The sequence below is a fragment of the Oncorhynchus kisutch genome, unplaced genomic scaffold (genome assembly GCF_002021735.2).
Source record: "Oncorhynchus kisutch isolate 150728-3 unplaced genomic scaffold, Okis_V2 scaffold1232, whole genome shotgun sequence".
In the NCBI taxonomy this organism is placed as follows: Eukaryota; Metazoa; Chordata; class Actinopteri; order Salmoniformes; family Salmonidae; genus Oncorhynchus; species Oncorhynchus kisutch.
Window position 1 is genome coordinate 8,034 of NW_022263177.1, and position 67,532 is coordinate 75,565.

Sequence of the window (67,532 nt, forward strand, 5' to 3'; positions counted from 1 at the left end):
ATTCCGGGCACTGAGACTCCTCCAGGCACTGCTCCAATCAAATGTCCATGCAGGTACACACTCATTCACTACATGTTTGATCTTTACAGTTGGTTCTGAATGTTAATATTTGTGTTTGTCTCATTGTAGTGGTCCTCGCAGATGAAAGATGTTGGAATGAAGACGTTGAGAAGACTTTGCAAATACTTTGACAGTTGTCTTTACTGTACTGAGGGAGATGCCTCTCGCCATACACATAATGAAGAAATGTATTTACTTTGTTGGTTTTACATGTTGAACAATGTATCTGAACTGTCCATTTCTGTGAACTGGAGGAAGGGATTTTACTGTATTACCTCCACACGGGTGTTCATAAAGGCAGTCAAATGGTAATTAGGCTCTCCAAGCTATGATGCTGCTGATGGTTATTAGTAGCCTACTACACTTGCTAACTGCCTGGTACTCAGCTCTTTATTGCCCTGTAATCACTATCAATGTAATTTCAAATAAACTATTGGTCACAAATGTGCTTAGCCGAGGATATTGCGGGTGTAGTGAAATGCTTGTGCTTCTAGCTCCGACAGCGCAGTAATATTGAACAAATCCACAACGTGTGTACACACACTCAGTACGCATGAATTAACTATATACATATTGAAGACCGCCGTCAGAACAGACTAGGATACAGAATATACACTCGTGGCCAAAATATTTGATGGACCCAAATATTAATTTAGATAAAGTTTGCTGCATCAGTGTCTTCAGATATTTTTGTCAGATGTCACTACGGAATTCTGAAGTATAATTACAAGCATTTCATAAGTGTCAAAAGCTTTCATTGACACTTACATCAAGTTGATGTAGAGAGTCTATTTGCAGTGTTGACCTGTTTTCAAGACCTCTGAAATCTGCCCTGACATGCTGTCCATTAACTTCTGGGCCACTGATGGCAGGCCATTCTTGCCTTACCAATGCTTGGAGTTTGTCAGAATTTGTGTGGTTTTTGTTTGTCCACCTGCCTCTTGAGGATTGACCACAAGTTCTCAATGGGATTAAGGTCTGGGGAGTGTCCTGGCCATGGACCCAAAATATCAGTGTTTTGTTCCCCGAGCCACTTAGTTATCACTTATGCCTTATGGCAAGGTGCTCCATCATGCTGGTAAAAGCATTTGTCACAACTGTTCCTGGAAGGTTGGGAGAAGTTGGTCTCTGAGGATGTGTTTGTACCATTCTTTATTCATGGCTGTGTTAAGCAAAATTGCGAGTGAGCCCACTACCATGGCTGAGAAGCAACCCCACACATGAATTGTCTCAGGATGCTTTACTGTTGGCATGACACAGGACTGATGGTAGTGCTCACCTTGTCTTCTCCGCACAAGCTCTATTCCGGATGCCCCAAACAATCGGAAAGGGGATTCATCAGAGATAATGACTTTTCAGCAGTCTAATCCCTGTACCTTTTGCAGAATATGTCTATCCCTGATTGTCCTGAAGAAAAGTGGCTTCTTTGCTGCCCTTCTGACACCAGGCCATCAAAGTCTTTGCTGCACTGTGTGTGCAGATGCACTCCCACCTGCCTGCTGCCATTCCTGAGCAAGCTTTGTACTGGTGGTGCCCCGATCTCGCAGCTGAATCAACTTTAGGAGACGGTCCTGGTGCTTGCTTGACTTTGCAATTCAACTGATCACTCTTCATAACATTCTGGGAGTATATGCAAATTGCCATCATACAAACTGAGGCATGAGACTTGGTGAAAATTAATATTTGTGTAATTCTCAACTTTTAGCGAAAACTGTACATATGAGATGAGTAAATGAAAAAAAAGTGACTGGTTTTCAATTCTGGTGGCCAATGATTCCTATAATATGCCTGTAGGCATCAGCCTCCATGCTCGTGATGGCTGTTCAACAGTCTGATGGCCTTGAGTGAGAGAAGCTGTTTTCAGTCTCTCTGTCCCAGCTTTGATGCTCCTGTACTGACCTTGCCTTTTGGATGATAGCGGGGTGAACAGGCAGTGGCTCGGGTGGTTGTCCTTGATCTTTTTTGCCTTCCTGTGACATTGGGTGCTGTAGGTGTCCTGGAGGGAGGTAGTTTGCCCTCGGTAAGGCGTTGGGCAGACCGCACCACCGTCTGGAGAGTTGTTGCGGGAGGCGTAGTTGCCGTACCAGGCGGTGATACAGCCCGACATGATGCTATCAACCCCCACCCGGGGGTGGCCCGCCTGGTGCGGCAACTACGCCGCCCGTGTAAGCACCGTGCTGGGTTCAGAGCCTCAAGCTTAATGATGAGCTTGGAGGGTACTATGGTGTTGAATGTTGAGCTAGAGTCAATAAACAGCATTCTTACATTCAGTTGCAACTCCTTTAAAAGTTGTGGCACACCTTTCGTGCTACCGCAGAATTCTGTGGCACGTCATTTAATTCTCAGCCATTTTTTCTGTTACCGCTAGTTTGACCACCAGAATTTGATAGAATTCCGTATTGGCATTACCAGAGAATTTTTTATTTTTTTGTAACAACATAGTATTTGGGATTGCTTTTAAGAAATTTCCCTTTAATAATTTGATTAATATTATGGTCTTTCTATTCAGAGTTTCCGTTAGGATGGAATGGAAAATATGGCGCTGTACAACGTGACGGTCGGGAGTAGGCTACAGGATTGGATGATTCTAAATTGTTTGCCTTAGTTAGACAACTTTGATCCAATATTTCTGTAAATCAGTGATAAGTATTTCCAAAGTAAATTATCAGAACATTAACCATGTGTGTTCACTTCTTCTGTAGTTTCGACCCAGTGATTCGTCTGACAAACAAAGAACTTTGCGTCCTGCAGGCCCAGGCATGGAGTATGGCTGGCAAGCCATTCAATAAAGTCATCTTCACAGACGAATCAACCGTGGCCCTTGTTTCTTTGACATCTGTTGGGAAAAATTACTGATTTACAGTTCATGAGGGTTGTTTAATCACACATATGAAGTTTGAAAAAGATCTTACCTTTTTAACCCTTCGAAACAGCACCTATGACACCATTTTAAGGCACTTCCGGTTGGCACAGGAAGCTAAACGTGAACACATATCCTCATTGGGGTAGGCTCTTACGGAATCATGAGTTTTAAGTCTTTATGTTTAGAATTGACTGATCTACACAGGGTTGAATGCAGTCATTTTCACATTTGCAGGTTATGTCCATCAAAATAACTTTTGGGTTAATTTAACCACTTCCGGCTTCCATCCTTGCTGTGTGTGTGTGTGTGTGTGTGTGTGTGTGTGTGTGTGTGTGTGTGTGTGTGTGTGTGTGTGTGTGTGTGTGTGTGTGTGTGTGTGTGTGTGTGTGTGTGGTGGTGGGGGGGTGTGTGTGTGTGTGTGTGTGTGAGAGCTATAAAATACAGCGCGCCCTCACGGAATCACGAAATACAGACATTAAACCGAAATTCAACAATATTCAAAAATGCTTTGAACTAAGGAGGAAATCAACTCAATCCCTTCAACTTGTTAGAAAATCTATTCATTTGCCCAAGTGAAACATAAGACATGAACAAAATGCATCAGTGATTGGTATTTCCATGCAACTTTCAGAAACTGCACAGGACTGCACAGTTTGCGTGCGCATGCGTGCGAAGCTCGCGCATGTCTACACTTTGTGTAGCCGTTAGAGATGAGGCTAATGATAACCTTCTTGTGGTAGAGAAGGAAAGGCTTCCCACAAAAACCTTCTCAATCAAATGTTAACTGCAAAGTAGCCTATGCCAGCCTGGCAGAATTATATCATGATTATTTGCATCAATCCAGTGGCCATTTGTTTTGCAAACTCTGCAATCACATGAGCGCTACAGCAACACCGCTTAACCAAACAAAGGTCTCTTCCTGGCGCACACTTGCCTAAAAAAGAGTAACTACACCCCAAAATCGACATGTCTTCCGTTTTTCCCAGACCTCAAAAGTGGTTTCCTGCTAGGGGTTTTAAATGTTGTCGTGGACATAGAACATCTAATCGTGTTATATTTCTATTAAAAAGGTGTACTTTTGAGAGCGAAAACCTGCAGAAGCAGGGACAAACGGTCAACGGGGAATAGGGGGAAGTACTTTAATTATTATTATTTGATTTGATCAGGGCAGGGCAGGGAAGCACTAACAAACTGCATTTAGTCCAATAAAAAGACACAACGTTATTAGGGTGATAAATAAAAGGGAGTTGCTCCACGCATGACACAAGAGAACCCTTGTGTTGGATTGCGCGGACTAGCTTTCACCTGTCTACCGGAAGTTGATGCTGTTGCTATGCAACCTCTTGCTAGCTATCTAGCATAACAAATTACTGGTTAGACATTATACGACTTCAGGTGTGTTCTTAATTTCAATCAGGAGTTCCAGAATGCGCTCATGAATTCAGAGCGTTGTCAGATTGTCTGTTTGTAAATTCAGAGCAGAGTAGGCAGCTAGAGCGAATTTACGAAAGCACCCGAATGTCCATTGAGAACGCACAATGACTATACCATTTAGCTAAGCTCAGAATGACGGGAATAATCACGTCAAACATTGGGTAGTTAGTTAGATAGCCTATAGTTATTATACTGTCAAGTTTGATCTATAAGTAGCCAACTAACATTAGGTATCTAGCTAACAACATACCGGTACATACTGCTGTACTGATACGCTATGTGGTTCGTAAGACCAGTGTAGCTAACAAATTGTCAGCCAATATAACGTGTAAGTTAACTTATTTAAAAAGTAATTACTTTATTACATTGCTCAACATTTTCTTAATATTTGTCATAATTAGTTAAAGCAATGAATTTATATCCGCTCTCGTTGTACATCGACTGCATATTTTCCGCCATTTTCAACAAATCTGGAAACGATGTGAAGCCACGCCCATTTCCTGAAGAATTGCATTATTGGCCCTAAAGTACCGAAATAGTGTCCTCTTCGTGTATTCCTCATATTTTGGCGAATTTAGTACGATATCCTGGAACATTTGGCATACTAAATATATCCATAGTATTTTTTTATTTCACCTTCATTTAACCAGTTAGGCTAGTTGAGAACAAGCTCTCATTTACAACTGCAACCTGACCAAGATAAAGCAAAGCAGTTCGACACATACAACAACAGAGTTACAGATGGAATAAACAAACATACAGTCAATAATACAGTAGAAAAAGTCTATATACAGTGTGTGCAAATAAGGAAAGGATAAGGGAGGTAAGGCAATAAATAGGCCATGGTGGCGAAGTCATTACAACATAGCAATTAAACACTGGAATGGTAGATGTGCAGAAGATGAATGTGCAAGTAGAGATACTGGGGTGCAAAGGAGCAAGATAAATAAATAAATACTGCAAGGGGATGAGGTAGTTGGATGGGCTATTTAAAGGTGGGCTATGTACAGGTGCAGTGATCTGTGAGCTGCTCTGACAGCTGGTGCTTAAAGCTTAGTGAGGGAGATCTGAGTCTCCAGCTTCAGTGATTTTTGCAGTTCGTTCCAGTCATTGGCAGCAGAGAACTGGAAGTAAAGGCGGCCAAAGGAAAAATTGGCTTTGGGGGTGACCAGTGAGATATACCTGTTGGAGCGCGTGCTATGAGTGGGTGCTGCTATGGTGACCAGTGAGCTGAGATAAGGCGGGGCTTTACCTAGCAGAGACTTGTAGATGACCTGGAGCCAGTGGGTTTGGCGACGAGTATGAAGCGAGGGCCAGCCAACAAGAGCGTATACGTTGCAGTGGTGGGTAGTAAATGGGGCTTTTGGATTGGAGATGCTTAATGTGAGTCTGGAAGGAGAGTTTACAGTCTAACCAGAAACTTAGGTATTTGTAGTCCACATATTCTAAGTCAGAACCGTCCAGAGTAGTGATGCTGGACGGGCAGACAGGTGCGGGCAGCGATCGGTGGAAGAGCATGCATTTAGTTTTACTTGCATTTAAGAGCAGTTGGAGGCCACGGAAGGAGAGTTGTATGGCATTGAAGCTCATCTGGAGGTTAGTTAACACAGTGTCCAAAGAAGGGCCAGAGGTATACAGGTATTCTATGATATATTTATACAGGTATACTATGACCAATAAGCATACTAAATACTCAATTCATGTCACAAACAGTACAGTTAGTGCGAGTATTCGAACACAGCTAAGGCCAAATCAGGAAGTGCAGTCACCTTTTAATCCTGAATGACAATTGTCTTGCCTCATAGAGATAGATAAATCTTCTTAGGGCTGATCGATATGTGTCCAAAGAAGGGCCAGAGGTATACAGGTATTCTATGATATATTTATACAGGTATACTATGACCAATAAGCATACTAAATACTCAATTCATGTCACAAACAGTACAGTTAGTGCGAGTATTCGAACACAGCTAAGGCCAAATCAGGAAGTGCAGTCACCTTTTAATCCTGAATGACAATTGTCTTGCCTCATAGAGATAGATAAATCTTCTTAGGGCTGATCGATATGACAACAGCCAGTGAAAGTGCAGGGCGCCAAATTCAAAAGAACAGAAATCTCATAATTAAAATTCCCTCAGACATACATAAGTATTTCACACCATTTTAAAGATGCACTTCTTGTTAATCCCACCACAGTGCCCGATTTTAAATAGGCTTTACTGTGAAAGCACCACAAACGATTATGTTAGGTCAGAGCCAAGTCACAGAAAAACAGTCATTTTTCCAGCCAAAGAGAGGAGTCACAAAAATCAGAAATAGAGATCAAATTAATCACTAACCTTTGATGATCTTCATCAGATGACACTCATAGGACTTCATGTCACACAATACATATATGTTTTGTTCGATAAAGTTCATATTTATATAAAAGAAATCTCAGTATACGTTGGAGCGTTATGTTCAGTTGTTCCAAAAACATCCGGTGATTTTGCAGAGAGCCACATCAATTTACAGAAATACTCATAATAAATGTTGATGAAAATAAAATTGTTCTGCACAGCATTATAGATATACTTCTGCTTAATGCAACCGCTGTGTCAGATTTCAAAAAACCTTTACGGAAAAAGCAAACTATACAATAATCTGAATACGGCGCTCAGAGCCCAAACAAGCCAAAAAGATATCCGCCATATTGTGCAGTCAACAGAAGTCAGAAATAACATTATAAATATTCACTTACCTTTGATGATCTTCATCAGAATGCACTCCCAGGAATCCGAGTTCCACAATAAATGTTTGTTTTGTTTGATAATGTCCATCATTTATGTCCAAATAGCAAGTTTTGTAAACAAATCCAATCTCACGAAGCGTGTCTACTAGGAGCAGACGAAATGTCAAAAAGTCCCGTTACAGTCCGTAGAAACATGTCAAACGATGTATAGAATCAATCTTTAGGATGTTGTTAAAATAAATCTTCAATAATGCTCCAACCGGAGAATTCCTTTGTCTGTAGAATTGCGATGGAACAGAGCTCGCCCTCATGTGAACGAGCGTCACGAGCTCAAGGCATTCTGCCAGACCTCTGACTCATTCCCCTCTCATTCGCCCTCACCTCACAGTAGAAGCATCAAACAAGGTTCTAAAGACTTTTGACATCTAGGAAACGCAACATGACCAATATCCCACTGTGTCTTCAACTCAATCATCAAGTTTGCGGACGACACAACAGTGGTAGGCTTGATTACCAACAACGACTTGATTACCAACAACGACGAGACGGCCTACAGGGAGGAGGTGAGGGCCCTCGGAGTGTGGTGTCAGGAAAATAACCTCACACTCAACGTCAACAAAACTAAGGAGATGATTGTGGACTTCAGGAAACAGCAGAGGGAACACCCCCCTATCCACATTGATGGAACAGCAGTGGAGAGGGTAGTAAGTTTTAAGTTCCTCGGCGTACACATCACAGACAAACTGAATTGGTCCACCCACACAGACAGCATCGTGAAGAAGGCGCAGCAGCGCCTCTTCAACCTCAGGAGGCTGAAGAAATTCGGGCTTGTCACCAAAAGCACTCACAAACTTCTACAGATGCACAATCGAGAGCATCCTGTCGGGCTGTATCACCGCCTGGTACGGCAACTGCTCCGCCCACAACCGTAAGGCTCTCCAGAGGGTAGTGAGGTCTGCACAACGCATCACGGGGGGCAAACTGCCTGCCCTCCAGGACACCTACACCACCCGATGTCACAGGAAGGCCATAAAGATCATCAAGGACAACAACCACCCGAGCCACTGCCTGTTCACCCCGCTATCATCCAGAAGGCGAGGTCATTACAGGTGCATCAAAGCTGGGACCGAGAGACTGAAAAACAGCTTCTATCTCAAGGCCATCAGACTGTTAAACAGCCACCACTAACATTGAGTGGCTGCTGCCAACACACTGACTCAACTCCAGCCACTTTAATAATGGGAATTGATGGGAAATGATGTCAAATATATCACTAGCCACTTTAAACAATGCTACCTAATATAATGTTTACATACCCTACATTATTCATCTCATATGTATATGTATATACTGTACTCTATATCATCTACTGCATCTTTATGTAATACATGTATCACTAGCCACTTTAACTATGCCACTTTGTTTACATACTCATCTCATATGTATATACTGCACTCAATACCATCTACTGTATCTTGCCTATGCCGCTCTGTACCATCACTCATTCATATCTTTATGTACATATTCTTTATCCCTTTACACTTGTGTGTATAAGGTAGTAGTTATGGAATTGTTAGCTAGATTACTTGTTGGTTATTACTGCATTGTCGGAACTAGAAGCACAAGCATTTCGCTACACTCGCATTAACATCTGCTAACCATGTGTATGTGACAAATAACATTTGATTTGATTTGATTTGATTTGAGGGAATGAGTTGAAAAACGACCAACCTCAGATTTCCCACTTCCTGGTTGGATTTTTTCTCAGGTTTTTGCCTGCCATATGTGTTCTGTTATACTCACAGACATCATTCAAACGGTTTTAGAAACTTCAGAGGGTTTTCTATCCAAATATACTAATAATATGCATATCTTAGCTTCTGGGACTGAGTAGCAGGCAGTTTACTCTGGGCACCTCTGGACAAGAAGATAATAAGAAGCCATAAGAAGATAAAAGACTCATCTATGTATCTGTGCCAATATAGTGTCTGTGACAGCATGGGCAGTGCCATTGAGGCTATCTTCACATTAAAGTAGTAACATTTCTTCTTCACAATTGTCTGAGCCCTTCTGATGACCCGATTGGACATGACTTCAACAGGGTCACCAGTAGGGCTCAGCCAAATGAAGTTGGTAGTCCCACCCAGTTGACTACATTCAAATTGTGAAAGTGCATGCAAATACAGCATTTTGGCCATTAGAGGCCAATATCTTTCTCTCTGTCTGGGCTACAATTGTAGACGGTTGGGTAATTATGCTTTTCACCTGTGAAAGGCTGTTGTGCTGCTAATGAGGGAGTTCTATTAACCTGAGCCGAGGTGCACCGGTCCATGGCCCCTGACATGAATGGATAAAAGAGGTGAGGGCGGAGCACCCTTCTAAAATTGAACAGTAGCCTTACATTTAGGTTTTTGTCCTAACACTACACAGCTGATTCAGATTAACAAAGCTGGATGATTATTTGAATCAGCTTTGTAGGGCTCGGGGAATAAAAAGAGAATGTGCAGCCCTTTGGGCTTCAGGTGACTGAGTGTGGGAAGCCTTTGTCATAGGGTAAAAGTTGCATACCCCTGGGCTGTAGTATTTTAGTACGATATCCTGGAACATTTGGCATACTAAATATATCCATAGTATTTTTTTATTTCTATTTTATTTCACCTTCATTTAACCAGTTAGGCTAGTTGAGAACAAGCTCTCATTTACAACTGCAACCTGACCAAGATAAAGCAAAACAGTTCGACACATACAACAACAGAGTTACAGATGGAATAAACAAACATACAGTCAATAATACAGTAGAAAAAGTCTATATACAGTGTGTGCAAATAAGGAAAGGATAAGGGAGGTAAGGCAATAAATAGGCCATGGTGGCGAAGTAATTACAACATAGCAATTAAACACTGGAATGGTAGATGTGCAGAAGATGAATGTGCAAGTAGAGATACTGGGGTGCAAAGGAGCAAGATAAATAAATAAATACTGCAAGGGGATGAGGTAGTTGGATGGGCTATTTAAAGGTGGGCTATGTACAGGTGCAGTGATCTGTGAGCTGCTCTGACAGCTGGTGCTTAAAGCTTAGTGAGGGAGATATGAGTCTCCAGCTTCAGTGATTTTTGCAGTTCGTTCCAGTCATTGGCAGCAGAGAACTGGAAGTAAAGGCGGCCAAAGGAAAAATTGGCTTTGGGGGTGACCAGTGAGATATACCTGTTGGAGCGCGTGCTATGAGTGGGTGCTGCTATGGTGACCAGTGAGCTGAGATAAGGCGGGGCTTTACCTAGCAGAGACTTGTAGATGACCTGGAGCCAGTGGGTTTGGTGACGAGTATGAAGCGAGGGCCAGCCAACAAGAGCGTATAGGTTGCAGTGGTGGGTAGTAAATGGGGCTTTTGGATTGGAGATGCTTAATGTGAGTCTGGAAGGAGAGTTTACAGTCTAACCAGAAACCTAGGTATTTGTAGTCCACATATTCTAAGTCAGAACCGTCCAGAGTAGTGATGCTGGACGGGCAGACAGGTGCGGGCAGCGATCGGTGGAAGAGCATGCATTTAGTTTTACTTGCATTTAAGAGCAGTTGGAGGCCACGGAAGGAGAGTTGTATGGCATTGAAGCTCATCTGGAGGTTAGTTAACACAGTGTCCAAAGAAGGGCCAGAGGTATACAGGTATTCTATGATATATTTATACAGGTATACTATGACCAATAAGCATACTAAATACTCAATTCATGTCACAAACAGTACAGTTAGTGCGAGTATTCGAACACAGCTAAGGCCAAATCAGGAAGTGCAGTCACCTTTTAATCCTGAATGACAATTGTCTTGCCTCATAGAGATAGATAAATCTTCTTAGGGCTGATCGATATGTGTCCAAAGAAGGGCCAGAGGTATACAGGTATTCTATGATATATTTATACAGGTATACTATGACCAATAAGCATACTAAATACTCAATTCATGTCACAAACAGTACAGTTAGTGCGAGTATTCGAACACAGCTAAGGCCAAATCAGGAAGTGCAGTCACCTTTTAATCCTGAATGACAATTGTCTTGCCTCATAGAGATAGATAAATCTTCTTAGGGCTGATCGATATGACAACAGCCAGTGAAAGTGCAGGGCGCCAAATTCAAAAGAACAGAAATCTCATAATTAAAATTCCCTCAGACATACATAAGTATTTCACACCATTTTAAAGATTCACTTCTTGTTAATCCCACCACAGTGCCCGATTTTAAATAGGCTTTACTGTGAAAGCACCACAAACGATTATGTTAGGTCAGAGCCAAGTCACAGAAAAACAGTCATTTTTCCAGCCAAAGAGAGGAGTCACAAAAATCAGAAATAGAGATCAAATGAATCACTAACCTTTGATGATCTTCATCAGATGACACTCATAGGACTTCATGTTACACAATACATATATGTTTTGTTCGATAAAGTTCATATTTATATAAAAGAAATCTCAGTATACGTTGGAGCGTTATGTTCAGTTGTTCCAAAAACATCCGGTGATTTTGCAGAGAGCCACATCAATTTACAGAAATACTCATAATAAATGTTGATGAAAATAAAATTGTTCTGCACAGCATTATAGATATACTTCTGCTTAATGCAACCGCTGTGTCAGATTTAAAAAAAACTTTACGGAAAAAGCAAACTATACAATAATCTGAATAGGGCGCTCAGAGCCCAAACAAGCCAAAAAGATATCCGCCATATTGTGCAGTCAACAGAAGTCAGAAATAACATTATAAATATTCACTTACCTTTGATGATCTTCATCAGAATGCACTCCCAGGAATCCGAGTTCCACAATAAATGTTTGTTTTGTTTGATAATGTCCATCATTTATGTCCAAATAGCTACTTTTGTTAGCAAGTTTTGTAAACAAATCCAATCTCACGAAGCGTGTCTACTAGGAGCAGACGAAATGTCAAAAAGTCCCGTTACAGTCCGTAGAAACATGTCAAACGATGTATAGAATCAATCTTTAGGATGTTGTTAAAATAAATCTTCAATAATGTTCCAACCGGAGAATTCCTTTGTCTGTAGAATTGCGATGGAACAGAGCTCGCCCTCATGTGAACGAGCGTCACGAGCTCAAGGCATTCTGCCAGACCTCTGACTCATTCCCCTCTCATTCGCCCTCACCTCACAGTAGAAGCATCAAACAAGGTTCTAAAGACTTTTGACATCTAGGAAGCGCAACATGACCAATATCCCACTGTGTCTTCAACTCAATCATCAAGTTTGCGGACGACACAACAGTGGTAGGCTTGATTACCAACAACGACTTGATTACCAACAACGACGAGACGGCCTACAGGGAGGAGGTGAGGGCCCTCGGAGTGTGGTGTCAGGAAAATAACCTCACACTCAACGTCAACAAAACTAAGGAGATGATTGTGGACTTCAGGAAACAGCAGAGGGAACACCCCCCTATCCACATTGATGGAACAGCAGTAGAGAGGGTAGTAAGTTTAAGTTCCTCGGCGTACACATCACAGACAAACTGAATTGGTCCACCCACACAGACAGCATCGTGAAGAAGGCGCAGCAGCGCCTCTTCAACCTCAGGAGGCTGAAGAAATTCGGGCTTGTCACCAAAAGCACTCACAAACTTCTACAGATGCACAATCGAGAGCATCCTGTCGGGCTGTATCACCGCCTGGTACGGCAACTGCTCCGCCCACAACCGTAAGGCTCTCCAGAGGGTAGTGAGGTCTGCACAACGCATCACGGGGGGCAAACTGCCTGCCCTCCAGGACACCTACACCACCCGATGTCACAGGAAGGCCATAAAGATCATCAAGGACAACAACCACCCGAGCCACTGCCTGTTCACCCCGCTATCATCCAGAAGGCGAGGTCATTACAGGTGCATCAAAGCTGGGACCGAGAGACTGAAAAACAGCTTCTATCTCAAGGCCATCAGACTGTTAAACAGCCACCACTAACATTGAGTGGCTGCTGCCAACACACTGACTCAACTCCAGCCACTTTAATAATGGGAATTGATGGGAAATGATGTCAAATATATCACTAGCCACTTTAAACAATGCTACCTAATATAATGTTTACATACCCTACATTATTCATCTCATATGTATATGTATATACTGTACATATATATACATCTTTATGTAATACATGTATCACTAGCCACTTTAACTATGCCACTTTGTTTACATACTCATCTCATATGTATATACTGCACTCAATACCATCTACTGTATCTTGCCTATGCCGCTCTGTACCATCACTCATTCATATCTTTATGTACATATTCTTTATCCCTTTACACTTGTGTGTATAAGGTAGTAGTTATGGAATTGTTAGCTAGATTACTTGTTGGTTATTACTGCATTGTCGGAACTAGAAGCACAAGCATTTCGCTACACTCGCATTAACATCTGCTAACCATGTGTATGTGACAAATAAAATTTGATTTGATTTGATTTGAGGGAATGAGTTGAAAAACGACCAACCTCAGATTTCCCACTTCCTGGTTGGATTTTTTCTCAGGTTTTTGCCTGCCATATGTGTTCTGTTATACTCACAGACATCATTCAAACGGTTTTAGAAACTTCAGAGGGTTTTCTATCCAAATATACTAATAATATGCATATCTTAGCTTCTGGGACTGAGTAGCAGGCAGTTTACTCTGGGCACCTCTGGACAAGAAGATAATAAGAAGCCATAAGAAGATAAAAGACTCATCTATGTATCTGTGCCAATATAGTGTCTGTGACAGCATGGGCAGCGCCATTGAGGCTATCTTCACATTAAAGTAGTAACATTTCTTCTTCACAATTGTCTGAGCCCTTCTGATGACCCGATTGGACATGACTTCAACAGGGTCACCAGTAGGGCTCAGCCAAATGAAGTTGGTAGTCCCACCCAGTTGACTACATTCAAATTGTGAAAGTGCATGCAAATACAGCATTTTGACCATTAGAGGCCAATATCTTTCTCTCTGTCTGGGCTACAATTGTAGACGGTTGGGTAATTATGCTTTTCACCTGTGAAAGGCTGTTGTGCTGCTAATGAGGGAGTTCTATTAACCTGAGCCGAGGTGCACCGGTCCATGGCCCCTGACATGAATGGATAAAAGAGGTGAGGGCGGAGCACCCTTCTAAAATTGAACAGTAGCCTTACATTTAGGTTTTTGTCCTAACACTACACAGCTGATTCAGATTAACAAAGCTGGATGATTATTTGAATCAGCTTTGTAGGGCTCGGGGAATAAAAAGAGAATGTGCAGCCCTTTGGGCTTCAGGTGACTGAGTGTGGGAAGCCTTTGTCATAGGGTAAAAGTTGCATACCCCTGGGCTGTAGGCTGCACACTTTGGGTCAAATATCAGGTTCTGTAGCTGTGTATTTTATCAGAATAAATCTGTTCTACAATGATTATTTTCCTTAGCTCAGGGTAAGTAGTAGCAGGCCTAGGAGAGTCTTGTGCGACGCAAACATTTGAGTTGTGTTCTTCCTCCTTTTAATCATAATAATTTGTCAAATTCCTTACAGGTTGTTTTGCCTATTGATGGCAGCTGTGGGCATACAAGCACAACAGACACCTTCTATAAGTATGCATTTTGTACCTTGCAAATTTAAGCACTAAGCGTTTGACAAGATAAAAAAAAAAAAAAGTAACTAACCTTTCCTATTCCAGATGACCTCAACGCTGAATGCCTTGGTAACGTTATTCGTTTGAGTGTCGCTCCTCTTTTTGAAGATGTTGACGCTGTCTTCAGTGAGTTTGCCTCTTATGATTCTCTTTCTCTCATTTCATAATTCATGGCTTGATATTGCTTGTCAACTATTGTGTTCACACCCTCTCCATCCCTTCCAGATGACACACAAATCATAAACCTGACGCCTGGCCTTGCTACTCAGTGTGGATTCAGCTTTAAATTTGACCCCATGGGGAATGCCATGTTTTTTGCTTCTCTTCAAAACTGCTTTTCCCAAAACATGGTAACCTTAAGAACTGTAGTGTTTGCTTGTACTTCAAATGGAAAGTTTGCCTTTCAGTGTCACTGCATTTGCAACTCATTCTGTAGCAATTTTATTTACCTTTGACATGGAGTCATGCTGAGACCAGGCTCTTTTACAGATGAGCCCTGTCTACACAAAGATACAAGTCAATATTTGCATCACTAGATGGGAAAATGAAATAACTGAACCCATTCTTCAGTAAAAAGGTTCTCAATAAGCCTGAGTTGCCGAAGTCCGGTTCCAGAAACATTGACGCAGTTTTAATTAACTCTGTGGATATCAAAAGGATCTCCATTGTTAGCCACCCTTTGGTCTGGTATCTCTTACCTCTAAGTTAACGATGACGTAAGGTACAGCAGAAGTTTATGGAGGGCTTTCAGAGGGCCAGCCAACTTTCTGATACAGACTGCAGTGATGTGAACTATTGAGCTCTACTCCTGTAGTGTGGCTTCAATACAGTGGCAGCTGCATTCATATAGCCCATTTTGCCACAGTCTATAACTTGCATGAATGTCACCAGATGTTTTTTTTTTGCTATATAATGAAGGCTTTTTTCCCTTCCCCCTTCATTTTAGGATGATAAGATGTTCAGCTTGGTCATGCAGTTCAGGCTGCCAGGAAACCACATGACTGAAGACCCTGTTTATAGAGTTGGCAAAACCTGTAGCTACACCCCCTGGACCTCCCGAGAGATTCTGTGCGACCGCAACTACATGGAGGCAAGTGAGCAGAGCATGCCCCAATGGACATGTTTATAGTCCCGCTTGTTGTACTGCCTGTATAAATGATCTGTCTAGAGCTACAACTGTCCCGTGTTTCATTTCTTCTGCGACACAACGTAGAGGTCTTGACTCTCTCAATTCCACTCGCGTCTTCAAAATGCACATAGGAGAACTTTAGCCTATTCTCAATGCATTTAAGGAGGCGAGTGGACAGATTGAGAACTGGCCCTTGATTTCCTATTGTATGGGAGGGAGAAAATGCATAGGGAATAATGGCCTTTCTTCTCTAGGTGTCTGTCAGAAGGACTCTTCCAGACATCCAAACCATCCCCAAACAGCCCACTGGGGGCCCGAAAGCAAGGAGCGGCAACTTCCGGAGGGGAGCTGAGGTTTATATGTTTCTGTAATTTCACTACAAAATGACAGGATGGCGCTTAACAATGTGCGTTTGTTGACAATTTTGTTTAATTCATGTTTCCATTTCCTGAGACAGGCTGTTGCTTCAGGATACAAAATGACAGCAGTCGTCTTTAGTCCTAGCAAGAATGTCATGAATGTGGATGAGGTCCAAAGAAAGGGCTATGCAATAGCCAACACTCCCACACGGCTGGTGTTAAGAAGCCCTCATAATGCAGAGGAGACATACCTCCAGAATGTAAGCTGACCTCCATGAACTGGGTCATGTTTAGTAGAGCAAACATTTGGAAACGGTGGCCCTACCTGAACTCTGCAACATATTGTTAATACGGTGTGTCCTACTGAACACTGCCCTGGTGTGGTTGCCCCCTGAACAGGTAGCTGGGGTTCCGATGCGGGTGCTCTCAACCTCAACCTTCTTTGAGCAGAAGTGGCTGGTTACTCGAGTAGATGCCACGGCTGTTTGTCCAACACCAGGTTGAGTGTGAAATAATTTAAGAGCCTATAAGCCCAGTTCTTAATTGGCTCCAGACAAGACATTCATGTAGTGTTCAGTTGGGAAAATGTTTTGGTGAACTTTTTCCAAATAATGGCACAGTTTTCAGTTGCAAAATGTTCTGTTTTGATGTGCACTTGGCTTCTTGTGTCACTGCAGAGGCAGTGGCCTTTACTCCAGAAGTGATCACCTGGTACATGCCCAAGCACATAGACCCACTTTTCTCCTCTGATGCCTTCACCATGTTGGAGGTGTACATGGGAATTGACGCTAAGAGGCTGGACACTGAGGAAATGGCTGCCAGAAACTACTCGGTTTTAGTCACAGAGGCTCATATTATTGTTGAAATTCCGGTGGGGGCGGTTGGCGGCTACTTCAAGGTCAGCATTGGATGAGTAAAATGTTCCTGTCTTATTTGTAGAGCCCTTTATACTATAGCAGTTGTCAGTGCTTTGCAGTAACCCTTTACCATCTCTCATGGGTAAACTCCTAGAAACGTTGTCTTGTGTAAAACGTTTCTTATTGAGCAATTGTTTGCTTAACCAGGCTAATATACAATGGTTTGCAAAATTGTGAGAATTTTGCATAAAATTACACTTAAACATACTCTACCTCTTGTCTTTGCAGTTTGTCCTTTAGCCGCTTGAAATTTCAGACCAAATATCCACACTAAAGTATTGTTTACCTGACTTTTTAGGGAGGCGGTAGCTTTGCCACTGTCAACTGAATGCAAGCAACACTCGGCTGCTGTTTACATATTGCGCAAGTGTTTACTTTGCGTGTCAGTTGTTTTGAAAATGCACACCGCCAGAAATGCAAGTTGACAACCATACACCTACCAGCTTTCTAAAGTCTGGTAACCAATACTTTCCTTTGGATATTGTGTCTTAAATTACGAGCGGCAAAGACAAGTGGTTGAATAATTGTATTTAACATTCTGGCTTTTAAGGAACATTTACCTGTTTTTGCACTCAAATTGTGTATTACAGCCTGACTGCATCACTCGTCTCCCTTACAGAGCCATATTCAGGATGACCAGTACTTTGTCACTTACACCATTGAGCCCATGCTTGAGTTGCTGTGGATCGAGGAGGTCGCACACGAGAACACCAGCTATAAAGTCCTCTTCCCTATCACAACACCTCCGATGGCCAGGCCTCCACAAGTTCGCAACTGTGAGTCTGGTTTAGTTAAATAGTGCCTATGGTAATTTGGGATGCCTGGGTTGTTCGTTAGGCACAAAACAGAAAATGTACTGAAACAGGGAGGCAATACCTGGACTTACCCAATAACAAATGTACATTTTCAACTTCCATTGTACCGCATTTCAAAATGGTTTCCTTTGTTTGCCAATGAACAGACACGCCCTTAGACACAGTTCCTGAGCAGGCAGTGTTTGTGCTTGAGTTGGGGACCTTCAACCTTGATGTGGAGCTGCTGAACATCACCTTTCCCACCATGGTGCTAACTGTTGCAGAGTGCAACGCCAGGGGCTTCAATGTTCAAGAGCAGAGATCCCCGGACAACACCTTGAAGACCTTCAGGATGGAGGTGCCCTTCTCAGACCCGGTGGTCTTTAAGGAGGTGTGTTTCTGTTAAATGCAAAGCCACACGCAGTGATTTGTTCATGCCCTAATAAGTGGGCCACCAACAAAATATAAATAATGGCACAAATGTACTTTGTATCCCTCATTTACTCAAGTGTTTCCATTATTTTGGCAGTTGTATGCATTTGATTCAGAGGAATGAGGGCAACATTACTATAAGTATATAGTTTGTTTTAATAGTCCCCATATGTACTTAGTTGTCACTTGATGTTGAATAGAGTTCTGTTGCAACAATGCTGACCAATGCTTTTAACTTCACTACAGAGAAGGGCGGAACAAGGTGTCACAACCTTCACGCTTCAGCTGATCTACGGCCTGGTCATCTTTCCAGAGTACGCTCCTTTCTCTCACTCTGCCGTTGTGGACGCTGTACTGCTGGACATTGGTATGCCTCTGGACTACGCCAAACTACTGTTGAATGGTTTCCTCTCGTTAATGATTGCCCTGAAGGGAAATTGGCAGTGAAAGACCAACTAGCCATACTGTAGGGTTTTCCTATGCGGTCTTTCTACAAAGAAAATGTTAAGCTTTAGAGTATTTGGACCCAGTTTCCCTGTTCCTGATTTGCCAGGATTGTGTTTATTCAGTCCCACCGTAGCAAAACATTTTGCAATCTAAACAAGGGTTTCTTCTTGGACCAGTTCAAGTAGTACCTTCCTGTTTTTTGTGCTTAAATAATGAACACAACCCTGTTTGTCCTTGTAGTGCCACCCTCAGTCACTGGCAACTGTGATCAGGAGAACTTCCACATCACTGTGGACTACAGGAACCAAGAGCCCTTTTTTGTGGTCTTGGTTGGCAAGCGGCTGCTTAACCATGAGTTTGCTCAACAGTATTTAACAGAGGGCGACACAGACTTCACCATCACGTTGCCCTTCTCTTCGCCGGACGCAGTGTTTGAGGTACGACGCTCTCCCAAAACATGTTAACCTAAATTGCTGCAGCTAGCCTTGCATTCCTTACCCTGTATACATGCATACAATATTGGACTAATGAACTCTCCCATTGGTTCCCAGTCGGTTCACTCGTCCTCTGTCAGGAGCAGACTGGATGTGGCTCTGTTGAATCCTTACAACAACATGACCATCAAATACTTTTCCCTGGCTTGCAGCTTCCTCAAAACGCTGACTGGTTGGTTCTCAAACAATTACTTACGATAAATTGTCGTTTAACATGGTTACCAAACCTGGGTTCCTTGCAAATACCGTGAGTCTAAATGGTAGTGCCAGATGGGCATGGTTTGCATTTTTGGTGCTATTCCATTGGTTCAAGCTCAATAAGTGTAACAAATACAGAACCCAGGTCTGATGGCTACCTGTCTTTTGCTCTCCCACCTCCAAGAGTGTTTCTCTAACGGAACGATGACTGCGCTGGCAGTGAAGGTGGAGTCTGCTCCCGGTCTGAACCCCGGTCAGCTGACCCTGAGCGACCCCGCCTGTGGTCCCACCTACAGTGACGATCGCTTCGCCTACTTCCACTTCACTGTGAACTCCTGTGGCACCACCAGGAAGGTAAAATGACTATTACCCTGAGGTGATGTGTATTTATGGACTGTTTGCTTCTGCAGGCTGTAATAAGCAATTCCCCTCTACTACATAGTTTATCAACAATGTCATGCTGTATGAGAACGAAATCTCCTTGCCAGATGAACTTGAGGTGAAGCTGAATGCCACGACGTCTTCAGAGGAGGAATATCAGTAAGTGCATTACGCATCACAATTGTAGCTATTAGCTTTCATAAGGTTCATTTTTCTTCATCCATTGCTCAATACTTTGTATATAGGGAAAATGTGCCTCTACTACCAGTGTCCACTCTACTGCTTGACGTTTCCCCTATTGAAGTTGCTCACATCCCTTTTTTAGGTTAAAGGTTTCCTGCTACTATGTGGCCAACATCACTCGCACATTGGCCTTTCTGACCAGGCCGCGTGACAACGAGCCTTTTGCCGAGACTGGGACGGGTCGACTAATGGTCAGAATGAGACTCGCTCAGGGTAAGCGTGCACAAATTCAGAATTTCAACTTGACCCCTAGCCTCTAAAAGAATCTTGGAAGGTCTCCTTTACAAAACCATTCCCAAAAATGTAAGCCTTGTGATATATTACTCTTGCGTTCTGAGATCTACAGGTGTGGCTATTTGTCAGAAGCCTCTAGTGGGGGGTGGATAGTGTTGGCTATAAATGGCTTGTGTTCATTGGGGCACAACAGGATATGATAAACGAGCATTTCTTAATGGACAAGTTCAGATGGTGCCCACTGAACACGACCCCCGGTTGTCTTGTTCTGTGTTCCAGACGCCTCGTATAACACGTTCCACCAGGAGGAGGACTATCCAGTGGTGAGGTACCTTAGACAGCCTCTGCACTTTGAGGTGGAGCTGACCACGTCCTCTGATCCCAAGGTAGCGCTGGTGCTTGACCACTGCTGGGCCACCCTCAACGAGGACCGTGACTCCCGACCCCGGTGGAATCTCATCATTAATGGGTAACATGTTGTTTTTGGGCCTAAACAAGTGTTATTCCACAGGTGTGGTTCCTGAGTAATTAGCAACCTATCATGCTTGGCAGGCCATTTACTTTGGCTACCGTGGCTATGCCCCCATCCATAGGTCGAGTGGTCACAATGCTTAAAAACGATGTGAGCCATGTGTGGTCTGTCACAGATCTCCACCCAATTTCACATGCTTGTTATCACTGAGTGGTCCCTGCAGCGTATCATTGGAACGGAACGTATGCTGCATCCATCGACTCTAAACCGCGTTGTCTGAAATCATCTAAACGATGTTGTGGTGTTGAGAAATGAAGTTCTTCACAACTTTATTCCAGCTTTGCTTGTAAAATATATCAATGTTAACGTTATCATCTAGTCTAAATAACAGGTTGACTTGTTTTACAGTATGATGCGGTACAAGGGAGCCATGTAAATCTAGTATAGAAAGTATGGCAGCCATGTTTGTCAAGCAAGAACTCCTAGAATGCTGTTCACTGCGCCCGTTGCCTGAGATCTTAACTTAGTTTGGCCACTTCAGCATGTGATAATGTTTGTACTTGTTACGGCGTACACATGACAAGTAGTTTACAGGTAACTATACAAAACGCCAATTGTTGTCACCTAGCACGAAAGCTAAACAGAGTTGCAAGATATAGCACAATCCATTATTGGGGGGGTTAAGTCCTTGGGGGAAGGTATTGTGAAGAGGATGATGCAGGAAATATTACTAAGAACTGGGAATTTATCAACAATAAATGGTGAGGCAGACAGTTTTTCTAAGCTATATACCCCTGGAAAGGGAGGTCTGATCTGGCAACCCTGAGGTACCATAGTTTACACTCTGATGCCATGTTCAAATCAACTGACGACTTCAGTGCATTAATGACAATGGGGGTACTCCAGTTGAGATCACCATAAGTCTGACAGACGCTTACGTGATAACCCGACTGCATTGTATGGTGTTAGCTCATATTCAGTACCACCTTCAAGTGTTATACACGTGTCCATTACAATCTAGGCAAGAATCAGAAAGCATGAATAAAACGCTAAGTACATTATACTTATGGTACGATGCAGTAGAAACGACAACACGTGACACAGAAAATAAGGCACTTTGATAGGAATACACGCATGTCCACAGTTATTTGTAAGGAAGGCAATAAATGTTCAAGGACTGTATACTTGATCTGGGGAAGTGCTTGGGCTTTCTTTTGAAGGAAAGTTTGTCCGGCTCATTAAATTCTCAAATATAAATGGTCTGCAACAGTGAAATGGGCTACTTTTGTGAATGAATGAGGTAAAATTAGAAGTTGAAACGGCCTCTAGAAAATTAGCAGGTAGTGTGCCTTGGTCTGAGGTCAGCGCGGGTTAAATGTCCACATGTTGGAACGGTGAGTGCATTCTGACATCACGCGCATAAAATCAACTCCCACTGGGGCGACTGTTGAAGATATTTGGAACTTGTGTGTGTGAAAAGGTTAATGTTGGCATTACCTACACCTTTTTACTCAATGTTATCCTTTTGGTTTGCTACAGTTCAGTGTTGTGCCAAGCTGATGGTCAGTCGAATGGAAATCAAGAGCGGCTGGCAAGCTTGGCTTGCCTTTCCGATTGGTTTCATACAACTGCTTTTAACACTGACTGAATAGTTGTTGGTTTTGGGTTGAATTCAGGCACAAGTGACCTCTTGTGTTTAAAACAGTTATTGCACTAAACCTAAAGGATGGTTCAGATGCCTGTGCAGCATGGATTTATTTTTTTTATTTTTATTTCACCTTTATTTAACCAGGTAGGCTAGTTGAGAACAAGTTCTCATTTGCAACTGCGACCTGGCCAAGATAAAGCATAGCAGTGTGAGCATACAACAAAGAGTTACACATGGAGTAAACAATTAACAAGTCAATAACACAGTAGAAAACGAAGGGGGGGTCTATATACAATGTGTGCAAAAGGCATGAGGAGGTAGGCAAATAATTACAATTTTGCAGATTAACACTGGAGTGATAAAAGATCAGATGGCCATGTACAGGTAGAGATATTGGTGTGCAGAAGAGCAGAAAAGTAAATAAATAAAAACAGTACGGGGATGAGGTAGGTGAAAAGGGTGGGCTATTTACCAATAGACTATGTACAGCTGCAGCGATCGGTTAGCTGCTCAGATAGCTGATGTTTGAAGTTGGTGAGGGAGATAAAAGTCTCCAACTTCAGCGATTTTTGCAATTCGTTCCAGTCACAGGCAGCAGAGTACTGGAACGAAAGGCGGCCAAATGAGGTGTTGGCTTTAGGGATGATCAGTGAGATACACCTGCTGGAGCGCGTGCTACGGATGGGTGTTGCCATCGTGACCAGTGAGCTGAGATAAGGCGGAGCTTTACCTAGCATAGACTTGTAGATGACCTGGAGCCAGTGGGTCTGGCGACGAATATGTAGCGAGGGCCAGCCGACTAGAGCATACAAGTCGCAGTGGTGGGTAGTATAAGGTGCTTTAGTGACAAAACGGATGGCACTGTGATAGACTGCATCCAGTTTGCTGAGTAGAGTGTTGGAAGCCATTTTGTAGATGACATCGCCGAAGTCGAGGATCGGTAGGATAGTCAGTTTTACTAGGGTAAGCTTGGCGGCTTGAGTGAAGGAGGCTTTGTTGCGGAATAGAAAGCCGACTCTTGATTTGATTTTCGATTGGAGATGTTTGATATGAGTCTGGAAGGAGAGTTTGCAGTCTAGCCAGACACCTAGGTACTTATAGACGTCCACATATTCTAGGTCGGAACCATCCAGGGTGGTGATGCTAGTCGGGCATGCAGGTGCAGGCAGCGACCGGTTGAAAAGCATGCATTTGGTTTTACTAGCGTTTAAGAGCAGTTGGAGGCCACGGAAGGAGTGTTGTATGGCATTGAAGCTTGTTTGGAGGTTAGATAGCACAGTGTCCAAAGACGGGCCGAAAGTATATAGAATGGTGTCGTCTGCGTAGAGGTGGATCAGGGAATCGCCCGCAGCAAGAGCAACATCATTGATATACACAGAGAAAAGAGTCGGCCCGAGAATTGAACCCTGTGGCACCCCCATAGAGACTGCCAGAGGACCGGACAGCATGCCCTCCGATTTGACACACTGAACTCTGTCTGCAAAGTAATTGGTGAACCAGGCAAGGCAGTCATCCGAAAAACCGAGGCTACTGAGTCTGCCGATAAGAATATGGTGATTGACAGAGTCGAAAGCCTTGGCGAGGTCGATGAAGACGGCTGCACAGTACTGTCTTTTATCGATGGCGGTTATGATGTCGTTTAGTACCTTGAGTGTGGCTGAGGTGCACCCATGACCGGCTCGGAAACCAGATTGCACAGCGGAGAAGGTACGGTGGGATTCGAGATGGTCAGTGACCTGTTTGTTGACTTGGCTTTCGAAGACCTTAGATAGGCAGGGCAGGATGGATATAGGTCTGTAACAGTTTGGGTCCAGGGTGTCTCCCCCTTTGAAGAGGGGGATGACTGCGGCAGCTTTCCAATCCTTGGGGATGTTTGAAACTGAATAGGATCAGTTGACAGGATCCCCAGAAGTTGATGCCGCTTTCAATGGAATTTCCTGTCCTAGAGGAATGCGCTAATTGGAAGTTGCTAAACATGAACAAATACCACAGTCAAGTGTAGCAGCATCTTGCTAACCTTATTTAGCTAGCTAATGATCATATTTAAAAAAAATGTTACCACATTTTTTTATTTGGGTGAGCACTTTGCCACAGATGGACATGCTGGCCTAATTTTTATCTCAAGAATTTAAATTGGGTTACTATAGAAAGATGACTTCTTTTTCCTACCTTGTAATGGGCTACAATGACTTTGCCCATGATTATGCACGCTGCAAATGACACTTTAATTTGCGGGTGCCTTTTCAGTATCTGGCTGCATGTTACACCAAGCAGTGTAGTGAAGCAACTTTATTTGTCAAAACCGTTCATTTGGGGGATCGGGTTTGCTTTGAAATCATGCAATTTTACAATTTTTATGAATTGGTATCAACCTAAATTTGGCCATGTGGACACGGCGTAACTGTTTATTAAATCAGCAATGTCATAGCAGTTTAAAAAAAACAGGCTGAAATGTTTTGTATATCATAGGAAAAGACACAACATTCACATGGCTGTGCACAAAATGGGTTCAGATTTGTCACTTCAGCTGCAACTATATCGTTGTGCAAAATCCTTACTATCGTCTGTCAGCTCAAGTGATTTGTACTGGTGTGGGTGTTTCTCTTAATGTAACGTCTTCAGATTTCACAAATTCCTTTTTGCTAATATCTGGCAGTTAAACCGTAAAGGATAAACCTCCCAAAGATGCAAATTAAAAAAGTAGGCCTAAACTGTCAATGCGTAGGTTACTTTGTATAGTAGAGCTGCGCCCTTCACAGAAGTCCTCCATGTGACTCCGATGCCGTGGGTGTGGAATTTATTTTGTGACAAATTTTTCTCCAACAGCGGAAGAATTGCTCTGGCGCATTGCATGAAATTCTTGTTTAAAATGAAGTACTTGTGTTGCAAAATATGATTGCCTTGTTGATGATACCGACTGTCTATTCGGCAACTTTGGTTAAACCACGATCAATATTCTGGTCAGACTACAGGCGACCTTTCTGGATCATTTAGAATTTTAAGAACCATTTAGAGGGACATCTCACCATGTCAAACATGTATATTCTATTCCATTGACATCTGTCATTTAACAAGCCATTGCAGTAGACCAAAATAAATATTGTTGACGGAAAGCCCAATTTCTGTTCTTTAAAATAAAATAAAAACGTAGGATTTGGGGTGCCGAGGAAGCGGTTTTAATGTTACCGTCTCCCGACTTCAACTCTAGACGGTAGAAATCTATTAAATTGATAGTCAACTTATTAACTTTACATCGTATCCTCCTTGCAGCTGCAAAAACCCCAGCCTTATGATTCAGTACTATACAAGTTGGTTTAATTGAATTACTAGCTAACTAAATAACACAGGCTAAACACACAGGTGACACAATGACAGCTTGTTACAAGGTTTCTCTTCACACCCCCCACCGTTCCGTAAGGGACGCTTATCATTGATACATTTTTGAACACACGAACCGGCACCAGCTTGGAGTACAGGCATAAATGTATTTGTGGAAAGGTAGGTGGTTGGTCTTCTCTCTGATTGGCTACATGAGGTCAATGTTGTTGGTTGTCCGTGGCTCCAATGACTAGTCTTGAACAGAACTACAGGATGGATTTTCCTTTCACACGTTCTGGAAGATAGGCTAATCAACCCTGTCGCTGATTCCTCAGTGGGTGATGAGTAGGATGGTTTGGATGTGGTAGCAGAATGGTCTTTAAGTTAATTTTCTTGGTTAGGAAAGTTCCAAACGTCTAGCTTGCGCCTCACGGTTTTCTGGTCTAATGTTAATTTCTGTTACCATTCCTTTTATGCACTCAGAGATTAGCTATAGAAAATGAATGTCATATTGGTTTTTATTTTGTGATTTTTACTAGAAACGTGCTTACTCTACAGGTAGGACGTCTCTAGCCTTTACATTGTATATGAAATATGTTTTTTCAAGACAAAGGTGATTGTTGGGTAAAGCCTGTTAGCAAAAACATTCCTTTAGTTCATACTGGAGGGGGAGAACCCACTTCTGCTGTAAATTGATCTGATCCTCACAGGACAGTCATGACACCACCACAAGACTTCGTACACAAGGCGGTTGGGGTTTGCAGCGTTTTCTTGTTCATAACTTAGTCCCTCTCTCTCTACGCTGGCAGCTGTGAGAACCCCGAGGATCCATACCGTGTGGTCTTCCACCCGGTAGAAGCTGACGCCAGGGTCCACTTCCCCTCTCACGTCAAACGCTTTGAGGCCTATATGTTTTCCTTCGCCGATGATGCGGTTGAGCCGAGTGGCCAGGTAACAAAGTTCACCCAACAATCTTTATTCTTTAATTTTGTGTGAGTGGCAATCATCCCTTAAAGAATTGTAACAAAAAAACTGACCATAAAATCTTTGATTCCTAGGTCTTTGTCCATTGTGATGTGGTCATCTGTGATGCCAGTAGTCCCACTGGCGGCCCCTGTAGTGGACAATGTGTGAATCAGGACAACCTGAAAAGAGGTAGGTCTTGTTTTATGCTTTTCAGACCCTGGCAGACCATAACTGAACTAATAGGTTCGCTCTCTCTCTCAACAGGTCAACAACATGTCAAAGACCTCTTTGAGGAGCGTCATGTATATGTTTCTTCTGGATACATTCTTTGGGTGTAATGTATTGTTCTAACATGACAAATAAAGTGTTCTCTATTAAACAATCCTAACCGTTGGAGCTACCTGAACACCATGTCGTAGGCTTGTCATCTGACATGTATCAATCAACCCTTTTTGTAAGCATGGAACTCAACCATCCACCGGAGGGAGATAAGTGTTGAACACTGTTGCAGTGTTGGTAATTTTCAACTGAAATTACAACTTTCCTTGATACCTCTCACTAGCTTGGTTTCCATCCAATATGGACATTTCTTCTTCAATGATATGCATGTCAATCTCTCATGGCTCAAATGGGAAGAGCATGACTTCATCGCTACTTGTTTGTGTAAGAAGTGTTGACAAGCTGAATGTACCGAGCTGTCTGTTTTAAACTCGCGCACAGCTCGGACACCCATGCATTCCCCACAAGATATCTCTTCACAATCTCCAAGTCCGAGCTACGAAGGTAGAGCCATGAATACGTTGCAATCTATTCCGCATCAGGATAAGATTTCAACACACACCGTACGGAACAGCGGGGACTGAAGACACTCCTTAAAGTTGCGAGCTTGCACCGTGGGACGGTTTCATTGCTCCAGACCACCACAAGGGGAGTTTGCGCAATCATTATGCATTTGGGTCCCAAAGACTAATTTTGACACGAGCCACACTTGCCTTGTGGCGCTCAACGAAGATTGCTGACAAAACAGATGGAAGTTGTCTCAACGAGTCAAGCAAATGTACAATTTGAGAGGAATGTGATAATGTAGAGACGTGGCTATATATATATATATATTAAAAAATATTTGTCAAAGTTAAATTACGAAAATCTCTTTAGCTTGTGTTAGGAGAATGAATTTGTAATTTGTCTTTCAGGGACTATTGAGAACCAACAAACCAGGATGTTGTCTTGTGAAACAGTGGCTGTAAAGCATCTAGCTGGCTAAAGCATTGACTGCACAATTGTAAGCTTGCCTTGCAATGCAGCTAAAGTAACATGGCTAGCTATTTACTTGCTTGAGTCGGATTAAAAATAACTGTTGCCGCTCTGGGTATGGACCCTAAAACGTAGTTCTGAACTAATATTCATACCAATCAATGAACCTCAAGTCTGAATGGCATTAATGAAGCCTAGAGTAGAATATACCTTTTGTGCCAAGGATGCAAGACCTATATACACATGTATTTGAGTTAATACCACGTATGAGATTCCCATCTTGTAGCCTGTACATTGACTATATTCACCGATCATGTACTCTTCCTTGGCAAATAAAAGTGTGGTTCTGGTATGACAGACACTTTCAGTCATATCAAACGATGCGGTGTCTGCATGTATGTATTACAATTGTACACTTCAAAAGTGTTTACTGCTCCTGGGATATCAATGTTTACACATTGTAACTATACAATAGACTAAACATGATTGATTTGTAATTCATATATACAGGAAAAAAACGTATGCATATCTAACTCCATTAATCTGAGGACACAGGATAGTATTTCAACCAGTGGAGAATGTGAAACACTTTACTGAAAGAAGTGCATTTTATAATATTATACGAGTTCAATCTTGGGCGGGCAGGTGGGTAGAGCGTTGGACTAGTAACCAGAAGGTCGTAAGATCAAATCCCTGAGCCGAGAAGGTAAAAATCTGCCCCTGAACAAGGCAGTTCCTAGGCCGTCATTCTTATCTGACATGCCTAGTTAAAGGGTAACTACACCCCAAAATCGATATGTCTTAATTGGTTTCCTGCTATATTGGCACAGATACATGAGTCTTATCTTCTTATGGCTTCTTATTATCTTCTTGTCCAGAGGTGCCCAGAGTAAAATGCCTGCTACTCAGTCCCAGAAGCTAAGATATGCATATATTAGTATATTTTGATAGAAAACCCTCTGAAGGTTCTAACACCGTTTGAATGATGTCTGTGAGTAACAGAACACATATTGCAGGCAAAAACCTGAGAAAAAAATCCAACCAGGAAGTGGGAAATCTGAGGTTGTTCGTTTTTCAACTCATTCCCTATTGAAGACAGTGGGATATTGGTCATGTTGCACTTCCTAGATGTCAACAGGCTTTAGAACCTTGTTTGATGCTTCTACTGTGAGGTGAGGGCGAATGAGAGGGGAATGAGTCAGAGGTCTGGCAGAATGCCTTGAGCTCGTTCACATGAGAGCGAGCTCTGTTCCATCGCAATTCTACAGACAAAGGAATTCTCCGGTTGGAGCATTATTTAAGATTTATTTTAACATCCTGAAGATTGATTCTATACATTGTTTGACATGTTTCTACGGACTGTAATCGAACTTTTTGACATTTCGTCTGCTCCTAATGAACACGCTTCGTGAGATTGGATTTGTTTACAAAACTTCAACTTGCATTTCTTTGGGAGACCGCACAGCCCTCTGTGCTCGCCAGAGGTAGCCTGACTGCCATTAGGTACCGAGATGAGATCCTCAGACCCCTTGTGAGACCATATGCTGGTGTGGTTGGCCCTGGGTTCCTCCTAATGCAAGACAATGCTAGACCTCATGTGGCTGGAGTGTGTCAGCAGTTCCTGCAAGAGGAAGGCATTGATCCTATGGACTGGCCCGCGCATTCCCCAGACCTGAATCCAATTGAGCACATCTGGGACATCATGTCTCACTCAATCCACCACAGACTGTCCAGGAGTTGGCGGATGCTTTAGTCCAGGAGGAGATCCCTCAGGAGACCATCCGCCATCTCATCAGGAGCATGCCCAGGCGTTGTAGAGGTCATGGTTTTCCACTTTAATTTTGAGTGTGATTCCAAATCCAGACCTCCATGGGTTGATACATTTGATTTCCATTGATCATTTTTGTGTGATTATGTTGTCAGCACATTCAACTGTGTAAAGAAAAAAGTATTTAATAAGAACATTTCATTCATTCAGATCTAGGCTGTGTTATTTTAGTGTTCCCTTTTTTTTGAGCAGTGTATATTAGAAAGATTGAAAATGTATAGGGTGAAGTTGGCAATGATTATGTAGAGATATTATTATTATAGAGATAATTGCAGAGTTTTATAAAATATATAAAAGTTTTTAGCACCTATATTATTGGAAGTTTATCAATATATGGAGGATAATAATAATGTTTCAGAATCTATGGTGACAGGGCTGATAATGATTTTATATAAAAATAAGGGGAGCAAATTGAAACTGGAGAATTATAGGCCAATTAGTTTATTAAATTCAGATTATAAGGTTTTAACTAAGATACTGGCAAATAGAATGAAGCAAGTTTTAAATGATATTATAGCACCTACACAGAATTATAGTGTGCCTGGTAGAGATATTGCTGATCTAATTGTATTAATTGTATGATAAATAAAATGGTTAAGCATAGATTTAAATAAAGCTTTTGATAGGGTGGAACATGATTTTATGTTTAGGGTAATGGATAAATATGGTTTTGGTAATACAATAATAGGATGGATAAAATTATATAAGGCGGCAAAAAGTAGGGAAATGTGTAATGGGGTTTTTACTGATTATTTTATTCTTGAGAGATCTGTGAGACAGGGGTGCCCTTTATCAGCTTTATTATTTGTTTTATCGGTAGAACCTTTAGCAGCATTTCTGAAAAAAAGATCTTATAAATTGTGTACAGACTCCACAAGGACGTTTTAGTTTGATTCATCAAGACGCAGATGATACCACAATAACAGTTAGAGATGAGGGAAGTGTAAAAAGGGTGATGGAGTGTTTTAAAGTATATGGACAAGCATCAGGTGCAAAGGTTAACATGGAGAAGTCAGTAGTAATGAGTAAGATTAATGAGGGGAAATGTACTTTTAAGGTGGTAAAAGATTATTAAGATGTTAGGAGTGAAGGAAATGGAAGCTAGGGATTTGACATGGAGTGGTGTAATAAAGTTAGGAAGGTGGTAAATATGTAGAGGGGGGTAGTCTTTGAAATTAAAAGGGAAAGTAATTGTAATAAATTCATTGATGTCAATTTTTATTTATGTAATGAACGTTTCGGATATGCCAGAATGGGTTTTATCTGAAATGAATAAGATTTTAGTAATTTTTTTATGGGATGGGAAGGGGGTGAAAAATCGCTTGAAGTTGGTAGATTTAAGTGTAAGGAAAACAGCAATTAGAGTAAAAATGGAAATGTTAGGTAATATACTTTTGTTTTATAGAGAAGTGTTTGAGGATTGGGGGCAGTTTTTACCAAATATTTATTATGAATGTACCATTTTAGAAAATATTTTAAATCAGCCTATATTTTTAAATCCTAAGTGTAATATGTTTTGTAAATATTTTATGAGGCCTGGGATGAGGCAGATATTAATTCCCGGGTTCCTTCCATTTCAGGCAATATATGATAATGTGTGAGTAGATGAGATAGTGGGGCAAAAATTATTTAGTCAGCCACCAATTGTGCAAATTCTCCCACTTAAGATGAGGCCTGTAATTTTCATCATAGGTACACTTTCAACTATGACCGACAAAATGAGAAAAAAAATCCAGATAATCACATTCTAGGATTTTTAATGAATTTATTTGCAAATTATGGTGGAAAATAATTATTTGGTCACCTACAAACAAGCAAGATTTCTGGCTCTCACAGACCTGTAACTTCTTTAAGAGGCTCCTCTGTCCTCCACTCGTTACCTGTATTAATGGCACCTGTTTGAACTTGTTATCAGTATAAAAGACACCTGTCCACAACCTCAAACAGTCACACTCCAAACTCCACTATGGCGAAGACCAAAGAGCTGTCAAAGGACACCAGACCTAGTGAATGACCTGCAGAAAGCTGGGACCAAAGTAACAAAGCCTACCATAAGTAACACACTACGCCGCCAGGGACTAAACTCCTGCAGTGCCAGACGTATCCCCCTGCTTAAGCCAGTACATGTCCAGGCCCGTCTGAAGTTTGCTAGAGAGCATTTGGATGATCCAGAAGAAGATTGGGAGAATGTCATATGGTCAGATGAAACCAAAATGTTACTTTTTGGTAAAAACTCAACTCGTCGTGTTTGGAGGACAAAGATGTGATTTTGGAGCATGCGGGCATCGATCCCACTACCTCATGAATGCAAAGTATTTGAGCTAATTCCCCAGCCGTTTGGAAATTCCGCAAGAAGCAACCAAGAGGGTCCAGTCTTGTCAGGCTATGCTGTTGGTTGACTTGTTAGTTTATGCGCCAGCACTTGCAGAGGCTCGGTGCATCTCAACAATTGCGCCCAATAGCTAGTGGCCGGTTAGCTCAGTTGGTTAGAGTGTGGTGCTAATAAAGCTAATAAAATTGAGAGTCACATGCATGTAAATTGTCATGGGTGCCACAGAATCTAAAGGTCCATGGTTCGATCCCGGGTTTCGGAATTTGTATTTGTTCTTTCTTCATGCTCTGCCTTCAAGGGAACTATCCACAGCTTTGTTTGTGGGCCTCAATGGTGTGTGCTACGCTGCTCCTCTGAAAGTAAGTAATGTCTTGCATTTTCATCTGACATTGTGACATCAGTATTACATGAGAGTTGCTTGTCATTGTTACAGGAAAGTTGCTTGTCATTGTTACATGACAGTAGGTTGTCGTAAGACAAGGCTGCATGAAGTGTGAACTGGAGCTTTCTTGGATCCACAAAAAAATTTGTTTTTGGGGAATGCGGGCATCGATCCCAATACCTATAGCATGCTAAGCAAACACAATACCAATTGATCAAATTCCCCAGCTGTTTGGAATTGCCACAAGGAGCAACTAAGAGTGTCCAGTCTTGTCAGTCTATGCTGTTGGTGGGCTTGTTAGTTTGCGCTCCAGCACTTGCAGAGGCTCGGTGCATCTCAACAATTGTGCTCTGTAGCCAGCGGCTGGTTAGCTCAGTTGGTTAGAGTGTGTGATACGCTGCTCTCTGAAAGTAAGTAATGTCTTCTTTCTCATCTGACATTGTGACATCAGTATTACATGAGAGTTGCTTGTCATTGTTACATGACAGTTTCTTGTCATTGTTTACATGACAGTAGGTTGTCGTAAGACAAGGCTGCATGAAGTGTGAACTGGAGTTTTCTTGGATCCATAAAACAATGTGATTTTGGAGCATGCGGGCATCGATCCCACTACCTCACGCATGCAAAGTATTTGAGCTAATTCCCCAGCCGTTTGGAAATTCCACAAGAAACAACCAAGAGGGTCCAGTCTTGTCAGGCTATGCTGTTGGTTGACTTGTTAGTTTACTTGTCAGCACTTGCAGAGGCTCGGTGCATCTCAACAATTGCGCCCAATTGATAGTCCCCGGTTAGCTCAGTTGGTTAGAGTGTGGTGCTAATAACTCCACGGTCATGGGTTCGATCCCCGTACTGGCTATGATATACTTTTTGACTGTCAAAATTGTGAGTCACATGCATGTGAATTGTCAAGGTTGCCACAGAATTAAATTTGTGAATTGCCGAAATAGCTCAGTTGGGAGAGCGTTAGCCTGAAGATCTAAAGGTCCCTGGTTCGATCCCGGGTTTCTGCATTTGTATTTGTTCTTTCTTTCTGCTCTGGCTTCAAGGAAACTATCCACAGCTTTGTTTGTGGGCCTCAATGGTGTGTGCTACGCTGCTCCTCTGAAAGTAAGTAATGTCTTGCTTTTTCATCTGACATTTTGACATCAGTGTTACAGGAAAGTTGCTTGTCATTGTTACATGACAGTAGGTTGTCGTAGGACAAGGCTGCATGAAGTGTGAACTGGAGCTTTCTTGGATCCATAAAACAATGTGATTTTGGAGCATGCGGGCATCGATCCAACTACCTCACGAATGCAAAGTATTTGAGCTAATTCCCCAGCCGTTTGGAAATTCCACAAGAAGCAACCAAGAGGGTCCAGTCTTGTCAGGCTATGCTGTTGGTTGACTTGTTAGTTTACTTGTCAGCACTTGCAGAGGCTCGGTGCATCTCAACAATTGCGCCCAATTGATAGTCCCCGGTTAGCTCAGTTGGTTAGAGTGTGGTGCTAATAACTCCACGGTCATGGGTTCGATCCCCGTACTGGCTATGATATACTTTTTGACTGTCAAAATTGTGAGTCACATGCATGTGAATTGTCAAGGTTGCCACAGAATTGAATTTGTGAATTGCCGAAATAGCTCAGTTGGGAGAGCGTTAGCCTGAAAATATAAAGGTCCCTGGTTCGATCCCGGGTTTCTGTATTTGTTCTTTCTTTCTGCTCTGGCTTCAAGGAAACTATCCACAGCTTTGTTTGTGGGCCTCAATGGTGTGTGCTACGCTGCTCCTCTGAAAGTAAGTAATGTCTTTCTTTTTCATCTGACATTTTGACATCAGTGTTACAGGAAAGTTGCTTGTCATTGTTACATGACAGTAGGTTGTCGTAAGACAAGGCTGCATGAAGTGTGAACTGGAGCTTTCTTGGATCCACAAAAAAAATTGTTTTTGGGGAATGCGGGCATCGATCCCAATACCTATAGCATGCTAAGCAAACACAATACCAATTGATCAAATTCCCCAGCTCTCTGGAATTGCCAGAAGGAGCAACCAAGAGTGTCCAGTCATGTCAGGCTATGCTGTTGGTGGACTTGTTAGTTTGCGCTCCAGCACTTGCAGAGGCTCGGTGTATCTCAACAATTGCGTCCAATAGCTAGTGGCCGGTTAGCTCAGTTGGTTAGAGCGTGGTGCTAATAACGCCAAGGTCATGGGTTCGATCCCCGTACTGGCTATGATGTACTTTTTGACTGTCAAAATTGTGAGTCACATGCATGTGAATTGTCAAGGTTGCCACAGAATTGAATTTATTGAATTGCCGAAATAGCTCAGTTGGGAGAGCGTTAGACTGAAGATCTAAAGGTCCCTGGTTCGATCCCGTGTTTCGGCATTTGTATTTGTTCTTTCTTTCTGCTCTGGCTTCAAGGAAACTATCCACAGCTTTGTTTGTGGGCCTCAATGGCGTGTGCTACGCTGCTCCTCTGAAAGTAAGTAATGTCTTGCTTTTTCATCTGACATTTTGACATCAGTGTTACAGGAAAGTTGCTTGTCATTGTTACATGACAGTAGGTTGTCGTAAGACAAGGCTGCATGAAGTGTGAACTGGAGCTTTCTTGGATCCACAAAAAAATGTGTTTTTGGGGAATGCGGGCATCGATCCCAATACCTATAGCATGCAAAGTATTTGAGCTAATTCCCCAGCCGTTTGGAAATTCCGCAAGAAGCAACCAAGAGGGTCCAGTCTTGTCAGGCTATGCTGTTGGTTGACTTGTTAGTTTACGCTCTAGCACTTGCAGAGGCTCGGTGCATCTCAACAATTTCGTCCAATAGCCAGTGGCCGGTTAGCTCAGTTGGTTAGAGCGTGGTGCTAATAACGCCAAGGTCATGAGTTCGATCCCAGTACTGACTATGATGTACTTTTTGACTGTCAAAATTGTGAGTCACATGCATGTGAATTGTCAAGGTTGCCACAGAATTGAATTTATTGAATTGCTGAAATAGCTCAGTTGGGCGAGCGTTAGACTGAAGATCTAAAGGTCCCTGGTTCGATCCTGGGTTTCGGCATTTGTATTTGTTCTTTCTTTCTGCTCTGGCTTCAAGGAAACTATCCACAGCTTTGTTTGTGGGCCTCAATGGCGTGTGCTACGCTGCTCCTCTGAAAGTAAGTAATGTCTTGCTTTTTCATCTGACATTTTGACATCAGTGTTACAGGAAAGTTGCTTGTCATTGTTACATGACAGTAGGTTGTCGTAAGACAAGGCTGCATGAAGTGTGAACTGGAGCTTTCTTGGATCCACAAAAAAATGTGTTTTTGGGGAATGCGGGCATCGATCCCAATACCTATTGCATGCTAAGCAAACACAATACCAATTGATCAAATTCCCCAGCTGTTTGGAATTGCCACAAGGAGCAACTAAGAGTGTCCAGTCTTGTCAGTCTATGCTGTTGGTGGACTTGTTAGTTTGCGTTCCAGCACTTGCAGAGGCTCGGTGCATCTCAACAATTGTGCTCTGTAGCCAGCGGCCGGTTAGCTCAGTTGGTTAGAGTGTGTGATACGCTGCTCTCTGAAAGTAAGTAATGTCTTCTTTCTCATCTGACATTGTGACATCAGTATTACATGAGAGTTGCTTGTCATTGTTAAATGACAGTTTCTTGTCATTGTTTACATGACAGTAGGTTGTCGTAAGACAAGGCTGCATGAAGTGTGAACTGGAGTTTTCTTGGATCCATAAAACAATGTGATTTTGGAGCATGCGGGCATCGAACTCACTACCTCACGCATGCAAAGTATTTGAGCTAATTCCCCAGCCGTTTGGAAATTCCGCAAGAAGCAACCAAGAGGGTCCAGTCTTGTCAGGCTATGCTGTTGGTTGACTTGTTAGTTTACGCTCCAGCACTTGCAGAGGCTCGGTGTATCTCAACAATTGCGTCCAATAGCTAGTGGCCGGTTAGCTCAGTTGGTTACAGCGTGGTGCTAATAACGCCAAGGTCATGGGTTCGATCCCCGGACTGGCTATGATGTACTTTTTGACTGTAAAAATTGTGATTCACATGCATGTGAATTGTCAAGGTTGCCACAGAATTGAATTTAGTGAATTGCCGAAATAGCTCAGTTGGGAGAGCGTTAGACTGAAGATCTAAAGGTCCCTGGTTCGATCCCGGGTTTCGGCATTTGTATTTGTTCTTTCTTTCTGCTCTGGCTTCAAGGAAACTATCCACAGCTTTGTTTGTGGGCCTCAATGGCGTGTGCTACGCTGCTCCTCTGAAAGTAAGTAATGTCTTGCATTTTCATCTGAAATTTTGACATCAGTGTTACAGGAAAGTTGCTTGTCATTGTTACATGACAGTAGGTTGTCGTAAGACAAGGCTGCATGAAGTGTGAACTGGAGTTTTCTTGGATCCATAAAACAATGTGATTTTGGAGCATGCGGGCATCGATCCCACTACCTCACGCATGCAAAGTATTTGAGCTAATTCCCCAGCCGTTTGGAAATTCCGCAAGAAGCAACCAAGAGGGTCCAGTCTTGTCAGGCTATGCTGTTGGTTGACTTGTTAGTTTACGCTCTAGCACTTGCAGAGGCTCGGTGCATCTCAACAATTGCGTCCAATAGCCAGTGGCCGGTTAGCTCAGTTGGTTAGAGCGTGGTGCTAATAACGCCAAGGTCATGAGTTCGATCCCCGTACTGGCTATGATGTACTTTTTGACTGTCAAAATTGTGAGTCACATGCATGTGAATTGTCAAGGTTGCCACAGAATTGAATTTATTGAATTTCTGAAATAGCTCAGTTGGGAGAGCGTTAGACTGAAGATCTAAAGGTCCCTGGTTCGATCCTGGGTTTCGGCATTTGTATTTGTTCTTTCTTTCTGCTCTGGCTTCAAGGAAACTATCCACAGCTTTGTTTGTGGGCCTCAATGGCGTGTGCTACGCTGCTCCTCTGAAAGTAAGTAATGTCTTGCTTTTTCATCTGACATTTTGACATCAGTGTTACAGGAAAGTTGCTTGTCATTGTTACATGACAGTAGGTTGTCGTAAGACAAGGCTACATGAAGTGTGAACTGGAGCTTTCTTGGATCCACAAAAAAATGTGTTTTTGGGGAATGCGGGCATCGATCCCAATACCTATTGCATGCTAAGCAAACACAATACCAATTGATCAAATTCCCCAGCTGTTTAGAATTGCCACAAGGAGCAACTAAGAGTGTCCAGTCTTGTCAGTCTATGCTGTTGGTGGACTTGTTAGTTTGCGCTCCAGCACTTGCAGAGGCTCGGTGCATCTCAACAATTGTGCTCTGTAGCCAGCGGCTGGTTAGCTCAGTTGGTTAGAGTGTGTGATACGCTGCTCTCTGAAAGTAAGTAATGTCTTATTTCTCATCTGACATTGTGACATCAGTATTACATGAGAGTTGCTTGTCATTGTTTACATGACAGTTTCTTGTCATTGTTTACATGACAGTAGGTTGTCGTAAGACAAGGCTGCATGAAGTGTGAACTGGAGTTTTCTTGGATCCATAAAACAATGTGATTTTGGAGCATGCGGGCATCGATCCCACTACCTCACGCATGCAAAGTATTTGAGCTAATTCCCCAGCCGTTTGGAAATTCCGCAAGAAGCAACCAAGAGGGTCCAGTCTTGTCAGGCTATGCTGTTGGTTGACTTGTTAGTTTACGCTCCAGCACTTGCAGAGGCTCGGTGTATCTCAACAATTGCGTCCAATAGCTAGTGGCCGGTTAGCTCAGTTGGTTAGAGCGTGGTGCTAATAACGCCAAGGTCATGTGTTTGATCCCCGTACTGGCTATGATGTACTTTTTGACTGTCAAAATTGTGATTCACATGCATGTGAATTGTCAAGGTTGCCACAGAATTGAATTTAGTGAATTGCCGAAATAGCTCAGTTGGGAGAGCGTTAGACTGAAGATCTAAAGCTCCCTGGTTCGATCCCGGGTTTCGGCATTTGTATTTGTTCTTTCTTTCTGCTCTGGCTTCAAGGAAACTATCCACAGCTTTGTTTGTGGGCCTCAATGGCGTGTGCTACGCTGCTCCTCTGAAAGTAAGTAATGTCTTGCATTTTCATCTGAAATTCTGACATCAGTGTTACAGGAAAGTTGCTTGTCATTGTTACATGACAGTAGGTTGTCGTAAGACAAGGCTGCATGAAGTGTGAACTGGAGTTTTCTTGGATCCATAAAACAATGTGATTTTGGAGCATGCGGGCATCGATCCCACTACCTCACGCATGCAAAGTATTTGAGCTAATTCCCCAGCCGTTTGGAAATTCCGCAAGAAGCAACCAAGAGGGTCCAGTCTTGTCAGGCTATGCTGTTGGTTGACTTGTTAGTTTACGCTCTAGCACTTGCAGAGGCTCGGTGCATCTCAACAATTGCGTCCAATAGCCAGTGGCCGGTTAGCTCAGTTGGTTAGAGCGTGATGCTAATAACGCCAAGGTCATGAGTTCGATCCCCGTACTGGCTATGATGTACTTTTTGACTGTCAAAATTGTGAGTCACATGCATGTGAATTGTCAAGGTTGCCACAGAATTGAATTTATTAAATTGCTGAAATAGCTCAGTTGGGAGAGCGTTAGACTGAAGATCTAAAGGTCCCTGGTTCAATCCCGGGTTTTGGCATTTGTATTTGTTCTTTCTTCATGCTCTTCCTTCAAGGAAACTATCCACAGCTTTGTTTGTGGGCCTCAATGGTGTGTGCTACGCTGCTCCTCAAAAAGTAAGTAATGTCTTGCTTTTTCATCTGACATTTTCACATCAGTGTTACAGGAAAGTTGCTTGTCATTGTTACATGACAGTAGGTTGTCGTAGGACAAGGCTGCATGAAGTGTGAACTGGAGCTTTCTTGGATCCACAAAAAAATGTGTTTTTGGGGAAGGCGGGCATCGATCCCACTACCTATAGCATGCTAAGCAAACACAATACCAATTGATCAAATTCCCCAGCTCTCTGGAATTGCCACAAGGAGCAACTAAGAGAGTCCAGTCTTGTCAGGCTATGCTGTTGGTGGACTTGTTAGTTTGCGCTCCAGCACTTGCAGAGGCTCGGTGCATCTCAACAATTGTGCTCTGTAGCCAGCGGCCGGTTAGCTCAGTTGGTTAGAGTGAGTGATACGCTGCTCTCTGAAAGTAAGCAATGTCTTCTTTTTCATCTGACATTGTGACATCATTATTACATGAGAATTGCTTGTCATTGTTACATGACAGTTTCTTGTCATTGTTTACATGACAGTTTCTTGTCATTGTTTACATGACAGTAGGTTGTCGTAAGACAAGGCTGCATGAAGTGTGAACTGGAGTTTTCTTGGATCCATAAAACAATGTGATTTTGGAGCATGCGGGCATCGATCCCACTACCTCACGCATGCAAAGTATTTGAGCTAATTCCCCAGCCGTTTGGAAATTCCGCAAGAAGCAACCAAGAGGGTCCAGTCTTGTCAGGCTATGCTGTTGGTTGACTTGTTAGTTTACGCTCCAGCACTTGCAGAGGCTCGGTGTATCTCAACAATTGCGTCCAATAGCTAGTGGCCGGTTAGCTCAGTTGTTTAGAGCGTGGTGCTAATAACGCCAAGGTCATGGGTTCGATCCCCGTACTGGCTATGATGTACTTTTTGACTGTCAAAATTGTGATTCACATGCATGTGAATTGTCAAGGTTGCCACAGAATTGAACTTTGTGCATTGCCGAAATAGCTCAGTTGGGAGAGCGTTAGACTGAAGATCTAAAGGTCCCTGGTTCGATCCCGGGTTTCTGCATTTGTGTTTGTTCTTTCTTTCTGCTCTGGCTTCAAGGAAACTATCCACAGCTTTGTTTGTGGGCCTCAATGGCGTGTGCTACGCTGCTCCTCTGAAAGTAAGTAATGTCTTGCATTTTCATCAGAAATTTTGACATCAGTGTTACAGGAAAGTTGCTTGTCATTGTTACATGACAGTAGGTTGTCGTAAGACAAGGCTGCATGAAGTGTGAACTGGAGTTTTCTTGGATCCATAAAACAATGTGATTTTGGAGCATGCGGGCATCGATCCCACTACCTCACGCATGCAAAGTATTTGAGCTAATTCCCCAGCCGTTTGGAAATTCCGCAAGAAGCAACCAAGAGGGTCCAGTCTTGTCAGGCTATGCTGTTGGTTGACTTGTTAGTTTACGCTCCAGCACTTGCAGAGGCTCAGTGCATCTCAACAATTGTGTCCAATATCTAGTGGCCGGTGAGCTCAGTTGGTTAGAGCGTGGTGCTAATAACGCCAAGGTCATGAGTTCGATCCCCGTAGTGGCTATGATGTACTTTTTGACTGTCAAAATTGTGAGTCACATGCATGTGAATTGTCAAGGTTGCCACAGAATTGAATTTAGTGAATTGCTGAAATAGCTCAGTTGGGAGAGCGTTAGACTGAAGATCTAAAGGTCCCTGGTTCGATCCCGGTTTTCAGCATTTGTATTTGTTCTTTCTTTCTGCTCTGGCTTCAAGGAAACTAACCACAGCTTTGTTTGTGGGCCTCAATGGCGTGTGCTACGCTGCTCCTCTGAAAGTAAGTCATGTCTTGCTTTTTCATCTGACATTTTGACATCAGTGTTACAGGAAAGTTGCTTGTCATTGTTACATGACAGTAGGTTGTCGTAAGACAAGGCTGCATGAAGTGTGAACTGGAGCTTTCTTGGATCCACAAAAAAATGTGTTTTTGGGGAATGCGGGCATCGATCCCAATACCTATAGCATGCTAAGCAAACACAATACCAATTGATCAAATTCCCCAGCTCTTTGGAATTGCCACAAGGAGCAACTAAGAGTGTCCAGTCTTGTCAGTCTATGCTGTTGGTGGACTTGTTAGTTTGCGTTCCAGCACTTGCAGAGGCTCGGTGCATCTCAACAATTGTGCTCTGTAGCCAGCGGCCGGTTAGCTCAGTTGGTTAGAGTGTGTGATACGCTGCTCTCTGAAAGTAAGTAATGTCTTCTTTCTCATCTGACATTGTGACATCAGTATTACATGAGAGTTGCTTGTCATTGTTAAATGACAGTTTCTTGTCATTGTTTACATGACAGTAGGTTGTCGTAAGACAAGGCTGCATGAAGTGTGAACTGGAGTTTTCTTGGATCCATAAAACAATGTGATTTTGGAGCATGCGGGCATCGAACTCACTACCTCACGCATGCAAAGTATTTGAGCTAATTCCCCAGCCGTTTGGAAATTCCGCAAGAAGCAACCAAGAGGGTCCAGTCTTGTCAGGCTATGCTGTTGGTTGACTTGTTAGTTTACGCTCCAGCACTTGCAGAGGCTCGGTGTATCTCAACAATTGCGTCCAATAGCTAGTGGCCGGTTAGCTCAGTTGGTTAGAGCGTGGTGCTAATAACGCCAAGGTCATGGGTTCGATCCCTGGACTGGCTATGATGTACTTTTTGACTGTCAAAATTGTGATTCACATGCATGTGAATTGTCAAGGTTGCCACAGAATTGAATTTAGTGAATTGCCGAAATAGCTCAGTTGGGAGAGCGTTAGACTGAAGATCTAAAGGTCCCTGGTTCGATCCCGGGTTTCGGCATTTGTATTTGTTCTTTCTTTCTGCTCTGGCTTCAAGGAAACTATCCACAGCTTTGTTTGTGGGCCTCAATGGCGTGTGCTACGCTGCTCCTCTGAAAGTAAGTAATGTCTTGCTTTTTCATCTGACATTTTGACATCAGTGTTACAGGAAAGTTGCTTGTCATTGTTACATGACAGTAGGTTGTCGTAAGACAAGGCTGCATGAAGTGTGAACTGGAGCTTTCTTGGATCCACAAAAAAATGTGTTTTTGGGGAATGCGGGCATCGATCCCAATACCTATTGCATGCTAAGCAAACACAATACCAATTGATCAAATTCCCCAGCTGTTTGGAATTGCCACAAGGAGCAACTAAGAGTGTCCAGTCTTGTCAGTCTATGCTGTTGGTGGACTTGTTAGTTTGCGCTCCAGCACTTGCAGAGGCTCGGTGCATCTCAACAATTGTGCTCTGTAGCCAGCGGCTGGTTAGCTCAGTTGGTTAGAGTGTGTGATACGCTGCTCTCTGAAAGTAAGTAATGTCTTATTTCTCATCTGACATTGTGACATCAGTATTACATGAGAGTTGCTTGTCATTGTTTACATGACAGTTTCTTGTCATTGTTTACATGACAGTAGGTTGTCGTAAGACAAGGCTGCATGAAGTGTGAACTGGAGTTTTCTTGGATCCATAAAACAATGTGATTTTGGAGCATGCGGGCATCGATCCCACTACCTCACGCATGCAAAGTATTTGAGCTAATTCCCCAGCCGTTTGGAAATTCCGCAAGAAGCAACCAAGAGGGTCCAGTCTTGTCAGGCTATGCTGTTGGTTGACTTGTTAGTTTATGCTCCAGCACTTGCAGAGGCTCGGTGTATCTCAACAATTGCGTCCAATAGCTAGTGGCCGGTTAGCTCAGTTGGTTAGAGCGTGGTGCTAATAACGCCAAGGTCATGTGTTTGATCCCCGTACTGGCTATGATGTACTTTTTGACTGTCAAAATTGTGATTCACATGCATGTGAATTGTCAAGGTTGCCACAGAATTGAATTTAGTGAATTGCCGAAATAGCTCAGTTGGGAGAGCGTTAGACTGAAGATCTAAAGCTCCCTGGTTCGATCCCGGGTTTCGGCATTTGTATTTGTTCTTTCTTTCTGCTCTGGCTTCAAGGAAACTATCCACAGCTTTGTTTGTGGGCCTCAATGGCGTGTGCTACGCTGCTCCTCTGAAAGTAAGTAATGTCTTGCATTTTCATCTGAAATTTTGACATCAGTGTTACAGGAAAGTTGCTTGTCATTGTTACATGACAGTAGGTTGTCGTAAGACAAGGCTGCATGAAGTGTGAACTGGAGTTTTCTTGGATCCATAAAACAATGTGATTTTGGAGCATGCGGGCATCGATCCCACTACCTCACGCATGCAAAGTATTTGAGCTAATTCCCCAGCCGTTTGGAAATTCCGCAAGAAGCAACCAAGAGGGTCCAGTCTTGTCAGGCTATGCTGTTGGTTGACTTGTTAGTTTACGCTCTAGCACTTGCAGAGGCTCGGTGCATCTCAACAATTGCGTCCAATAGCCAGTGGCCGGTTAGCTCAGTTGGTTAGAGCGTGATGCTAATAACGCCAAGGTCATGAGTTCGATCCCCGTACTGGCTATGATGTACTTTTTGACTGTCAAAATTGTGAGTCACATGCATGTGAATTGTCAAGGTTGCCACAGAATTGAATTTATTAAATTGCTGAAATAGCTCAGTTGGGAGAGCGTTAGACTGAAGATCTTAAGGTCCCTGGTTCAATCCCGGGTTTTGGCATTTGTATTTGTTCTTTCTTCATGCTCTTCCTTCAAGGAAACTATCCACAGCTTTGTTTGTGGGCCTCAATGGTGTGTGCTACGCTGCTCCTCAAAAAGTAAGTAATGTCTTGCTTTTTCATCTGACATTTTGACATCAGTGTTACAGGAAAGTTGCTTGTCATTGTTACATGACAGTAGGTTGTCGTAGGACAAGGCTGCATGAAGTGTGAACTGGAGCTTTCTTGGATCCACAAAAAAATGTGTTTTTGGGGAAGGCGGGCATCGATCCCACTACCTATAGCATGCTAAGCAAACACAATACCAATTGATCAAATTCCCCAGCTCTCTGGAATTGCCACAAGGAGCAAACTAAGAGAGTCCAGTCTTGTCAGGCTATGCTGTTGGTGGACTTGTTAGTTTGCGCTCCAGCACTTGCAGAGGCTCGGTGCATCTCAACAATTGTGCTCTGTAGCCAGCGGCCGGTTAGCTCAGTTGGTTAGAGTGAGTGATACGCTGCTCTCTGAAAGTAAGCAATGTCTTCTTTTTCATCTGACATTGTGACATCATTATTACATGAGAATTGCTTGTCATTGTTACATGACAGTTTCTTGTCATTGTTTACATGACAGTTTCTTGTCATTGTTTACATGACAGTAGGTTGTCGTAAGACAAGGCTGCATGAAGTGTGAACTGGAGTTTTCTTGGATCCATAAAACAATGTGATTTTGGAGCATGCGGGCATCGATCCCACTACCTCACGCATGCAAAGTATTTGAGCTAATTCCCCAGCCGTTTGGAAATTCCGCAAGAAGCAACCAAGAGGGTCCAGTCTTGTCAGGCTATGCTGTTGGTTGACTTGTTAGTTTACGCTCCAGCACTTGCAGAGGCTCGGTGTATCTCAACAATTGCGTCCAATAGCTAGTGGCCGGTTAGCTCAGTTGTTTAGAGCGTGGTGCTAATAACGCCAAGGTCATGGGTTCGATCCCCGTACTGGCTATGATGTACTTTTTGACTGTCAAAATTGTGATTCACATGCATGTGAATTGTCAAGGTTGCCACAGAATTGAACTTTGTGCATTGCCGAAATAGCTCAGTTGGGAGAGCGTTAGACTGAAGATCTAAAGGTCCCTGGTTCGATCCCGGTTTTCGGCATTTGTATTTGTTCTTTCTTTCTGCTCTGGCTTCAAGGAAACTATCCACAGCTTTGTTTGTGGGCCTCAATGGCGTGTGCTACGCTGCTCCTCTGAAAGTAAGTAATGTCTTGCATTTTCATCAGAAATTTTGACATCAGTGTTACAGGAAAGTTGCTTGTCATTGTTACATGACAGTAGGTTGTCGTAAGACAAGGCTGCATGAAGTGTGAACTGGAGTTTTCTTGGATCCATAAAACAATGTGATTTTGGAGCATGCGGGCATCGATCCCACTACCTCACGCATGCAAAGTATTTGAGCTAATTCCCCAGCCGTTTGGAAATTCCGCAAGAAGCAACCAAGAGGGTCCAGTCTTGTCAGGCTATGCTGTTGGTTGACTTGTTAGTTTACGCTCCAGCACTTGCAGAGGCTCAGTGCATCTCAACAATTGTGTCCAATATCTAGTGGCCGGTTAGCTCAGTTGGTTAGAGCGTGGTGCTAATAACGCCAAGGTCATGAGTTCGATCCCCGTACTGGCTATGATGTACTTTTTGACTGTCAAAATTGTGAGTCACATGCATGTGAATTGTCAAGGTTGCCACAGAATTGAATTTAGTGAATTGCTGAAATAGCTCAGTTGGGAGAGCGTTAGACTGAAGATCTAAAGGTCCCTGGTTCGATCCCGGTTTTCAGCATTTGTATTTGTTCTTTCTTTCTGCTCTGGCTTCAAGGAAACTAACCACAGCTTTGTTTGTGGGCCTCAATGGCGTGTGCTACGCTGCTCCTCTGAAAGTAAGTAATGTCTTGCTTTTTCATCTGACATTTTGACATCAGTGTTACAGGAAAGTTGCTTGTCATTGTTACATGACAGTAGGTTGTCGTAAGACAAGGCTGCATGAAGTGTGAACTGGAGCTTTCTTGGATCCACAAAAAAATGTGTTTTTGGGGAATGCGGGCATCGATCCCAATACCTATAGCATGCTAAGCAAACACAATACCAATTGATCAAATTCCCCAGCTCTTTGGAATTGCCACAAGGAGCAACTAAGAGTGTCCAGTCTTGTCAGTCTATGCTGTTGGTGGACTTGTTAGTTTGCGTTCCAGCACTTGCAGAGGCTCGGTGCATCTCAACAATTGTGCTCTGTAGCCAGCGGCCGGTTAGCTCAGTTGGTTAGAGTGTGTGATACGCTGCTCTCTGAAAGTAAGTAATGTCTTCTTTCTCATCTGACATTGTGACATCAGTATTACATGAGAGTTGCTTGTCATTGTTAAATGACAGTTTCTTGTCATTGTTTACATGACAGTAGGTTGTCGTAAGACAAGGCTGCATGAAGTGTGAACTGGAGTTTTCTTGGATCCATAAAACAATGTGATTTTGGAGCATGCGGGCATCGAACTCACTACCTCACGCATGCAAAGTATTTGAGCTAATTCCCCAGCCGTTTGGAAATTCCGCAAGAAGCAACCAAGAGGGTCCAGTCTTGTCAGGCTATGCTGTTGGTTGACTTGTTAGTTTACGCTCCAGCACTTGCAGAGGCTCGGTGTATCTCAACAATTGCGTCCAATAGCTAGTGGCCGGTTAGCTCAGTTGGTTAGAGCGTGGTGCTAATAACGCCAAGGTCATGGGTTCGATCCCCGTACTGGCTATGATGTACTTTTTGACTGTCAAAATTGTGAGTCACATGCATGTGAATTGTCAAGGTTGCCACAGAATTGAATTTAGTGAATTGCCGAAATAGCTCAGTTGGGAGAGCGTTAGACTGAAGTTTTAAAGGTCCCTGGTTCGAGCCCGGGTTTCGGTATTTGTATTTGTTCTTTCTTCATGCTCTTCCTTCAAGGAAACTATCCACAGCTTTGTTTGTGGGCCTCAATGGCGTGTGCTATGCTGCTCCTCTGAAAGTAAGTAATGTCTTGCTTTTTCATCTGACATTTTGACATCAGTGTTACAGGAAAGTTGCTTGTCATTGTTACATGACAGTAGGTTGTCGTAGGACAAGGCTGCATGAAGTGTGAACTGGAGGTTTCTTGGATCCACAAAAAAATGTGTTTTTGGGGAAGGCGGGCATCGATCCCAGTACCTATAGCATGCTAAGCAAACACAATAGCAATTGATCAAATTCCCCAGCTCTCTGGAATTGCCACAAGGAGCAACCAAGAGAGTCCAGTCTTGTCAGGCTATGCTGTTGGTTGACTTGTTAGTTTACTCGCCAGCACTTGCAGAGGCTCGGTGCATCTCAACAATTGTGCTCTGTAGCCAGCGGCCGGTTAGCTCAGTTGGTTAGAGTGTGTGATACGCTGCTCTCTGAAAGTAAGTAATGTCTTCTTTCTCATCTGACATTGTGACATCAGTATTACATGAGAGTTGCTTGTCATTGTTACATGACAGTAGGTTGTCGTAGGACAAGGCCGCATGAAGTGTGAACTGGAGCTTTCTTGGATCCACAAAAAAATGTGTTTTTGGGGGGGAATGCGGGCATCGATCCCAATACTTATAGCATGCTAAGCAAACACAATACCAATTGATCAAATTCCCCAGCTGTTTGGAATTGCCACAAGGAGCAACTAAGAGTGTCCAGTCTTGTCAGTCTATGCTGTTGGTGGACTTGTTAGTTTGCGCTCCAGCACTTGCAGAGGCTCGGTGCATCTCAACAATTGTGCTCTGTAGCCAGCGGCCGGTTAGCTCAATTGGTTAGAGTGAGTGATACGCTGCTCTCTGAAAGTAAGCAATGTCTTCTTTTTCATCTGACATTGTGACATCATTATTACATGAGGATTGCTTGTCATTGTTACATGACAGTTTCTTGTCATTGTTTACATGACAGTAGGTTGTCGTAAGACAAGGCTGCATGAAGTGTGAACTGGAGTTTTCTTGGATCCATAAAACAATGTGATTTTGGAGCATGCAGGCATCAATCCCACTACCTCACGAATGCAAAGTATTTGAGCTAATCCCCCTGCCGTTTGGAAATTCCACGAGAAGCAACCAAGAGGCTCCAGTCTTGTCAGGCTATGCTGTTGGTTGACTTGTTAGTTTACTCGCCAGCACTTGCAGAGGCTCGGTGCATCTCAACAATTGTGCTCTGAAGACAAATCTCCGTCCCAGTCTCAGGGCTTTTGCAGACTCCATCAGGTTTTCTTCCAGAATGGTCCTGTATTTGGCTCCATCCATCTTCCCATCAATTTTAACCATCTTCCCTGTCCATGCTGAAGAAAAGCAGGCCCAAACCATGATGCTGCCACCACCATGTTTGACAGTGGGGATGTTGTGTTCAGGGTGATGAGCTGTGTTGCTTTTACGCCAAACATAACGTTTTGCATTGTTGCCAATAAGTTCAATTTTGGTTTCATCTGACCAGAGCACCTTCTTCCACATGTTTGGTGTGTCTCCCAGGTGGCTTGTGGCAAATTTTAAACAACACTTTTTATGAATATCTTTAAGAAATGGCTTTCTTCTTGCCACTCTTCCATAAAGGCCAGATTTGTGCAATATACAACTGATTGTTGTCCTATGGACAGAGTCTCCCACCTCAGCTGTAGATCTCTGCAGTTCATCCAGAGTGATCATGCTTATCTAAATGGTGAAAATGCAACAGCTGTTAATCAGACTCACTTTGACTTTATATAGTGCACCAAGTGATAATTTCTCGCTTACGACCACACCGGTCTGAGTACTCCTGATCTCGGAAGCTAAGCAGGGTCGGGCCTGGTTAGTACTTGGATGGGAGACCACCTGGGAATACCAGGTCCTGTAAGCTTTTTGTCAAATCTTTGTCCGTTTTTTCCCACAAGGCTGAAATATGTGCCCTCGCTTTGAAATAAGCAAGCAAGGTTAGTTTGTATTTCATCCAACAATCTGTGCTACAAATTATGGCTTCAGTATATGCAATTTCTTCCACTTTGAGTGACACAAAGATGCTTATCTAAATGGTGAAAATGCAACAGCTATTTAATCAGACTCACTTTGACTTTATATAGTGCACCAAGAGAGAGTTTTTTGCTTATGACCACACCGGCCTGAGTACGCCTGATCTCAGAAGCTAAGCAGGGTCGGGCCTGGTTAGTACTTGGATGGGAGACCACCTGGGAATACCAGGTGCTGTAAGCGTTTTGCTCCAGCAGAGGGTTCTCGTGTCATGCGTGGAGCAACTGCCTTTTATTTATCACCCTAATGTTATCTTTTTATTGGACTAAATGCAGTTTGTTAGTGCTTCCCTGCCCTGATCAAATAATGGACAGTGTTTCCCTCAAAATCTAGGCAGTGCATTCAGCATTTGTTTTTAGGCTAGGAGACTGTCAATGTCTGTAGTCCATTAGGGCCCTGTAAATTTCCTTCAATGTTTCTCCATTTACATTTCCCCATTGACCGTTTGTCCCTGCATCTATAGGTTTTCGCTCTCTAAAATGTACACCTTTTTAATAGAAATATAACATGATTGGATGTTCTGTCCACGACAACGTTTAAAACCCTAGCAGGAAACCAATTAAGACATCGATTTTGGGGTGTAGTTACCCTTTAACTAGGCATGTCAGATAAGAATGACGGCCTAGGAACTGCCTTGTTCAGGGGCAGATTTTTACCTTCTCGGCTCAGGGATTTGATCTTGCAACCTTCTGGTTACTAGTCCAACGCTCTACCCACCTGCCCGCCCAAGATTGAACTCGTATAATATTATAAAATGCACTTCTTTCAATAGTGTTTCACATTCTCCACTGGTTGAAATACTATCCTGTGTCCTCAGATTAATGGAGTTAGATATGCATACGTTTTTTTCCTGTATATATGAATTACAAATCAAGCATGTTTAGTCTATTGTATAGTTACAATGTGTAATCATTGATATCCCAGGAGCAGTAAACACTTTTGAAGTGTACAATTGTAATTCATACATGCAGACACCGCATCGTTTGATATGACTAAGTGTCTGTCATACCAGAACCACACCTTTATTTGCCAAGGAAGAGTACATGATTGGTGAATATATTCAATGTACAGGCTACAAGATGGGAATCTCATACGTGGTATTAACTAAAATACGTGTGTATATAGGTCTTGCATCCTTGGCACAATAAAGGTATGTTCTACTCTAGGCTTCATTAATGCCATTCAGACTTGAGGGTCATTGATTGGAATGAATATTAGTTCATAACTACGTTTTAGGGTCCATACCCAGAGCGGCAACAGTTATTTTTAATCCGACTCAAGCAAGTAAATAGCAAGCCATGTTACTTTAGCTGCATTGCAAGGCAAGCGTACAATTGTGCAGTCAATGCTTTAGCCAGCTAGATACTTTACAGCCACTGTTTCACAAGACAACATCCTGGTTTGTTGGTTCTCAGGAGTCCCTGAAAGACAAATTTATTCTCCTAACACAAGCTAAAGAGATTTTCGTAATTTAACAAATATTTTTTTTTTATATATATATATATATATATAGCCACGTCTCTACATTATCACATTCCTCTCAAATTGTACATTTGCTTGACTCGTTAAGACAACTTCCATCTGTTTTGTCAGCAATCTTCGCTGAGCGCCACAAGGCAAGTGTGGCTCGTGTCAAAATTTGTCTTTGGGACCCAAATGCATAATGATTGCGCAAACTCCCCTTGTGGTGGTCTGGAGCAATGAAACCGTCCCACGGTGCAAGCTCGCAACTTTAAGGAGTGTCTTCAGCCCCCGCTGTTCCGTACGGTGTGTGTTGAAATCTTATCCTGATGCGGAATAGATTGCAACGTATTCATGGCTCTACCTTCGTAGATCGGACTTGGAGATTGTGAAGAGATGTCTTGTGGGGAATGAATGGGTGTCCGAGCTGTGCGCGAGTTTAAAACAGACAGCTCGGTACATTCAGCTTGTCAACACTTCTTACACAAACAAGTAGCGATGAAGTCATGCTCTTCCCATTTGAGCCATGAGAGATTGACATGCATATCATTGAAGAAGAAATGTCCATATTGGATGGAAACCAAGCTAGTGAGAGGTATCAAGGAAAGTTGTAATTTCAGTTGAAAATTACCAACACTGCAACAGTGTTCAACACTTATCTCCCTCCGGTGGATGGTTGAGTTCCATGCTTACAAAAGGGTTGATTGATACATGTCAGATGACAAGCCTACGACATGGTGTTAAGGTAGCTCCAACGGTTAGGATTGTTTTATATAGAACACTTTATTTGTCATGTTAGAACAATACATTCTTTGGGTGTAATGTATCCAGAAGAAACATATACATGACGCTCCTCAAAGAGGTCTTTGACATGTCGTTGACCTGTTGAGAGAGAGAGAGCGAACCTATTAGTTCAGTTATGGTCTGCCAGGGTCTGAAAAGCATAAAACAAGACCTACCTCTTTTCAGGTTGTCCTGATTCACACATTGTCCACTACAGGGGCCGCCAGTGGGACTACTGGCATCACAGATGACCACATCACAATGGACAAAGACCTAGGAATCAAAGATTTGATGGTGTCAGTTATTTAAAAAAAAAAAATTAAGGGATGAATGCCACTCACACAAAATTAAAGAATAAAGATTGTTGGGTGAACTTTGTTACCTGGCCACTCTGCTCAACTGCATCCTCGGCGAAGGAAAACATATAGACCTCAAAGCGTTTGACGTGAGAGGGGAAGTGGACCCTGGCGTCAACTTCTACCGGGTGGAAGACCACACGGTATGGATCCTCGGGGTTCTCACAGCTGCCAGTGTAGAGAGAGAGGGACTAAGTTATGAACAAGAAAACGCTGCAAACCCCAACCGCCTTGTGTACGAAGTCTTGTGGTGGTGTCATGTCCTGTGAGGATCAGATCAATTTACAGCAGAAGTGGGTTCTCCCCCTCCAGTATGAACTAAAGGAATGTTTTTGCTAACAGGCTTTACGCAACAATCACCTTTGTCTTGAAAAAACATATTTCATATACAATGTAAAGGCTAGAGACGTCCTACCTGTAGAGTAAGCACGTTTCTAGTAAAAATCACAAAATAAAAACCAATATGACATTCATTTTCTATAGCTAATCTCTGAGTGCATAAAAGGAATGGTAACAGAAAGTAACATTAGACCAGAAAACCGTGAGGCGCAAGCTAGACGTTTGGAACTTTCCTAACATAGAAAATTAACTTAAAGACCATTCTGCTACCACATCCAAACCATCCTACTCACCCACTGAGGAATCAGCGACAGGGTTGATTAGCCTATCTTCCAGAACGTGTGAAAGGAAAATCCATCCTGTAGTTCTGTTCAAGACTAGTCATTGGAGCCACGGACAACCAACAACATTGACCTCATGTAGCCAATCAGAGAGAAGACCAACCACCTACCTTTCCACAAATACATTCATGCCTGTACTCCAAGCTGGTGCCAGTTCTTGTGTTCAAAAATGTATCAATGATAAGCGTCCCTTACGGAACGGTGGGGGTGTGAAGAGAAACCTTGTAACAAGCTGTCATTGTGTCATCTGTGTGTTTAGCCTGTGTTATTTAGTTAGCTAGTAATTCAATTAAACCAACTTGTATAGTACTGAATCATAAGGCTGGGGTTTTTGCAGCTGCAAGGAGGATACGATGTAAAGTTAATAAGTTGACTATCAATTTAATAGATTTCTACCGTCTAGAGTTTAAGTCGGGAGACGGTAACTTTAAAACCGCTTCCTCGGCACCCCAAATCCTATGTTTTTATTTTAAAGAACAGAAATTGGGCTTTCCGTCAACAATATTTATTTTGGTCTACTGCAATGGCTTGTTAAAATGACAGATGTCAATGGAATAGAATATACATGTTTGACATGAGGTGAGATGTCCCTCTAAATGGTTCTTAAAATTCTAAATGATCCAGAAAGGTCGCCTGTAGTCTGACCAGAATATTGATCGTGGTTTAACCAAAGTTGCCGAATAGACAGTCGGTATCATCAACAAGGCAATCATATTTTGCAACACAAGTACTTCATTTTAAACAAGAATTTCATGCAATGCGACAGAGCAATTCTTCCGCTGTTGGAGAAAAATTGGTCACAAAATAAATTCCACACCCACGGCATCGGAGTCACATGGAGGACTTCTGTGAAGGGCGCAGCTCTACTATACAAAGTAACCTACGCATTGACAGTTTAGGCCTACTTTTTTAATTTGCATCTTTGGGAGGTTTATCTTTTACGGTTTAACTGCCAGATATTAGCAAAAAGGAATTTGTGAAATCTGAAGACGTTACATTAAGAGAAACACCCACACCAGTACAAATCACTTGAGCTGACAGACGATAGTAAGGATTTTGCACAACGATATAGTTGCAGCTGAAGTGACAAATCTGAACAACCCATTTTGTGCACAGCCATGTGAATGTTGTCTTTTCCTATGATATACAAAACATTTGAAGTCCTCCATGTGACTGGGGCGGCAGTGTAGCCTAGTGGTTAGAGCTTTGGACTAGTAACTGAAAGTTGCAAGTTCAAATCCCCGAGCTGACAAGGTACAAAATCTGTCGTTCTGCCCTTGAACAGGCAGTTAACCCACTGTTCCTAGGCCGTCATTGAAAATAAGAATTTGTTCTTAACTGACTTGCCTAGTAAAATAAAGGTAAAAAAATAATAATTTCAGCCTGTTTTTTTTAAACTGCTATGACATTGCTGATTTAATAAACAGTTACGCCGTGTCCACATGGCCAAATTTAGGTTGATACCAATTCATAAAAATGGTAAAATTGCATGATTTCAAAGCAAACCCGATCCCCCAAATGAACGGTTTTGACAAATAAAGTTGCTTCACTACACTGCTTGGTGTAACATGCAGCCAGATACTGAAAAGGCACCCGCAAAATAAAGTGTCATTTGCAGCGTGCATAATCATGGGCAAAGTCATTGTAGCCCATTACAAGGTAGGAAAAATAAGTCATCTTTCTATAGTAACCCAATTTAAATTCTTGAGATAAAAATTAGGCCAGCATGTCCGTCTGTGGCAAAGTGCTCACCCAAATAAAAAAAATGTAGTAACATTTTTTTTAAATATGATCATTAGCTAGCTAAATAAGGTTAGCAAGATGCTGCTACACTTGACTGTGGTATTTGTTCATGTTTAGCAACTTCCAATTAGCGCATTCCTCTAGGACAGGAAATTCCATTGAAAGCGGCATCAACTTCTGGGGATCCTGTCAACTGATCCTATTCAGTTTCAAACATCCATGCTGCACAGGCATCTGAACCATCCTTTAGGTTTAGTGCAATAACTGTTTTAAACACAGGTCACTTGTGCCTGAATTCAACCCAAAACCAACAACTATTCAGTCAGTGTTAAAAGCAGTTGTATGAAACCAAATCGGAAAGGCAAGCCAAGCTTGCCAGCCGCTCTTGATTTCCATTCGAATGACCATCAGCTTGGCACAACACTGAACTGTAGCAAACCAAAAGGATAACATTGAGTAAAAAGGTGTAGGTAATGCCAACATTAACGTTTTCACACACACAAGTTCCAAATATCTTCAACAGTCGCCCCAGTGGGAGTTGATTTTATGCGCGTGATGTCAGAATGCACTCACCGTTCCAACATGTGGACATTTAACCCGCGCTGACCTCAGACCAAGGCACACTACCTGCTAATTTTCTAGAGGCCGTTTCAACTTCTAATTTTACCTCATTCATTCACAAAAGTAGCCCATTTCACTGTTGCAGACCATTTATATTTGAGAATTTAATGAGCCGGACAAACTTTCCTTCAAAAGAAAGCCCAAGCACTTCCCCAGATCAAGTATACAGTCCTTGAACATTTATTGCCTTCCTTACAAATAACTGTGGACATGCGTGTATTCCTATCAAAGTGCCTTATTTTCTGTGTCACGTGTTGTCGTTTCTACTGCATCGTACCATAGGTATAATGTACTTAGCGTTTTATTCATGATTTCTGATTCTTGCCTAGATAATAATGGACACATGTGTAAAACACTTGAAGGTGGTACTGAATATGAGCAAACACCATACAATGCAGTCGGGTTATCACGTAAGCGTCTGTCAGACTTGTGGTGATCTCAACTGGAGTACCCCCATTGTCTTGAATGCACTGAAGTCGTCAGTTGATTTGAACACGGCATCAGAGTGTAAACTATGGTACCTCAGGGTTGCCAGATCAGACCCCCCTTTCCAGGGGTATATAGCTTAGAAAAACTGTCTGCCTCACCATTTATTGTTGATAAATTCCCAGATCTTAGTAATATTTCCTGCATCATCCTCTTCACAATACCTTCCAAGGACTTAACCCCCAATAATGGATTGTGCTATATCTTGCAACTCTGTTTCGCTTTCGTGCTAAGTGACAACAATTGGCGTTTTGTATAGTTACCTTTAAACTACTTGTCATGTGTACGCCGTAACAAGTACAAACATTATCACATGCTGAAGTGGCCAAACTAAGTTTAGATCTCAGGCAACGGGCGCAGTGAACAGCATTCTAGGAGTTCTTGCTTGACAAACATGGCTGCCATACTTTCTATACTAGACTTACATGGCTCCCTTGTACCGCATCATACTGTAAAACAAGTCAACCTGTTATTTAGACTAGATGATAACGTTAACATTGATATATTTTACAAGCAAAGCTGGAATAAAGTTGTGAAGAACTTTATTTCTCAACACCACAAAACATTGTTTAGATGCTTTTCAGACAACGCGGTTTAGAGTCGTTTGATGCAGCATACGTTCCGTTCCAATGATACGCTGCAGGGACCACTCAGTGATAACAAGCATGTGATCATACGCGCCAGAATCTCCCATAAGTGTGAAATTGGGTGGAGATCTGTGACAGACCGCACATGGCTCACATCGTTTTTAAGCATTGTGACCACTCGACCTATGGATGAGGGCATAGCCACGGTAGCCAAAGTAAATGGCCTGCCAAGCATGATAGGTTGCTAATTACTCAGGAACCACACCTGTGGAATAACACTTGTTTAGGCCCAAAAACAACATGTTACCCATTAATGATGAGATTCCACCGGGGTCGGGAGTCACGGTCCTCGTTGAGGGTGGCCCAGCAGTGGTCAAGCACCAGCGCTACCTTGGGATCAGAGGACGTGGTCAGCTCCACCTCAAAGTGCAGAGGCTGTCTAAGGTACCTCACCACTGGATAGTCCTCCTCCTGGTGGAACGTGTTATACGAGGCATCTGGAACACAGAACAAGACAACCGGGGGTCGTGTTCAGTGGGCACCATCTGAACTTGTCCATTAAGAAATGCTCGTTTATCATATCCTGTTGTGCCCCAATGAACACAAGCCATTTATAGCCAACACTATCCACCCCCCACTAGAGGCTTCTGACAAATTCCTAATCAGCTCCTCACCGTTACTACATAGCCACACCTGTAGATCTCAGAACGCAAGAGTAATATATCACAAGCTTACATTTTTGGGAATGGTTTTGTAAAGGAGACCTTCCAAGATTCTTTTAGAGGCTAGGGGTCAAGTTGAAATTCTGAATTTGTGCACGCTTACCCTGAGCGAGTCTCATTCTGACCATTAGTCGACCCGTCCCAGTCTCGGCAAAAGGCTCGTTGTCACGCGGCCTGGTCAGAAAGGCCAATGTGCGAGTGATGTTGGCCACATAGTAGCAGGAAACCTTTAACCTAAAAAGAGGGATGTGAGCAACTTCAATAGGGGAAACGTCAAGCAGTGGAGTGGACACTGGTAGTAGAGGCACATTTTCCCTGTATACAAAGTATTGAGCAATGGATGAAGAAAAATAAACCTTATGAAAGCTAATAGCTACAATTGTGATGCGTAATGCACTTACTGATATTCCTCCTCTGAAGACGTCGTGGCATTCAGCTTCACCTCAAGTTCATCTGGCAAGGAGATTTCGTTCTCATACAGCATGACATTGTTGATAAACTATGTAGTAGAGGGGAATTGCTTATTACAGCCTGCAGAAGCAAACAGTCCATAAATACACAGTACCCATCACCTCAGGGTAATAGTCATTTTACCTTCCTGGTGGTGCCACAGGAGTTCACAGTGAAGTGAAAGTAGGCGAAGCGATCGTCACTGTAGGTGGGACCACAGGCGGGGTCGCTCAGGGTCAGCTGACCGGGGTTCAGACCGGGAGCAGACTCCACCTTCACTGCCAGCGCAGTCATCGTTCCGTTAGAGAAACACTCTTGGAGGTGGGAGAGCAAAAGACAGGTAGCCATCAGACCTGGGTTCTGTATTTGTTACACTTATTGAGCTTGAACCAATGGAATAGCACCAAAAATGCAAACCATGCCCATCTGGCACTACCATTTAGACTCACGGTATTTGCAAGGAACCCAGGTTTGGTAACCATGTTAAACGACAATTTATCGTAAGTAATTGTTTGAGAACCAACCAGTCAGCGTTTTGAGGAAGCTGCAAGCCAGGGAAAAGTATTTGATGGTCATGTTGTTGTAAGGATTCAACAGAGCCACATCCAGTCTGCTCCTGACAGAGGACGAGTGAACCGACTGGAAACCAATGGGAGAGTTCATTAGTCCAATATTGTATGCATATATACAGGGTAAGGAATGCAAGGCTAGCTGCAGCAATTTAGGTTAACATGTTTTGGGAGAGCGTCGTACCTCAAACACTGCGTCCGGCGAAGAGAAGGGCAACGTGATGGTGAAGTCTGTGTCGCCCTCTGTTAAATACTGTTGAGCAAACTCATGGTTAAGCAGCCGCTTGCCAACCAAGACCACAAAAAAGGGCTCTTGGTTCCTGTAGTCCACAGTGATGTGGAAGTTCTCCTGATCACAGTTGCCAGTGACTGAGGGTGGCACTGCAAGGACAAACAGGGTTGTGTTCATTATTTAAGCACAAAAAACAGGAAGGTACTACTTGAACTGGTCCAAGAAGAAACCCTTGTTTAGATTGCAAAATGTTTTGCTACGGTGGGACTGAATAAACACAATCCTGGCAAATCAGGAACAGGGAAACTGGGTCCAAATACTCTAAAGCTTAACATTTTCTTTGTAGAAAGACCGCATTGGAAAACCCTACAGTATGGCTAGTTGGTCTTTCACTGCCAATTTCCCTTCAGGGCAATCATTAACGAGAGGAAACCATTCAACAGTAGTTTGGCGTAGTCCAGAGGCATACCAATGTCCAGCAGTACAGCGTCCACAACGGCAGAGTGAGAGAAAGGAGCGTACTCTGGAAAGATGACCAGGCCGTAGATCAGCTGAAGCGTGAAGGTTGTGACACCTTGTTCCGCCCTTCTCTGTAGTGAAGTTAAAAGCATTGGTCAGCATTGTTGCAACAGAACTCTATTCAACATCAAGTGACAACTAAGTACATATGGGGACTATTAAAACAAACTATATACTTATAGTAATGTTGCCCTCATTCCTCTAAATCAAATGCATACAACTGCCAAAATAATGGAAACACTTGAGTAAATGAGGGATACAAAGTACATTTGTGCCATTATTTTTATTTTGTTGGTGGCCCACTTATTAGGGCATGAACAAATCACTGCGTGTGGCTTTGCATTTAACAGAAACACACCTCCTTAAAGACCACCGGGTCTGAGAAGGGCACCTCCATCCTGAAGGTCTTCAAGGTGTTGTCCGGGGATCTCTGCTCTTGAACATTGAAGCCCCTGGCGTTGCACTCTGCAACAGTTAGCACCATGGTTGGAAAGGTGATGTTCAGCAGCTCCACATCAAGGTTGAAGGTCCCCAACTCAAGCACAAACACTGCCTGCTCAGGAACTGTGTCTAAGGGCGTGTCTGTTCATTGGCAAACAAAGGAAACCATTTTGAAATGCGGTACAATGGAAGTTGAAAATTGACATTTGTTATTGGGTAAGTCCAGGTATTGCCTCCCCGTTTCAGTACATTTTCTGTTTTGTGCCTAACGAACAACCCAGGCATCCCAAATTACCATAGGCACTATTTAACTAAACCAGACTCACAGTTGCGAACTTGTGGAGGCCTGGCCATCGGAGGTGTTGTGATAGGGAAGAGGACTTTATAGCTGGTGTTCTCGTGTGCGACCTCCTCGATCCACAGCAACTCAAGCATGGGCTCAATGGTGTAAGTGACAAAGTACTGGTCATCCTGAATATGGCTCTGTAAGGGAGACGAGTGATGCAGTCAGGCTGTAATATACAATTTGAGTGCAAAAACAGGTAAATGTTCCTTAAAAGCCAGAATGTTAAATACAATTATTCTACCACTTGTCTTTGCCGCTCGTAATTTAAGACACCATATCCAAAGGAAAGTATTGGTTACCAGACTTTAGAAAGCTGGTAGGTGTATGGTTGTCAACTTGCATTTCTGGCGGTGTGCATTTTCAAAGCAACTGACACGCAAAGTAAACACTTGCGCAATATGTAAACAGCAGCCGAGTGTTGCTTGCATTCAGTTGACAGTGGCAAAGCTACCGCCTCCCTAAAAAGTCAGGTAAACAATACTTTAGTGTGGATATTTGGTCTGAAATTTCAAGCGGCTAAAGGACAAACTGCAAAGACAAGAGGTAGAGTATGTTTAAGTGTAATTTTATGCAAAATTCTCACAATTTTGCAAACCATTGTATATTAGCCTGGTTAAGCAAACAATTGCTCAATAAGAAACGTTTTACACAAGACAACGTTTCTAGGAGTTTACCCATGAGAGATGGTAAAGGGTTACTGCAAAGCACTGACAACTGCTATACTATAAAGGGCTCTACAAATAAGACTTTGAAATTAAACAGGAACATTTTACTCATCCAATGCTGACCTTGAAGTAGCCGCCAACCGCCCCACCGGAATTTCAACAATAATATGAGCCTCTGTGACTAAACCGAGTAGTTTCTGGCAGCCATTTCCTCAGTGTCCAGCCTCTTAGCGTCAATTCCCATGTACACCTCCAACATGGTGAAGGCATCAGAGGAGAAAAGTGGGTCTATGTGCTTGGGCATGTACCAGGTGATCACTTCTGGAGTAAAGGCCACTGCCTCTGCAGTGACACAAGAAGCCAAGTGCACATCAAAACAGAACATTTTGCAACTGAAAACTGTGCCATTATTTGGAAAAAGTTCACCAAAACATTTTCCCAACTGAACACTACATGAATGTCTTGTCTGGAGCCAATTAAGAACTGGGCTTATAGGCTCTTAAATTATTTCACACTCAACCTGGTGTTGGACAAACAGCCGTGGCATCTACTCGAGTAACCAGCCACTTCTGCTCAAAGAAGGTTGAGGTTGAGAGCACCCGCATCGGAACCCCAGCTACCTGTTCAGGGGGCAACCACACCAGGGCCGTGTTCAGTAGGACACACCGTATTAACAATATGTTGCAGAGTTCAGGTAGGGCCACCGTTTCCAAATGTTTGCTCTACTAAACATGACCCAGTTCATGGAGGTCAGCTTACATTCTGGAGGTATGTCTCCTCTGCATTATGAGGGCTTCTTAACACCAGCCGTGTGGGAGTGTTGGCTATTGCATAGCCCTTTCTTTGGACCTCATCCACATTCATGACATTCTTGCTAGGACTAAAGACGACTGCTGTCATTTTGTATCCTGAAGCAACAGCCTGTCTCAGGAAATGGAAACATGAATTAAACAAAATTGTCAACAAACGCACATTGTTTAGCGCCATCCTGTCATTTTGTAGTGAAATTACAGAAACTGAAATATATAAACCTCAGCTCCCCTCCGGAAGTTGCCGCTCCTTGCTTTCGGGCCCCCAGTGGGCTGTTTGGGGATGGTTTGGATGTCTGGAAGAGTCCTTCTGACAGACACCTAGAGAAGAAAGGCCATTATTCCCTATGCATTTTCTCCCTCCCATACAATAGGAAATCAAGGGCCAGTTCTCAATCTGTCCACTCGCCTCCTTAAATGCATTGAGAATAGGCTAAAGTTCTCCTATGTGCATTTTGAAGACGCGAGTGGAATTGAGAGAGTCAAGACCTCTACGTTGTGTCGCAGAAGAAATGAAACACGGGACAGTTGTAGCTCTAGACAGATCATTTATACAGGCAGTACAACAAGCGGGACTATAAACATGTCCATTGGGGCATGCTCTGCTCACTTGCCTCCATGTAGTTGCGGTCGCACAGAATCTCTCGGGAGGTCCAGGGGGTGTAGCTACAGGTTTTGCCAACTCTATAAACAGGGTCTTCAGTCATGTGGTTTCCTGGCAGCCTGAACTGCATGACCAAGCTGAACATCTTATCATCCTAAAATGAAGGGGGAAGGGAAAAAAGCCTTCATTATATAGCAAAAAAAAAAAACATCTGGTGACATTCATGCAAGTTATAGACTGTGGCAAAATTACCTAATAAAATTGCTACAGAATGAGTTGCAAATGCAGTGACACTGAAAGGCAAACTTTCCATTTGAAGTACAAGCAAACACTACAGTTCTTAAGGTTACCATGTTTTGGGAAAAGCAGTTTTGAAGAGAAGCAAAAAACATGGCATTCCCCATGGGGTCAAATTTAAAGCTGAATCCACACTGAGTAGCAAGGCCAGGCGTCAGGTTTATGATTTGTGTGTCATCTGGAAGGGATGGAGATGGTGTGAACACAATAGTTGACAAGCAATATCAAGCCATGAATTATGAAAGGAAAGAAAGAGAATCATAAGAGGCAAACTCACTGAAGACAGCATCAACATCTTCAAAAAGAGGAGCGACACTCAAACGAATAACGTTACCAAGGCATTCAGCATTGAGGTCATCTGGAATAGGAAAGGTTAGTTAAAAAATTTCTCAAAATTGTCAAACGCTTAGTGCTTAAATTTGCAAGGTACAAAATGCATACTTATAGAAGGTGTCTGTTGTGCTTGTATGCCCACAGCTGCCATCAATAGGCAAAACAACCTGTAAGGCATTTGACAAATTATTATGATTAAAAGGAGGAAGAACAACTCAAATGTTTGCGTCGCATAAGACTCTCCTAGGCCTGCTACTACTTACCCTGAGCTAAGGAAAATAATCATTGTAGAACAGATTTGTTCTGATGAAATACACAGCTACAGAACCTGATATTTGACCAAAAGTGTGCAGCCTACAGCCCAGGGGTATGCAACTTTTACCCTATGACAAAGGCTTCCCACACTCAGTCACCTGAACCCCAAAGGCCTGCACATTCTCTTTTTATTCCCCGAGCCCTACAAAGCTGATTCAAATAATCATCCAGCTTTGTTAATCTGAATCAGCTGTGTAGTGTTAGGACAAAAACCTAAATGTAAGGCTACTGTTCAATTTTAGAAGGGTGCTCCGCCCTCACCGCTCGGCTCAGGTTAATAGAACTCCCTCATTAGCAGCACAACAGCCTTTCACAGGTGAAAAGCATAATTACCCAACCGTCTACAATTGTAGCCCAGACAGAGAGAAAGATATTGGCCTCTAATGGCCAAAATGCTGCATTTGCATGCACTTTCACAATTTGAATGTAGTCAACTGGGTGGGACTACCAACTTCATTGGCTGAGCCCTACTGGTGACCCTGTTGAAGTCATGTCCAATCGGGTCATCAGAAGGGCTCAGACAATTGTGAAGAAGAAATGTTACTACTTTAATATGAAGATAGCCTCAATGGCGCTGCCCATGCTGTCACAGACACTATATTGGCACAGATACATAGATGAGTCTTTTATCTTCTTATGGCTTCTTATTATCTTCTTGTCCAGAGGTGCCCAGAGTAAACTGCCTGCTACTCAGTCCCAGAAGCTAAGATATGCATATCATTAGTATATGTGGATAGAACACACTCTGAAGAGTGAGTATAACAGAACACATATGGCAGGCAAAAACCTGAGAAAAAATCCTACCAGGAAGTGGGAAATCTGAGGTTGGTCGTTTTTCAACCCATTCCCTATTGAAGACCCAGTGGGATATTGGTCATGTTGCACTTCCTAGATGTCAACAGGCTTCCACTAGATGCCAACAGTCTTTAGAACCTGTTTGATGCTTCTACTGTGAAGTGAGGGCGAATGAGAGGGGAATGAGTCAGAGGTCTGGCAGAATGCCTTGAGCTCGTGATGCTCGTTCACATGAGGGCGAGCTCTGTTCCATCGCAATTCTACAGACAAAGGAATTCTCCAGTTGGAACATTATTGAAGATTTATTTTAACAACATCCTAAAGATTGATTCTATACATCGTTTGACATGTTTCTACGGACTGTAACGGAACTTTTTGACATTTCGTCTGCTCCTAGTGAACACGCTTCGTGAGATTGGATTTATTTACAAAACTCGCTAAGAAAAGTAGCTATTTGGACATAAATGATGGACATTATCGAACAAAACAAACATTTATTGTGGAACTGGGATTCCTGGGAGTGCATCCTGATGAAGATCATCAAAGGTAAGTGAATATTTATAATGTTTTTTCTGACTTCTGTTGACTGCACAATATGGCGGATATCTTTTTGGCTTGTTTGGGCTCTGAGCGCCGTACCCAGATTATTGCATGGTTTGCTTTTTCCGTAAAGGTTTTTTGTAATCTGACACAGCGGTTGCATTAAGCAGAAATATATCTTTAATTCTGTGCATAACAATTTTATTTTCATCAACATTTATTATGAGTATTTCTGTAAATTGATGTGGCTTTTTTGAATTTGGCGCCCTGCACTTTCACTGGCTGTTGTCACATCGATCAGCCCTAAGAAGATGTATCTATCTCTATGAGGCAAGACAATTGTCATTCAGGATTAAAAGGTGACTGCACTTCCTGATTTGGCCTTAGCTGTGTTCGAATACTCGCACTAACTGTACTGTTTGTGACATGAATTGAGTATTAGTATGCTTATTGGTCATAGTATACCTGTATACCTCTGGCCCTTCTTTGGACACTGTGTTAACTAACCTTCAGATGAGCTTCAATGCCATACAACTCTCCTTCTGTGGCCTCCAACTGCTCTTAAATGCAAGTAAAACTAAATACATGCTCTTCAACCGATCGCTGCCTGCACCTGTCCGCCCGTTCAGCATCACTACTCTGGACGGTTCTGACTTATAATATGTGGACTACAAATACCTAGGTGTCAGGTTAGACTGTAAACTCTCCTTCCAAACTTACATTAAGCATCTCCGATCCAAAAGCCCCATTTACTACCCACCACTGCAACCTATATGCTCTCGTTGGCTGGCCCTCGCTTCATACTCGTCGCCAAACCCACTGGCTCCAGGTCATCTACAAGTCTCTGCTAGGTAAAGCCCCGTCTTATCTCAGCTCACTGGTCACCATAGCAGCACCCACCCATAGCACACGTTCCAACAGGAGAATCTCACTGGTCACCCCAAAGCCAATTTTTCCTTTGGCCGCCTTTACTTCCAGTTCTCTGCTGCCAATGACTGGAACAAACTGCAAAAATCACTGAAGCTGGAGACTCAGATCTCCCTCACTAAGCTTTAAGCACCAGCTGTCAGAGCAGCTCACAGATCACTGCACCTGTACATAGCCCATCTGTAAATAGCCCATCCAACTACCTCATCCCCTTGCTGTATTTATTTATTATTTTGCTCCTTTGCACCCCAGTATCTCTACTTGCACATTCATCTTCTGCACATCTACCATTCCAGTGTTTAATTGCTATGTTGTAATTACTTTGCCACCATGGCCTATTTATTGCCTTACCTCCCTTATCCTTTCCTTATTTGCACACACTGTATATAGACTTTTTCTACTGTATTATTGACTGTATGTTTGTTTATTCCATCTGTAACTCTGTTGTTGTATGTGTCGAACTGCTTTGCTTTATCTTGGCCCAGGTTGCAGTTGTAAATGAGAGCTTGTTCTCAACTAGCCTAACTGGTTAAATGAAGGTGAAATAAAATAGAAATAAAAAAATACTATGGATATATCTAGTATGCCAAATGTTCCAGGATGTCGTACTAAATTCGCCAAAAATATGGACACTGTTTCCGTACTTTAGGGCCAATAATGCAATTCTTCAGGAAATGGGCGTGGCTTCACATCGTTTCCAGATTTTGTTGAAAATGGCGGAAAATATGCAGTCGAAGTACAACGAGAGGCGGATACAAATTCATTGCTTTAACTAATTATGACAAATAATTAAATAAGTTAACTTACACGTTATATTGGCTGACAATTTGTTAGCTACACTGGTCTTACGAACCACATAGCGTATCAGTACAGCAGTATGTACCGGTATGTTGTAGCTAGATACCTAACGTTAGTTGGCTACTTATAGATCAAACTTGACAGTATAATAACTATAGGCTATCTAACTAACTACCCAATGTTTGACGTGATTATTCCCGTCATTCTGAGCTTAGCTAAATGGTATAGTCATTGTGCGTTCTCAATGGACATTTTGGTGCTTTCGTAAATTCGCTCTGGCTGTCTACTCTGCTCTGAATTTACAAACAGACAATCTGACAAAGCTCTGAAATTCATGAGCGCATTCTGGAACTCCTGATTGAATTTAAGAACACACCCGAAGTCGTATAATGTCTAACCAGTCATTTGTTATGCTAGATAGCTAGCAAGAGGTTGCATAGCAACAGCATCACCTTCCGGTAGACAGGTGAAAAGCTAGAACGCGCAATTGAAAGCATACTGTTCGTTTACAGAATACTAAAATGAACTAATAATATATAGTATTCAGTATATACTCATTAAGTATGTAGTATACAGTATGTTAGTGTGGGTATTCGAGCACAGCTCTTGTTTTTCATCAATGCTCATTAAGAAATGCTAGCGGCCATGACTGAAGGCAAACAAGAATTGTCTTGGGGGTGTGGTTTGATGTGGGTGTTTCTTGGATGTGTTTTTTACCATTCAATTGCAATAAACAAGTGCAGTAGTGAATACGTAAGGTAAGCCAGCTTTGCTGTAGAAAACAACGTTTTGAAGTTGAGGACTTCTCCCGATGAGCATTGATACCAGAGCACGCTCATTTGGGCTACAGTTTGAATCACAATGTACCAGATGAGTGCGGAATCTGACTTTGGACATTGAATTATTATTATTTAAAAAATGTTGTGTTTCGATCAAAAACATTCGGTTTCGGAAGTGAATGTAGTGGTGCGTTTGGTTGGTGGATCTGCACATCTGTACTGAGGTAGGCTGTGCAGGTAGCCCAGATGAGAGTACGTCTGAGATGGATGAAGGTGAAAGGATCAGTGATGAGTCTACCTACAAGACTGTACAAATTTTTTGGTGGGAAAATGTTTGGAAAAGGAGACGGGGGTGGTTTTGCCACAGATGGGGACATAGATGGAAGGGGAGAATCTAGAAGAACAAACAGGCAGGGAGAAGAGGTACAGGAGAACAAAGTAGTAGTGTTTTTTTATCTGAGACAACCAGTAAATGGTACATCTGATAAAGTTGTCAGATGTACAGTTACTTTCGAAAGTTTTGAGCTTATGCAGCCACCGTTTGTGGTAGATGGTGGCAGATTGTGGTAAATTGCGTCTTGGCTGAAAACTTAAATAACGTGCCATAGAATTATGCGGAACCACGCAAGATGTGCTGCAGGATGCCGCAACATTTAAGCTTATAGGGTTCCAAAAAAGGACTGCAAAAACATACGAAATAGGTTGTTCCAACCTGTAAACGAACAGTATGCTTTCAGTCGCGTTTTGTACTAGCTCTTCACTGTCAACCGGAAGTTGATGAGTGTTGCTATGCAACCTCTTGCTAGATAGTAGCATAACAAATTACTAGTTAGACATTTTACGACTTCAGGTTATTCTTCAATTCAATTGGAGAACCAGATGGGCTGGTTTGCATATTTAGGGCTATCCATTGGTTTCTACTGTGCTCGGCAAGCTCAATTAAGTGTAACAAATACAGAACCCAGGTCTGATGGCTACCTGTCTTTTGCTCCCCCACCTCCAAGAGTGTTTCTCTAACGGAACGATGACTGCGCTGGCGATGAAGGTGGAGTCTGCTCCCGGTCAGCTGACCCTGAGCGACCCCGCCTGTGGTCCCACCTACAGTGATGATCGCTTCGCCTGCTTCCACTTCACTGTGAACTCCTGTGGCACCACCAGGAAGGTAAAATGACTATTATCCTGAGGTGATGGGTACTGTGTATTTATGGACTGTTTGCTTCTGTAGGCTGTAATAAGCAATTCCCTCTACTACAAAGTTTATCAACAATTCATGCTGTATGAGTGCATTACACACTGTTATAGGGTGTTTTTTTTCCTTCACCAATTGCTCAATACTTTGTATACAGGGAAAATGTGCCTCTACTATCAGTGTGTCCACTCCACTGCTTGAAGTTTCCCCTATTGAAGTTGCATACTCTTTTTAGGTTAAAGGTTTCCTGCTACCATGTGGTCAACATCACTCGCACATTGGCCTTCCCTGACCAGGCCGCTTGACAACGAGCCTTTTGCAGAGACTGGGACGGGTCAACTAATGTTCAGAATGAGACTCGTTCAGGGTAAGCGTGCACAAATTCAGAATTTCAACTTGACCCCTAGCCTCTAAAAGAATCTTGGAAGGTCTCCTTTACAAAACCATTCCCAAAAATGTAAGCCTTGTGATATATTACTCTTGCGTTCTGAGATATACAGGTGTGGCTATGTAGTAACGGTGAGGAGCTGATTTGGCTATAAAGGCTTGTGTTCATCGGGGCACAACAGGATTATATAACAAGCTTTTCTTAATGGACAAGTTCAGATGTTGCCCAC

At 42.8% G+C, this 67,532-nt stretch overlaps 2 protein-coding genes, 19 non-coding genes and 3 pseudogenes across 21 annotated transcripts in view; 23 read left to right on the top strand and 1 right to left on the bottom strand.

Moving 5' to 3' along the window:
• LOC109875533 (equistatin-like) overlaps positions 1-989 on the top strand; it is a 2,625-nt gene extending 1,636 nt beyond the window's left edge. The window contains exons 4-5 of the mRNA XM_031818027.1: positions 1-53; positions 130-989. The exon at positions 1-53 is cut by the window's left edge and continues 35 nt beyond it. Coding sequence (XP_031673887.1) covers positions 1-53; positions 130-145 — 69 coding nt within the window. The 3' untranslated portion in view covers positions 146-989. The remainder of the gene's footprint in view (positions 54-129) is intronic.
• A 17,260-nt stretch (positions 990-18,249) lies between these two features.
• LOC116365372 (zona pellucida sperm-binding protein 2-like) lies at positions 18,250-27,131 on the top strand. The gene is made up of 11 exons (XM_031818028.1): positions 18,250-18,301; positions 18,589-18,709; positions 19,030-19,226; positions 19,341-19,455; positions 19,666-19,835; positions 19,924-20,021; positions 20,188-20,318; positions 20,619-20,808; positions 26,587-26,728; positions 26,836-26,932; positions 27,008-27,131. Exons 1-11 carry the CDS (start codon positions 18,263-18,265, stop codon positions 27,079-27,081), a joined length of 1,374 nt encoding a protein of 457 aa, XP_031673888.1. The 5' UTR covers positions 18,250-18,262; the 3' UTR covers positions 27,082-27,131.
• Positions 27,132-34,673: 7,542 nt separating this feature from the next.
• trnai-aau (transfer RNA isoleucine (anticodon AAU)) lies at positions 34,674-34,747 on the top strand. The gene has a single exon. It is a non-coding gene; the product is annotated as a tRNA-Ile (tRNA).
• Positions 34,748-34,829: 82 nt separating this feature from the next.
• trnaf-gaa (transfer RNA phenylalanine (anticodon GAA)) lies at positions 34,830-34,902 on the top strand. The gene has a single exon. It is a non-coding gene; the product is annotated as a tRNA-Phe (tRNA).
• A 1,552-nt stretch (positions 34,903-36,454) lies between these two features.
• trnai-aau (transfer RNA isoleucine (anticodon AAU)) lies at positions 36,455-36,528 on the top strand. The gene has a single exon. It is a non-coding gene; the product is annotated as a tRNA-Ile (tRNA).
• Positions 36,529-36,610: 82 nt separating this feature from the next.
• Positions 36,611-36,683, top strand: trnaf-gaa (transfer RNA phenylalanine (anticodon GAA)). The gene has a single exon. It is a non-coding gene; the product is annotated as a tRNA-Phe (tRNA).
• A 445-nt stretch (positions 36,684-37,128) lies between these two features.
• Positions 37,129-37,202, top strand: trnai-aau (transfer RNA isoleucine (anticodon AAU)). The gene has a single exon. It is a non-coding gene; the product is annotated as a tRNA-Ile (tRNA).
• Positions 37,203-38,236: 1,034 nt separating this feature from the next.
• On the top strand, positions 38,237-38,310 carry trnai-aau (transfer RNA isoleucine (anticodon AAU)). The gene has a single exon. It is a non-coding gene; the product is annotated as a tRNA-Ile (tRNA).
• An 82-nt stretch (positions 38,311-38,392) lies between these two features.
• Positions 38,393-38,465, top strand: trnaf-gaa (transfer RNA phenylalanine (anticodon GAA)). Its single transcript has one exon. It is a non-coding gene; the product is annotated as a tRNA-Phe (tRNA).
• A 445-nt stretch (positions 38,466-38,910) lies between these two features.
• On the top strand, positions 38,911-38,984 carry trnai-aau (transfer RNA isoleucine (anticodon AAU)). Its single transcript has one exon. It is a non-coding gene; the product is annotated as a tRNA-Ile (tRNA).
• Positions 38,985-40,042: 1,058 nt separating this feature from the next.
• trnai-aau (transfer RNA isoleucine (anticodon AAU)) lies at positions 40,043-40,116 on the top strand. Its single transcript has one exon. It is a non-coding gene; the product is annotated as a tRNA-Ile (tRNA).
• Positions 40,117-40,198: 82 nt separating this feature from the next.
• Positions 40,199-40,271, top strand: trnaf-gaa (transfer RNA phenylalanine (anticodon GAA)). Its single transcript has one exon. It is a non-coding gene; the product is annotated as a tRNA-Phe (tRNA).
• A 1,552-nt stretch (positions 40,272-41,823) lies between these two features.
• Positions 41,824-41,897, top strand: trnai-aau (transfer RNA isoleucine (anticodon AAU)). Its single transcript has one exon. It is a non-coding gene; the product is annotated as a tRNA-Ile (tRNA).
• An 82-nt stretch (positions 41,898-41,979) lies between these two features.
• trnaf-gaa (transfer RNA phenylalanine (anticodon GAA)) lies at positions 41,980-42,052 on the top strand. Its single transcript has one exon. It is a non-coding gene; the product is annotated as a tRNA-Phe (tRNA).
• An 879-nt stretch (positions 42,053-42,931) lies between these two features.
• trnai-aau (transfer RNA isoleucine (anticodon AAU)) lies at positions 42,932-43,005 on the top strand. The gene has a single exon. It is a non-coding gene; the product is annotated as a tRNA-Ile (tRNA).
• An 82-nt stretch (positions 43,006-43,087) lies between these two features.
• On the top strand, positions 43,088-43,160 carry trnaf-gaa (transfer RNA phenylalanine (anticodon GAA)). The gene has a single exon. It is a non-coding gene; the product is annotated as a tRNA-Phe (tRNA).
• A 445-nt stretch (positions 43,161-43,605) lies between these two features.
• trnai-aau (transfer RNA isoleucine (anticodon AAU)) lies at positions 43,606-43,679 on the top strand. Its single transcript has one exon. It is a non-coding gene; the product is annotated as a tRNA-Ile (tRNA).
• Positions 43,680-44,738: 1,059 nt separating this feature from the next.
• On the top strand, positions 44,739-44,812 carry trnai-aau (transfer RNA isoleucine (anticodon AAU)). The gene has a single exon. It is a non-coding gene; the product is annotated as a tRNA-Ile (tRNA).
• Positions 44,813-44,894: 82 nt separating this feature from the next.
• trnaf-gaa (transfer RNA phenylalanine (anticodon GAA)) lies at positions 44,895-44,967 on the top strand. Its single transcript has one exon. It is a non-coding gene; the product is annotated as a tRNA-Phe (tRNA).
• Positions 44,968-45,412: 445 nt separating this feature from the next.
• Positions 45,413-45,486, top strand: trnai-aau (transfer RNA isoleucine (anticodon AAU)). Its single transcript has one exon. It is a non-coding gene; the product is annotated as a tRNA-Ile (tRNA).
• Positions 45,487-46,519: 1,033 nt separating this feature from the next.
• trnai-aau (transfer RNA isoleucine (anticodon AAU)) lies at positions 46,520-46,593 on the top strand. The gene has a single exon. It is a non-coding gene; the product is annotated as a tRNA-Ile (tRNA).
• A 1,999-nt stretch (positions 46,594-48,592) lies between these two features.
• On the top strand, positions 48,593-48,701 carry LOC116365376 (uncharacterized; annotated as a pseudogene).
• A 241-nt stretch (positions 48,702-48,942) lies between these two features.
• On the top strand, positions 48,943-49,051 carry LOC116365375 (uncharacterized; annotated as a pseudogene).
• Positions 49,052-51,092: 2,041 nt separating this feature from the next.
• LOC116365373 (zona pellucida sperm-binding protein 4-like) lies at positions 51,093-60,333 on the bottom strand (annotated as a pseudogene).
• Between the last annotated feature and the right edge of the window lie 7,199 nt (positions 60,334-67,532).

Coding starts and splice junctions, on each gene's coding strand:
- LOC116365372 (XM_031818028.1), top strand. CDS start 18,263: ATGGAGGTGCCCTTCTCAGACCCGGTGGTCTTTAAGGAG. Junction 19,227..19,340: donor CGCCGGACGCAGTGTTTGAG/GTACGACGCTCT, acceptor ATTGGTTCCCAG/TCGGTTCACTCGTCCTCTGT. Junction 19,456..19,665: donor CTTCCTCAAAACGCTGACTG/GTTGGTTCTCAA, acceptor CCCACCTCCAAG/AGTGTTTCTCTAACGGAACG.